Source organism: Capsicum annuum, chromosome 6 (assembly GCF_002878395.1).
Source record: "Capsicum annuum cultivar UCD-10X-F1 chromosome 6, UCD10Xv1.1, whole genome shotgun sequence".
Classification (NCBI taxonomy): domain Eukaryota; kingdom Viridiplantae; phylum Streptophyta; class Magnoliopsida; order Solanales; family Solanaceae; genus Capsicum; species Capsicum annuum.
Window position 1 is genome coordinate 223,478,288 of NC_061116.1, and position 72,089 is coordinate 223,550,376.

Sequence of the window (72,089 nt, forward strand, 5' to 3'; positions counted from 1 at the left end):
AGAATGAAGAGCTAATGTTTAGTGTATTATTTACATTATCATGCTTAATTGACATAATTGACCAACACTAACATATAACTTCTCACATCATATTTAATATGATAACTTAGAAAATAAAAGTATAAATCTATAAATAACTTGTTCGAACACCTACGACTGATGACTTATAGCTTTTCCTAAAATCAAATGATAACTCGATATGATAGATTCAATCACATTAATTGCGTGAAGATTTTCGAACTATCTCCTGCTCTTCTTAACTTAAATTCAAAATGAATAGTTAAAATGTTATATATAATTCCATTCGAAACATTATGATTATCAAAATATATTAAGAAGGAATAGTAAAATTAATATTGGAATTTTTGTTTCAAAATTAATAGTACTACTTATTGGAATAAACATTGTCGTTTAGGTGAGAGCAAGTAATTACAGGCTGCACGCGTGTCCACGTGAGCTGTGATGCACACGTTTACCCAAGTGTGTTTTCTAAAATCAGAAATCACATGCACCCACTGATTTTGACTTTTTTATTTTAGGAAAGAGAAAGAGAGGGAAATAAGGAATCTTTCCTTTAATGGAAACAAAAAATGTTAGTGGTTCTATTATTATGTGACAACTCATTTCCTGTAATGGACTATCATTTATATATTTGATTAATTCCACTCCTCATTTAAAAAAAAATAAAAATATTCCTCTTTGTTTTTGGGTTCTTGTTCTAAATTATGAACAGGCTGACTCATTTCAACAACTATGCTGCCATTTACCCTTTTCTAGCAATCATTTTTCAAATTAAAAACTTGAGTTCTCTATTCTTCTTCACATATTCAACAATAATATAATAGTAAAAAATAATCAATTCTGAAGTGTGGTTTGGGAACCATCCAACCTTCAACTCTCTTTTGAGTCATCAAAGAAATTAAAAAAAAAAAAAAAGAGTTGTTAGGAAGGTATAAAAAAATGGGAGGTGACAAATTTTAAATCTTGGAAATTGAAGGGAAGCCTTAATGTGAGTAGTAAAATTGTTGTCATGTGAGCAGGACGTTGTTGGTTTGAGATACGCAAACAGTCTCTTGCCGAAACACATGAGAGTAAGATTGCACAATAAATCTTTGTGATTTGACCCTCTTTTCTAGTCCTAGCGCATAGCAACAACTTAATGCACCGGACTGTCTTTTAATAGTGCTCAATTTGTTTCAATTTATGTGGCACAATTTTCTTTATAATCTGTCTGCAAATAAGTCACATTTATATATTTATGAATCATTTCAATTATCTTGTCTAATGAGATGGTCTTAAGTCACAGAAATTAGGGGTTTAATTCTTGTTTTGGATCATAAATTTTAAAACCCTTACATTCTTTCTTAAAGACCACAATTAGTCAAATAATGCACATAAATTAGAACGAATTAGGGAGGAATACTGTGCTACTCTAAACAAAGAAAATGAAGTTAACTGTCAGAAATCTTAATGCACTAATAAATAAAATTTGTCTATTAATTCCTTTGTATAGTTTACGTTAAGGGAAAAAATCATTTGAATTTTTATTATCACTTTTGGCATGTCGCATATAAATTATCTGTCGAAAAGAAAAAAAAAATAGGGGACAGAATCTTTATGTTGATTTGATTGGTCAGCATCCAGTCGAACCCTGTGGTTAAAAATCATTAAATTAATATTGCAATAAATAAATACATAAATTAATTGAACTTGGCGTGCATTGAAAAGCCAAATTCGTTTGTTTGTTTGAAAATTCGTAATAATTCAGTTTGCAAATTTCTTGATTTAATAACAACTTTTACATTTTTCTGTTTTATGCTTTTAATCTTTTTAAAAAAATGTTTTTGTCCATTAGGATTCAATAACTTTAATTTTTCCGAGCTTTGATTAAGTAAAACTACATTAGTTCTCCATGCATCCCATTTTAACTGTTATCTAGCATTTTTCACGATCATTTAAATTTTTTTTAATATAAGATATGACTTTTTAAATAATTCTTATTTAATAAATATAGATTAAATTTTCCTCACAAATATTATGCATATGTTAAAAAAATTCAACATTAATATTATGCATATGTCAGAAAAAGATATTCAACTTTAATGAGTAAATTTTAAAATGACAGAAATAACTTATTCTAGACTAAGACCTCATTTGGCCATGAAAATAATAATTTTTCGGAGCTGGAGTTGGTGAGTGTTTGGCTATTAATACAAATTGAAGTTATTTTTGAAATTTTGTGAGAGAAATAAGAGTGAGAAAAGAAAAAACAAATAAAAGTTATTTTTACTTGTTTAAAAATAATTATCACCAAAGTAAAATAATTTTTATGGTTAAATACTACTATTTTTTTCACTAAAATAAAATAATTTCTTAAAAAAAAAAAAAGAAAAATTCTATGACCAGACGCCAATTTTTTTTTTTAAAGCTAAAACAACAATTAAATACGAAAAAGGGTATAAGGACATTGCAAAAAGGGGAAAAGTGGTAATTAGTTTTGTACTTTTGTGGGTACCACTTGTTGAATTTTCATTAGCCATTGAGTACTTTAATAATCTATTTTGGGAGTTGAGATTAAATTTTCAGTTAAGCTAAAAGCTCCTGCACTAAACAGATTTGAAATTTTTTGTGGTTTATTGGCATAACGACACGTGTTAGGGACCAACAGTCAAAGTGAATGATTTGTACATTGCTTTATTATTATTCCAAATCGTTCGTTAAATACTACAAATCATAACCCAAGGTTTTGTGATTCCGCTTAATTAATCAGTTAAATGCTTCTATTGCACGATTCCCAGGAGCTAATTATGTCTCTGCTCAGGTTATTATTAGGAGTAGAATATCTTACTTCATCCATTGATCAATTCACGTGACATAATATAATTTCACATGAAATTTATTTAAGTAAAATAATTTTTTTTAAAAAAAAAATTTATGATCTTAAATATCATGTTTGTGGTCCAACTATTGAAACTCATGGTATCGCTATCTTAAAAATTGTACTTTCTACGGATAATATCGAAAGTTAATTTTTGTGTTCAAAATGGATATAAAAATATCTCACTATGACATTGACCATTCACTTTCTCAAGCAACAAAAGCTCTTTGCCTCTAAACCTTTTAAGTGGACTAACAAAAAAGAATTATTGAATTGTTTGCTCTGCTTATTTATTTACGTTCTTTTACATAATCATAAATAGACTCGACAAAATTCAATAACTAAATGCACAACTAAAAGTTCGATAATCTACTTATGTCTCACTTTTATATGCTTTTATCTTTTTGCTAGCATTTAATGGATCCTTTTTCTTTATTTGCTGGTCTCAAATTTTTAATTTGTAGTACTCATCCTTCGTTTCTCTTGATTATTCATGACCCTTGAATTAAATATAACATACTTTACTAAGCTGGGTCATGCCTAATGCCTATGGCACAATAAATTATTGTATCAGAACTAAATTAGTCAAATTCCTCTTAATTGTATTTGGGAATTTGGGATTAGTTTAACATCAGCTATTCTATATACTTGACATCACATTAGCTTGCATAATTATTATTATTTTTGAAGCAGGATTATCATTCAGAATTACTATTCTTCACTTTGGCAACATGGAAATGATCATAAGAGAGAAAAAGATTGGACCAGAAAGTTCATGAAATCCTAGTGCACCAATAGAAACAATGAAACCCAAAAGGGAAAAAGGTCTCAATTTTGTATAGCCTTGTTATTTTTTACTATCTTGTTGTTTCCCATCCAATAATTATTTTCGGTTCGATTAAATCTTGTTTCGGAAGAAAAAAATTCATATTAAACGGTAAAATTTAAGAATTTAATTTAATTTTACGAAATTCTTGTAGATATGATCTTATTATATTGGTTGTCAACAAATTCTTCTTGCTATGACTTTTTTTTTTCAATTTTTTTTTTTTTTACAATAATTTCATTTATAAACAAGTGCACATGTGACTTAAAAACTTTTAAAAGCAATATATGTATATTTTATTTAAGAGATGGTGTCTAATTTTGCTCGACAATGTCAATAATTACAATTTTTTACTATTAAAAAATCAAAAAGACAGGAAAAAAAAATACTAATAAGTATTGAGGAAGTATCCAATTGGTGAAGGAATAAATGACGGAGCAAGTGATGTAGAGTGGGCTCTAGTGACTCTGAATCGTGTCACAAAATGACACCTGCATTCTCTGTAGCAGTTGTTTTTTTGGAGTTAGTAATAATACAAAGGGGCACAAAAAAAATTAATATTAAATCTAAATCTATAAAATTTGAATTTTACTTTTTGTTATTAAAAAAAAAAATTCACATAATTAATGTTACTTGTGCAAATTATAAAATAAAAAATTTCCAAGTAGCACCAACGAAAATCAGAGCTCTTGGTCACTTATAATCCGCTTGCCTAAACTTTTTTTCTCCAAAAGTATTTATTTTTTCATAAAAAATAATTATTTTTAGAAAATGAGGTGTTTGACCAAAATTTTGAGAGAGAAAACAAGTATTTCTAGCAAAAAAACATTTTTCATAAGCTAAAAAGGGAATTTTTCCTAAAAGTATTTTTTTTTTTGAAAAATAATTTTGAGAAAAACACGTATAATTAATTTGATCAAACACTAATAGCTGCTCAAAAATATTTTTTAAATTTATTGGCAAAATACAAACAGTTTCTCACCAAAAATATTTTTTAAAATAAGTTAATTTTAAAAGTTTGATTAAACATCTATTAGAAAATAATTATCTTTTCAAAATTTTATAAGTGTGCAAAACTAAAAGAAATTTATGTATAAATTGAAGATTTCAACCTTGCAAAAGAATATAGAATTTAAAAAATTGACCAATAAAACCAATTCTTCCAAAAATAGGTATCATCCAAATTCCAAATTCGGAAGGAGGCCAAATTAAGCAAGGAAGAATAGGCATGCTTGCTAATTGACACGTTTCATATTAAATGTGGTACTACCACTACTTGAATATTAATTATATCATTTAGTCTTTCGAGGTGTGATGGGCTTTCTGACAAGCAACAGTGACACATGTTCCATGTGAAACTACTAATTACTAAAGCCATGAATCATTGGAAAGCTTTTGCAATCTAACTAGTCGACCTGCTGTTTTTCCATTGCTCCAATTTGCTCATACGTCTCCATATATTTGTTTTTAAGCTGGCCCCATAAACTGAGTCAATAGTTCTATATAGTATTTCACTTGAGCTACATTACATGGCATCTCGTGTCGTGTGTGCTTAGGGGCCAACTTAAACCAAGTTTGAAATTAAATGTGCATTTATAAAATTGAGATACATACTTATCTGTTGAGATCAAGTTCAGATATTTCCATAATGTATTGTATCAAACTTAGATGTTGTAACCAATGGCTTAATTGATGTCACCCGCATAATTGACAATCATGTTGTAAGGTCATTCAAGAAAGACGTGATAAAATAAAATGCAAAATAAGAAAGATGATGGCGAAACTCCAATCCATCAATGACCCTACGAACAAACAACACAAAAGAAGTTGGTGCAGTACGTAGGAACAGAGAAGTTATGCGTAATGTTTATTTGATTTCTCACAATTCAACTTAGCTGATTCTTTTTTGGTATGTGGTACTTATCAAAATGTACTCGATTGATTTTTTTTATATACTATTTTATAAGTTAATAGAAAATATATAAATTAGGAAAATATTGTACGACGATGGGTTGGGGCGGTAAGAAGTTTGCTGGGGGATTGCGATTTGCGGACGAGGACTTTGGGGCAGAGGGCAGTGGAGGAGAAATCATTTTCCTGATTTTTAAATAACCTGTTTCTTTAGAATGTGTATATTTTTCAAAATATGACAAGATTTAATCAACCAAGCATGAAAAACTAAGAAACCCCTACTGAATACACCTTTTGATAAAGTTAATCTAGTACAAGTTGGAAAAAGAATCTTCTAGCAACTACTAAACTGTCTTGCGAACAAGAAGTTAATACACAAACAATTGAAGGTAATTCAACATCTATGCAATATATAGAAAACTAATTTTATTATATATGACCAATGTAATTTTTCATGAAAAGTGTTTAGATGAACCTCTCGGCCGGCTCCTCCCTTGCTCAAGGGTGTGTTCGTATGAAGGAAAATGCTTTTTAGAGAAATGACGAGATATTTTACTTACTTTTAGTGATTCGTCACGTAAACAAAAAATATTATCGTAGCACGTGAATAAAGAATGATAATGCAGCCATGAAACAAATCGGGACAAAGAAAAGGATTGCTCTGTCAAAGCTAATTGAGTTGCTTCGCCGGTTTTAGTAATGGGCCGATATTTGGGCCCACTAAGGCCCAAGACCCATCAAAGGAATTACTCGTTTTAATGCTATCTATTATGATGAATTTTGATTTGGGATTTACTTGAGGCAGGGGCCAACTGGCCAAACAATTATTTTTTCGTTTGTTTCTAAAGTTTACTAGTCCAATTGATCTAAATTTGCGTAGATAAATCGATTAAAGAGTAAAGTCGCATCCTATTAGATATTCTTCGTCTTTATAAGTCGAGCTTCGGTTAAAAGTAGAGTCATCCTAACCACCTGACTACAATCTTCCCTGACGTAACTAAACTGGAATTGAGAAGATGTCCATGGAAATGATGCAAAGGTGATTTTTCTATTCTCCAATAATTTTGAAATGGAAGGGGATGGAGAGTAGGGGTAGGAGGGTTGAGGGGTAGGGTAGACAGGGACAAACCAAAGAAAACAGTGGAGCAGTTGGTCACTTGAGAAGGGGACCGCTTTGTTGTATTGATTGCAAGGCTAAAACATTAGTACTATTGTTTTATTTCCTTCTCTACTATAGTATTAATGAAGGAGAATCTTCAGGTAACAGATAAAGTTGCATTGTCATTTGAAAGTTATGAGTTCAAATCGTGGAAATATTATCTTTCAGAAATGTTGAAAAAGACTGTGTACCATAAATTCTTGTGATTCGATTTTTTCCAAACGCTTTATACAGCGCACGTTTTAGTGTAACGAGTTGCACTTTCTTTTCAATGGTACTAACAATAAAACTCCCTATTTAACTTAAATTTGCAACTCATTTTTACCCTATTTGGAGTAAAATATTTTATCTGCCTTTGGATCTGGAAAAAATGTGGGAACACAAGTTTAATATTCCTGTAACTCATCACTCATCCGAAGACTTTTTGTCTAGAGTTCTTTTGAAATCTATCAAGAATTTTATTTACTAGCATTAACCAATAACCACAAGACACTTTCATTGAATCATGATTGTTGTTTTCTCAAATTTGTAAATAATTACGTGTATTCCTTATGTCATTTTATCATTTTAACTGTGATTCTAGCTCTTTTCACACATATGCGAATTCAGAATTTAAGTTGAGTTCAATCCTTAAGGTTTTCAGTATTGAACTTATTGTATTTCAATTGTTGTCTTGTTCATACCTATTATTCATCACACTTTTTAATGTATTTTTGGACATAAATATATTCTCTGCGTCAAAAATATCATAATCAGATAGATCCAATGCTGCTAAGCTATCTCCGCCACTGTTTCTACGTTCATTAAGGAAAAAGAAAATAATTACAAAACATAATTTACTAAATTATGCATAAAATTAAGCAATATTAAAAAGAACTACTTGGTTGTTATTAATTATTAAAGGTATAGGCGGAAACAGTTGCCAACTTTTCTCAAGAATTTCTTAAGCAGTAATTACTCTGAGACATTTTTTAAAGCTAAAGTGAGTGTTAATTTGGAATCGAAAAAATACTATATGTTGTATCCTTTGTAGTAATGCGGGTGGATTTTAAACAATTTAATGCTTTCTTAATTTTCTAAAAGGATAAATAAGAACTGAAAAGAGTATAAATACACTTTGTAATAAGTTCAAATTCTGCATTATTTAAAAGGCAAAAGAATGTATTGATTATACCGTACTTATAAATTTAAATTCTTAGATTCATGGTTGACAATGACGTTCTTATTCTTTTATTTCACAAACCATCAATGCACAAAAAGTGTGCTTGGTTGCTAAGCTAGAAGCTCGTAGTTTTTGCTTAAACAACACTAGTATTTGTATTAAGATATAGATACAAATATTAAGTTTAGATTTCAGTTATTAATATTAATATTGTTGTTCAAAAATCTAAACCTTATAAAGTTAAAATTTTGGGCTTGTACTTCAGTTTACTTCCTCCATTTAGTTTTAATGAGTTGTTTGGTGTAAGATATAAGAGATAAGTAATTCCGTGATAAAATGAAGGATTATTTTATTTCATGTTTGATTGATGGTATTAGTTAATACCAGGATAACTTATCCCATCATTTACATCATAGTGATGGGATAAGTTATCCCATATGCATGGTGGGATAAGTTACCCAGATAATTTCGGGATAACTAATGCCGAGATTAATTATCCCGGTATAACTATTTTCCAACCAACCATATCATATTTTGCTTTTTGAGAGGTAAATTATACGGACTCATGTGATATATTTTCTCATCAAATTAATTTGAGAATAATTGTAACTTATAATAACATTTTTCGTATGATTTTTGGATATTTAATTTTAAATTTTGGTTGGTTGGAATTAGGGATGGACATGGTATGGTATATATCGAATACCATTCCGAAACCAAAAATTTTTATACCGTGGTATGGATGTTGTGGCATTTGGTATGGTGTTTGGCAAGAGTTTTAAATTAGTTTGGTATTTGATACAGTATTTGATATTTATACAATAAATACTGAAATACAGTATACCACACTAAATTTTTTTAATTATATATAAAATCCATATATATTATATTTAAGATTATTAAATATATTTATATATCATTCATTAGCCAATTGAACATAAAAATAATTTTTATTTAGAAATAAATTTTTTGAGAAGCTTATTATTTAGGAGTACTATGCTTAACTTTAGATAATATTGTTTAGAATTTGCATCTTGGACTAAATGTTCTTTTTGTGTAATTGATTGACAAAGGTAGTTGTTAGTCTTGTATGTTTGAGACGTTTTTAAAGTTTAAACTTATAGTTTTTTTATATGAATATATGTAAGTCGAATTCAAATAAAGTATGGTTACCAAATTACCGATGGTGGATGTACATGTATTCCAGGGGTTCATCCGAACCCCCTTCGTTGAAAAATTATACTATTTTTACATGGTAATTTTTTTTTTTTTTATGTATAAATAATAGAGGCTTAACCCCGTTCGACTAGTCTGTATATGTACTACTGAACCCCCTCACTAAAAATCCTGAATTCACCCCTGCGAATTATCATACCATAAAATATCGAAATCAAATTTAAAAATATCGAATCATACCGAACTAATTTGATATGATAATGATATTATTCTTTTAGATATTGAAAATCAAAATTATCATACCAAATTTTAAAATACGGTACCATGCCCACCTCTAATTGGGATGAGTAATCCAATAGGACAGCATATAGTTAAAAGTTCTACGTTTCGATAATCTAGTGATGCCCAACAACAATTATCAATTGGTCCCCACATTCTTGGAGTCAGAATTATAATCCAATGTGCCTCCATTTAACTCCCCCAATGGAGCCAACGCATGTGATTGCCATCTTACAAATTTAACAAATCCACAAATGATATGGGAATGCTACCCAATCAAAGATATTTTTATAATGGTCCTGGTGGTCCCACTATTTTGTACTTGTAAAAATGTAAGAGGCAATAAAACCCCCAATACAGAGGGGTAATTGTTGGAGTATTTTAAATGGATATTTCATTATCCGTTCACTTTGACTTGTCATATTACTTAATACATTCATTAAGAGGGTCGTTTGGTTTTCGAAATTAATTTAGAAAAGGAGTTTATCCTATAATCGGTTGAGACAAAATGCATTGAATAACTCATTCCAAAATTAGTTATCCCAAAATTATAATAGTATTTTTCTTATTTCTCTTTGAGGGTGGGATAACTAATCCCGAAATAGCTAATTTTGAGATTAATAATTGCGAAATAACTTGTTTAAAAAAAATAATTAATAACATGGCTAGTTTACCATTGTACCCCTATTAAATGATGTTTACATTTTAATTTGAAAAAAAAAAATTAATGCAAAGGGAAAAATATGGAAAAATAGAATTTGTCTCTTCTTGATTAATGAAAAAGACAAGTAAAATGAGAAATCAAATTAGAAAATTTGGGACAGATAATTTGGAACGAAAGGGAGTATTAAATTGTAAAAGGTAAAATAATTAAATTGAAAAGAATAAATACAGTTGCAGTGAAAGGGTCTTCTATTACGAAAGGAAAGGGACTGTGTTCCCAAAAAAGGTCACACACACCTATGTGTTTGCAACAGATTACTATATACACTACATAAAATACTAGCACATAAATTTTTACCTAATAAGGATTAATTAGTGCTAATAAGGATTAATTAGTGCATTTTCTCAACTCATTTATACCATTTAATATAGTCTGATGCAAATGGCATATGCTAATTATGCTTATTTAGATAACAATTGACTACTCACTCTATTAATTACTATAATAAATAACGGATCTTGAATCTACCTCAACTCAAAAAACTAGTAGTTCATAAGAGGAGTATTGCTCAAAACTATACCAGAAGACCAAAAATCCAAATGCCTACAAAGTTTTAGAGCTTACGAATATAAAGTTAGCTTATAATTCTAGTAAATGTGTAAAATTCAGATGATTTAGAACAAGTGGATGGACGACTGATTGTAACTAAATCCTAAGGAGCTGTGCTTCCGTGGATCTCACCCGGCCCTCATTAAATCCATTAAATGCACGTTTACTTAAATTAGGTAACAACTGACGGAGATCTCGAACTCTACCACAACAGTTAGACTTCTCAACTCATCTTGACCTTATATTGTTCAGTCACAACTTGGTGCATGATCCCGTATATCCAGATCTAGGCGGACATCATCAATATGACACAGGCCTTGCATATCTTGGCTCTAGATCTTTCGTGGTTAGGTTTACCCTTACAAGTCATGTTCTAATAATCGCATTTGGTGTCGCTTCAACTGAGTCACTTTTGACCTATTCTTCTTGCCATGTATCGCTTTCTAATTCGAGTATGTATCCAATCCAAATTTCACCTCATACAAAAGTATAGACTGTTATTTTAAAGTTAACTGATGAAAGTTAAATTGAATATAATTAAAAATAAATATTTTTTGGCGCCTGAAGTTTTTCTTTCTGTGTTCTAGGGGCATCAGCCAATATGACAAACTTTTTTGTTTCTGAATATAATTCGGAAAAACACTTAATTATTCACTATAATATTTAATTAGAGTTTATTATGAAAAATAATGAAGTTTGAAGTTTCAAATCAGCTAAGTAGCAGCCATTTGAGTTGAGACAAAGAACACATTAATACTCCCTTCGTTTCATAATAAATGAATTGTTGAATTTTGACTTAAAGCTTAAGGAAAAAGCATTAAAGACATAAATTTAACACAATTTTTTATTTTTACCCAAAAAAAAAGAAAAATTTAACCTTGTAATATATTTTCAAAAGTTAATTGGTTGTCAAATCATAAGAGTAAATTTGAAAAAAGATTCAATGATTCACTTATTTTGAAACACCAATAAATACCCCAACAATTCACTTATTCTGAAACTGAGGAAGTATTAAACTAGAGTTTGATAAATAAACAAAGTCCTGTTAATCAGTGTTTAGTGATTAAAATTTAATTTATTAAACTTAATGAACGGTTTTAAAAAAAACCTTTTGAAAAAAAAAGTCAAAAACTAATCCTAATTAGGAGGTCAATCACTGACCTTTAATCATGTATTATGAAAGGTGATTGGTTTGGACATTCCACCTGTTGACAGCAACATGAGTCATTCCCTTTTTCAAATCACATAAATGTCACTACCAAATCATAATAATAAATCTAAGTATAAGAAGTCGAAAATTATATTTTTTTTCCAGTTATATTTGTTAATTTTTTTTAATAAATTTCAATGCAATTTAAATAGAAAATTCTCTTTTTTAATTTCTTCCATTCTTGCGTATCTCATACCTTTCGGATACATAGTTGAAAGTCAGAGAATTCATATTATCCGTCGAACCTTTTTTTTTTTTTTTTGAATATATAATTTCAACTTACATTTCTTGCACAAAAGTGAAAGCATTATTCCAAATAAGTAATTGTGATAGCTTAGAAAATATAATTATTTTTTAAAGTCAAAAATGTATTGTTTAATAATAATAACATATTGAACGTAATCTCACAAACATTTTCTACTTAAATATGAATTTAAATTTGTTTTTTTCGAATTTGCTGCAAATATTTATATTTTCATTTGAGGTATATATTATCCAACGCCTAACTTAGTGGGTTGCCACTTGCCTATATGAATTTGGGGCCCATTCACCAATTACGAGTTTCTGCTTAGTTGAACTTCCATGAATACGAGCAGTCAAACTATATTTCATTTTATCTTAATAAATTATTCTTTCGCTCAATTTATAATTTATGTGATTATAATTTTTTATATTGTTTGTTACAAATAAAATAATATCTTTAAAAAATAGATTTAATTTCTTTTATATTATTTATTATCGTATAAATATTTATGACTTATTTAAATTATATTAATTTTTTTAATTTCTTTAGTTACATATATAATCGAAATGCACAATGAAAATTGACGTTGAGGGAGTACAAAATAAAGAGCTTTCCTATTTTGATACTCCTTTCTTTTACTTCCTCCGTCCCATTTTACCCTTCCCAAATTTCCTAATCTAATGTCCCATTTTACTTGTTCTTTTTTACTTATCAAGACAAGACATTTTTTTTTTCATATTTTACCCTTTATATTAATTATTTTTTCTTTAAATTAAAATGTAAACATCATTTAATAGGTGTATTATGGTAAACTAGCCATGTTATTTATTATTTTTCTTAATAGCTGTGTCATCCCAATTTGGGACGAGTAAAATGGAACGGAGGAAGTAACTTATATTTGTCTAAATTTGTCTTGGTACAAAATTTAAGAAAGTAAAGAAACTTTTGACTCTTGTCGTTTTAAAGTAAAAGTATTAGAAATGTATGAAAATATCTTATCTTTTGGTATTAAGTACTCCCTCCATTTAAAAAGGAATGACTTATTTTGACTTGACACAAAGTTTAAGAAAATAAAGAAAAATTTTGAATCTTGTGATATTAAATTAAAGTTGTGTCAAATGTATCAAAATGTCCTTTAATCTTATGGTCCTAAACATGCCATGTGGAAAATTGAATTGAAAATATTATCAAATAAGGAAAGGAACATTCTTTTTTAAACGAACTAAAAAGGAAAATAGATCATTCGTTTTTAAGTAGAAGGAGTATACTAATGTGAGAAGTTAAAATTAAACAATTATTAAAACTTTTTCTATTGATTATTCTTGTTTTTCTGTACTAGTTGCGAATGGAGCAAAAAAAAAAAAAAAAGAGGTAGAAGGAGTGTGTACTATAATAAGAAAACTTTTTCCATAAGTTGTAAGTTGCAGTATCCACAAGCACCATTTCCATCCAATCATAATCCACCACTTTCATCTATTCCAATAATTTATTTTTTATTGTTTTGGGAAAATAAATTTAAATTAATTCCTCAAAACCTTATATTATTATATTTCTTCGTTTCGATCACTTTTATTTTTATACAGTTTTTAAGAAATCACAAATAAAAAAAATAATCATAGTAATTTATCCATGAAGTACTTTCTTGAAACCTTACGTACTTTACATTTCTAAAGAGTATTGATGGTAAGGGCAAAATGAATTTTTTTAGTTGATTTTATGTCTATTTAGTAAGTGAAGAAGTAGTTTCGAATATATATGGTTTAGCAAGTGGATAAGTATTACGACACATATATTTTTAGAAAGATGATCAACTAATATGGTGCCGGACAGAGTAACTTGTTAATACTAATTTCTTGTTGGTCCAGTTCTCTTACCATCTTTTTCTTGCTTTGCTTTCTCTCTCTTTTTTCTTTGTTTTGTTTGTTCAGTCATAAAAGGGAAAAGGAAGAAAGCAGACACAAATTTCTCTCTTTTTCTTCTCTTATTATACCCCCAAGAATTCTCAATTTCAGAGTCTTTTTCACTATTTATTCACTTGGGTTTCCACAATATTTTCAGCTTTTCGTTTTCTCTCCACCTAGTGAACTCTTAATTCTAGAAACTTCCTCTCATTTTCCTTCTTTTTTTTTTTTCTTGCTTTCACTGTTTATGTAAAGTTCAGATCTTTATAAGAATATTTTCTTGGATTTAATTTTGGGTTTGAGATAATCTTTGTCTGTTTTAGTTTTAGCTTAATCCCTTTGTTTCTTTTTAATTACTATATTTTAAGATTATCACAACATCTAGTATTTTTCTTTTGACATTGAAAAGTTAGAGTCTTTTCAAGATTCCTCAGGTTAGGGAGGTGGCTATATGGTTAAAAGGGTATTCTGATTCCCCTTCATAGATGCTGACTTGTTGATTTAACACTGATATTTTATTTTATTTTTTTTCCATTGTAAAAACCCCACTTCTCTGCATTTCCTATCTTGGGTTTTCCCCCAAACTTGCTCTTGCTTCATAAAAATGCATTCTTGAATTATCTTTCTTGTAACTTCTCTTCCTTTCTGGTTTTGAGTTAAAGGGGTTATGGAGATTCTATCACCAGCTCCTTATCTTGCAAATCCAAGCTGGTTTCTTGATGAGGGAAAGAGTACTAAATGGACGCCAGCTGAGAACAAGGCTTTTGAAAATGCTCTTGCTTTGTTTGATAAAGATACACCAGATAGATGGCAAAGAGTTGCAGAAATGGTACCAGGGAAAAGTGTTGGTGATGTGATAAGGCAATATAAGGAATTAGAAGATGATGTGAGTAGAATTGAAGCTGGATTAATTACTATTCCTGGTTATAGTACTTCACCTTTTACATTAGAATGGGGGAATAGTCATAGTTTTGATGGGTATAAGCAAACTTATGTTGTTGGTGGCAAAAGGCCTTTGTCTAGTAGGCCTCCAGAACAAGAGAGGAAGAAGGGTATACCATGGACAGAAGAAGAACATAAGTGAGTTTAATTCTAATTTCTTCATGATTGTTTTCTCTGTGTGTATTGCTTTTTTAACTGTGGCCTTTTTTTTCTTTTTCTTCTCTCTTTTGGTTTTAATGCATGTTTGGCTACTTTATGTATGGACCACTCTATATTTTCTCTTGTTTTTTGTATCCCTTTATCACTTTAGTGCACCAAACAACTTGGCAAAACATGGTAGGCAGTGGAATAATGAATTGCCAGCTAATAAACAATATGTGACAAGTTGACATATTGTTAGGAGCGGATTCAATTGAACTCATAATTATCCGCGTACATGTGAAAATCCCTGAGAAGTAGTATAAATATTATGTTTTGGACAAGTATTTTTGAAGAGCTTATTAAGTTTACTGTTGCTTATGAGAATCTTGGGTGCTGAGAAATCTGATATGTACCTTTAGAGTTCGTTTTGGTGTGTGAATTTTTAAAGATTCTTCAAGTTTGTTGATGTTTGTGTGATCAAATTCGTGATTGACGAGGGAATTTGCTTGATTCTTGTACAGGTTGTTTCTAATGGGGCTTAAAAAGTATGGAAAGGGGGATTGGAGGAACATCTCGCGCAACTTTGTTGTTACTAGAACTCCAACTCAAGTGGCTAGCCATGCTCAGAAGTACTTTATTAGACAACTTTCTGGTGGCAAAGATAAAAGACGTGCGAGTATTCATGACATTACAACAATAAATCTCCACGATAATCAAACGTCTTCACCAGATTACCAGAAACCAACTTCACCTGATCAACCAGCTGTGATTTCGCAGCAGCCAAAATCGGCTGCCAATGCCGTGCACAAAATGCCATTTCAGTGGAATCAGGCCAATAATGGGACAGCCATGGGCTTCAATTCTGCACAAGGAAGTTTGTTTATGTCCCCTCTTTATGGAGGAAACTCCTATGGGAACAATAAAATGCAAAGCCAAAGCCTACAAAGAGGTGCTTTGCATGAACCTTACTTTGGATCTCAAAGTATGAATTTTCAGCTGCAATCAGCACATCAGTACCATCAAGCGTAACACAGGCATATCCAAATTATCAGAACTTCGATCAGCGCCGCCTTAAGAAAAAGCTTATTTTCAATTCAGTATGTTAGTTTTTGTTTCTGCTTTTATCGGTCTCTCTCGTCTTGTGAATATGTTGATTGGCACTTCAAGTAAGCCTCGAGTTAGTGTGTCCTTTTAGGAAGTCCTAAAAATCCTTACTCTCTGTAGTCTGTACTTAAAAACCATAGTACAAGTGGAGTTCATATAAGATGAGCATAGAGGAACGGACGGAAACCTGTAAAATCCTTTTGAGGGCATAATAGAATTACAAGAGATGCAAGGAAAATGATCTGAGTGACTGTTATTGACTTATTTCCTTGTATCTTGTATTTGCATTTCAGGAAGATCATGCTATATCACTTGATATTATGTTCTAAATGAACACCACAGACAAATAAAAGCCTGTTAGAAACTTATGGCTCGACTACGGACAGTAGACAGTAGTGACACTGGATATTCCTAGCAGTTTTGGCCTATTCTTTTGGATGCAAATGTTTCCCTCTTGATGGTACAATAAAAGTATTGCTTCAGACCGTCATGCCAAATGTTATATCTGTTAGCAAGGGCACAACTCTTTCTTAACCAAACCAAGCAAGCACCGTGTTCAATCATGACTCACCCCAACCCCACCATTTGGGTCTTATCATAGGCAGGATGTTGGCGTTGCCCAACAAGTCACGGTATTTTCAGTAGATGATTGGTGCATGGAGAAAGGGTACCTGCTTTTTTGAAGACAATAAGCCAATTAGACTGAACAAAGAAGCACTGCAATTGGATGGTGAGTGCAAATTGTCCGAGTCAGTAAGCACTCATTTAACAACTTAAAAAGAGTGTGGGTTCCATGGGGTCTGTTGCACCTGCATTCTTTGACGCAAAGCTTTACTGTATACGTGAAAAATCACTAAAAATCTGATCAATATTAAGTTATGAACTCATAAAGATTGATTACATCACGTTTAAATTTTGAATTTGCTTCTGATTGCGAGGACAGGTTTACTTGACCGCGCTTGACTAGCAAGCTTTCTAGTAGAAGCTGAGTCTACAATCCACTAACTCAAGCATCCTATTCTTCAAACCTTCCCATAATCCAAAATCTACCCCCCACCTTTCCTTTTTCTTGGAGATTATATGTCCTTTTTGGAGATCTCTTTCAAGAGATCCTTTTGAAAATTAAGATACAACTTGTAGGAACATTGATTAATGAGTAAACTAACATGATCTAAGGAGTAATAAAGTAAGATTCATGGCAGATTTTTCCTACTAAAAAATCAACTTGTTTTTCTTTCTTTTAGTGTTTTGGTAATCAATTACAGTGACTTTCTCTTTTAGACTCATTCACTTCAAAAGTTTCTTAAATTTATTAGTCAATTTTTGGTATGAATATTACACGAGTGTTGTACTATTTTTTATTCAATAGCCTATATGATTGCTTTGTAGTTTAATAATTACCTTACCATACCAACTTTTTTTCATTAAATTATTAAAAAAAAAAATACAAGGAAGTGAAAAAGAAAACAAAGATTTGACTGTTCTCTGTCTTGGTGCTGGTCATGGCCTCTTCATTAACCTTTCTTCCATTAGATCATTCAATCTCAATATTTTATTTTTATGTCTAACTAGTCGACGATATCGGTGTGCTTTAAAATACTCCAGCTATGCATGACTGTTACCATCCGAACTAGCAACTCGTACAGTTAAATTATTTGGTTCGATGTAAACACTAGGTATGGATAACTTTTATCAATTGGATCATGTGCGTACTTTATTGTGTAATTTGGTTGCTCCAACTGTAGAAGCAACTTTTTGGAAAGACCAGTAGCATCTAGCTTACTTAGTATATTCAAACTCAAACTCATCAAGAACATTATGCTTAATTTGGTTTACTAAAACAGTTGCATACCTACAGGGGATATGACAAAAAGTAACATTCTTTTGTGAAAAAAAGAAAAGAGCATATTAATCTGCAAGTTGCAGAAGGGAAGCCACTAAGTCAATTTATTCCAATTTTCACCTCTTCTTTCACCAACTACAGCCACACATGAAAGTCCAACACTTAGCACTTTCGGCATACAAAAGTTGTTTCCCTTGTTTTGTTTTTTTTTTAAAAAAAAAAATACATTCGGATTACATTATTCTGATTCTTGTTCTTGGAAGATATTCCAATGGATCAAGCAGAGGACCTCGTTTACATTTTACAATTGATGCTGCAATTACTGATATGGTCGAAAAAAAGCTAGCTGGGGTATCCCGGTGGACCAAAGAGATCTTTGAATGATCTCATGTGGGGGGTTTTCTTACTTACCAGAGAAAACGAATCATTTTTCTATCTCCGCAGGCAAGCTGAAGCAAACTCGAACCACTTAAATGCCAAGCTTTTGTCCGTGTAGGATTCTGACTTGTAACATGTGCACAACTCATGCATCACGTGCTGTGCTCTTACCACCAAACCAAAGCCTTGAGGGCTCAAGAGAAAAAGAATCTATAGGCCTGCAAGGCGGTAAGACTGTAACTGGGCAAGTCTACAAAACATAGTGTGTCTTTGTTAATAGGAATAAGGCAAAATCAGAACTCAGCTTGATATAACCATCATGATATCATAATCTTGATTGAACATCACACATAAGATACAGCTAGTAGCTTCTGTTTCTTTGCGTTATTTGAGATACAACAGTAATATTTCTATCTAGTTAACTACTCCCTTCATCAGGAGCAAGAAAACAGTTGAAGTTCCCCTCAAGGACCTCAACTAAAGAATTACTGGCTGGTATGGCGATGTTGAATCCATGGCTGTCTCGTTTGAACATTTAAGTGCCTCTCATAGTTGCCTGTTTAGGATGTCAGCCCAAATCCAAAGGGAAATAGAGGATTGGAATTCCCGTGAGCATGCATTGGCAATTGATCCACAGTTTTAAACCACGTAACAGGTAGTTTCCCTTGAAATGGATAATCTCCAAAAAGGACATCCGTGATCCCTGCTCCTTCAGTTCCAGGCAACCAAGCTGCAACAAATGCCTCTACTTTTTCCAAGAGAGGTGGTTCTATCACCATAGGTCTTCCAGAAATGAGAATTGTCACCGTGGGAACTCTGTCAGCAACAAAAGTTGCGATTTCTGTTCCATTAAATGGAATTTTTAGCTCTGGATCATCACCACCAGATTCACAATATGGACCCTCACCAATAGCCACTATAGCATAAGAGAAGTCGTGACTAGCAAAAGTTTCTGGCGTAGGATTTGGCTCAAAGACTATCTCTGTTTTGTTTCCCAACACCTCCCGTAATGCATCCATTATAGTTGTGCCTATGAAAAATGGATCATATTAACTAGTTGAGATCAGGATAGTTCATAAAGTAACTGCAAATGAGAGTTCATAAGAATCTTGATCGACAAACGTGAACTGGCCTTACTCATAACCACCTCAATCAAGGGAAGATCACAATTAAATTCCCTTCTTTTCTTTTGTGAAAAGTGGGAGAACCACAATTAACTATAAGCAGAACTTTGAAAACAAGGTGCAATGGAAGTGAAGCAGTGTGCAAATAATGAGAGAGGATGGTTGAGTCAATGTGTAGATGTTTCAATATGCCCGAACAAGAAGATACTCAATGAAATATTTACTTCCTGAAGTTTAGACTGAAAACTAAAGTTCTTCTCTCTTCAATTTGAGAGACCAAGTGATAAATGGGACTTTGGATTTTGATTAGTGTTATATGGTCACTGAACTCTCTTGATAATGTATTGTCTATAATCATGTTAGGGAGAGAATTGTAATCAGAAACTGCTTACCAACTGTGATTCTGCCACTGAGTCCTGTCCATGTAGCTGTCCATCCTCCACACTGGTATCCAAGATCATCAGCATGAGTTCCAGCAATGAGGATCTTTTTGGTGGTCTTATCTAGAGGAAGAAATGTTTTCTTTGGATCTTTCCCATTTTTCAACAAAACTAAGGATTTGCGAACTGCTTCACGTGCTAGATCTCTATGTGCCTTAAACAATGTGAAAAAAATAACCAGACTTAAAACAGATCCAAGATAGTGAAATGCAGAATCACAATTGTGTTAATGCAAGACAATATATAGCCAACTGCTGTTTAGATTCCATATGAGAAACAACTAAAGAAGAGTCTAGCGGAGAATTTCAGCAATTGAACAGAACAAATACTGGTCACAACTCACATGTAATCTCATTAAAACTTGAGCATTTAGGGAAGAGTATGATAGACAAGGTTCCAGAAAACATTTTCAACACCAGCAGTGACTAAGATGGGGTTGGGAGGCTATTAATCCATTTTAACAGGAGTTTCTTCTAAGAAGTGGTTCTTGCCTACTCATGTTATGCGATTGTTCTCCAATATGAGACGATGTTGTACTCTTATAAATGTAGAGAAAATAGCGTTTAGACTCAGAAACGTCTAAGTAGTCCCAATAGGCAACAGAAAGATGTAAGAATACCTTGCAACCAACCAAATCTATCAATGATCTATCTGTAAACGGATGTTCAAATAATCCAGCAACAAATTTGACTCTCAAGATTCTTTCAACAGCATCATCTATCCTGGTCATCGGTATCTCCCCTGATTCCACCAGTGATAGCAGCTCCGTCAAAAATAATTCATACCTAAATGGCACCATGACCTGCAAGTATTTCACAAAGTGCAAACAGATAGTGTGAATTAGGCTAAAAAACTGCTTTTTTTTTTAACTTCCAACACAAGGTTTTGACCATACCATATCAATTCCAGCATTAATGGTTGACTTGATTGATTGACAATAATCAGATCCGTGAGGGTCAGTAAGCCGATCAAGTGCTTCCCAGTCTGTAATCAAGAGACCCTGCACCAAAATATCGCTTTTTAATAACAAAGCTTCTCAACATCGCAGGCATATAGTTTTCGCCCCATTAGAACAAGGATAGAGGTGCACTTAAAAAAATTCACAGCAGAAAATATGAGGGAAATACCAAACACTTGAAACTCCCCCGACAGACCCCCACAAAAAAGAGTACAGTACAGTAATAAAGAGGACAAAGGAATAGGAAGAAAGAGGCTTGGCATGTTAAATATCTGACTTGATCCAAATAAAGAAGTCATATACTTGGGTTTTTTTTTTCCGTGGTGCAAGTGAAAGTTCAGAAGATATCTTTCAGCTCTTTTATATTCAGGGTGCAGTTAAGTTCAAATCTGTTTACCTTGAATCCAAGCTTTTCTTTCAAGATGTCTGTTAAAAGATATCGATGAGTGTGCATTTTGTCTCCATTCCAGCTGGAGTAGGAGGCCATAACAGTGCAAACTCCTTGAGCGATACAGTCTATATATGGTGCTAGGTGGACATTAAACATTTCATCGTGTGATGCTATTGTATTTCCTTCATTTGTACCATACGCAGTTGCCCCATCGCCAACAAAATGCTTTGCACTTGCCATGACATAATTTCTGGAATCAAGAAACTAGTATCAATATTTCTGTATTTGCAGTAACACAAATTATTGAGATTGACAGAAAGCTGCAAATCTCCAAAAGAGTAATCTTTTGAGGTAATTGTTATATCAGGATATCATAAGTACTTAGTTACCAAATAAGATGTGGACGATAAAAGCAACATCATTTCACGAAGAAAGCTCAATTATCCATTTACACCTAGCTTTCATTATTAGAGTTTGATGTAAATCATTCTACTAGTTTGTTAACAAAACTTGCGATAAAGGACTTCCAACTACGCAGGATGAACATATTTTGATAGGTGAATAACTTTGACTCTAACTTTGCAAGATGACACAAGTTCTACAGGATTGATAAATTCAATTCTAGTACTCATCATTCATCTTTACCTTCCGCCAACATAAGGGTAGCCATATGGATGTCCTTCTGGTGGCTGACCTTGCAAGCCTGAGACAAGGGAGGTCATCTTTCTGACAACTTCAGTATCTTCACTGTAACTCTCGTAAAATCTTCCCCATCTAGGGTCTTTGGCAACCTGGCATAATTCAGTTGAACCATACAACCACAAACTGGTTAAATTCTATTTAGAAGAAAATAAATGATCAAACTAGTATTTCCTCTTCTATATGGCCCCAAGAAGGGCTAACCAAAGACTACAAAACAGCTTAATCTGGCAATTGGAAAACAAGTTATCTCGGGATTACTAATCCCAGGATAGGGATAAGAAAAACACTACAATCCTGGGATAACTAATCCCGGGATGAGTTATCTCACACACTTTTTCTCAGGATAAGCTCCTCTTCTACTTATCCTCTTCTAAATTAATCCCGGAATTAGTTATCCTTATCCCTCCTACCAAACGACCCCTTGTAAAGCCTAATACTTCGGGTATATTATCAATATCCAGATAAACTCCTCTTATACACAAGATTGTTTCCCTTCTCTCTTGCTTTTCCAGCATAATAATAGCGGAACAAAGAAGTTCGTTTGAATTTTGTGTTTTCCAAATTTATTGTGGCAAAGTGAACTGATATGGATTATTTTTCTATGAAACATAAAAGAGAAAGAGAAGACTCTAATAAATATCTTAGTTTCTTAAATCGCCTTTCTAACAGTCCTGGAAAATCTTTACTTCAAGCAGAATCTTGATAGCCAAGAGATCCATAAAACTCTGCCCTGGATACTGCAGTAGCATAAACGAAAAATTCTTTTGACTTACAGCAACACAAGGAGCAAAAGCATACGGAGCTCCACATGCCCTCGTTTCAAGTGCTGTCACAACTCCGATCCTTCTTACTAGATCAGCATCTCTGCAAAAATATACCAAATCCATTTCAAGACTACTCTTTTCACTAGTACAGCTTCTCAAAATTTACGCGCAAAAATGGAGGCAAATTCAAGATTTTAAGTCGGTGCTAGCAACTTATCATACGAATTGACACATTATTGTCTACTAAACTATACATATACAGTTTGAGCTGAAGATATTTGCGACCTTATCATTGTTTTTTTTTTTTTTTGTAAAGGCTCTACCTTTACGACACAGGTATCAAAGTCACTCTGTCCATCAAGTTGAAACAAATCATCAGCCTTTCTAAAACACCAAATCCACTTCAAGACACTACTCTTTTCACAAGTACAACTTCACAAATTTACGGGCAAAAACAGAAGCAGATTAAAGATTTTAAGTCGGCACTAGTATTATACCATAACAATTGATTAGAACGGACACATAATTTTCAACAAAACTATACATATACAGTTTGAGCTGAAGATATTTGCTACCAAACCATTTTTGCCGTAAAGGCGCTACCTTTACAACACAATCATCAAGTCACTTTGTCCATCAAGTCAAAACAAATCATCTACTAATAACTAACCTGGTGGCACCAAGTCCAATGTTGTGAGGGAAAACAGTGGCACCCCAAACATTATTGTTGCCATGAATAGCATCAGTCCCATAGAAAATAGGAATTCCAAGCCTGGACTCAAGAGCACCTTTTTGAAACCCATCAATCATATTAGCCCAATCAGCTGATTCTGCATTCTCAAATGGTCTACTTCCACCTCCACTCAAAACACTCCCTACAAAATTTTCCCAAAAATAAAATAAAATCAATATCAAAAACCATAAATACTACTTCCTTCTGTTCAATTTGTTTTTTTTACTTTCCTTTTTAGTTCATTAAAAAATTCTTTTTTTTTTTTCGACAATTCTTTAATTCCAACTCTGAAAGTGACATGTTTAAAATCACAAAATTAAAGAAAATTTTAGTTCATTTTACATATCTTCAGTTTAATACTACAAGATTCAAAAATCTTCTTTAATTTCTTAACCTCTGTACCACCAAGTCAAAAGCACACAAACAAATTGAAATGGAGGGAGCAGAAGTTAAAAAGGAGAAAGAAAAAGGGTTATGGGGCTCAATAAAAAGGGCTATGGAGCTCAATATCAATACCAATGCAAAAGTTTCAATAGCAAAAACCCATAAATATTCTTCATCCTTTTCAATTTGTTTGTCTTTAACTTTCGTTTTAGTTCATTTAAAAAGATGGTTTCCTTCCTTTTTTGGCAACTTTATAATCACTGTTTTCCACATGGCATATTTAAGGCCATGTGATTCAAATATCATTAAATTATAACCACAAGATCCAAAGGAGAGATTTGGAGTAACTAGAATAGTTGGATTTTGAGATCAGGAGGTCATGGGTTCAAGCCTTGGAAACAGCTTCTGGCAGAAATGCAAGGCAAGACTGCATATGATACAACCTTGTGGTGGGACTCTTTCCGAACACCACGTATAGCGATAACTTTAGTACACCGAACTGTACTTTTTACAACCACAAGATCCAAAACTACTTTTTACTTTCATAAACTCCGTGTCAAATAAAAACATGAAAAATGAATTGAAAAAGAGGGAGTAGGTAGTTAAAAAAAGGGGCTTATGGAGCTAGCACAATATCAATACCAATGCAAAACAATTCAATATAAAAAAATCCATAAATAAAATTAGGAAGTTTTAAAAAAAAAAAGATTAAAGAAGGACTATGGAGCTAGCTCAATGTCAATACCAATGCAAGAAAAATTCAATGTAAAAAATCCATAAATAAAATTAGGAAGTTAATAAAAAAAGGGCTATGGAGCTAGCTCAAAGTATCAATACATTTAAAAATAAAAGGTTTTTAATGGAGGTGAAAAATGAATAATACCAATGCAACGATCTCTAATAGCAGAAGGATTGGCAACAGCTCTTTCGATCTGTGTCATTTGACCAATTTTTTCTTCAACTGTCATTCTTGATATAAGATCTTTTACTCTTTCTTCAATTCCTGCATTTGGATTTTTATAAATACAATCCATAATTCCAATTAATTTTTGTACAAGAATATGAAGAAAGGGATCTTAATCTTATTAATAACGCAGATAGATAAACAGATTTTAAAAGAAAATATTTTGGAGGAATAAGACAGGGTGCAAAGGTTTCTGTCCATTTATATAGTACAGTACTACTTACGTATGGGAAAATTTTATATTTTATTTTTAAAATAGTACAAATAAAGTGAAAATGAAGAGGCACAGGTAATATAGAGTAAGATATTAATCTGACGTGCCGGTTACACTTATATGTTGTCTGATTGGTTCAAAAATATTCCAGGTACAGCTAATTTCACTCATGTGAAATTTAATTTGTATCTACTTTTGGCAGCATATGATTTTATTTTTTTTAAAAAAAAAACTTTCCAAAAGCGTGAACACAGACATTATATTCTCACAAAATGAAGTCCGTGGGGGAAGTGCCGTAATACTATCTCAGAAATAAGGTAGAGTGCAGCAATGTAATTATTATTTTTCCGTTTATATAATAAACTTGCATTAGAAAATAATTATTGGCTATGCAATCTTTAATCTTATTCCATATTAAACAAATTTAGAGGGATGGAGTATAATTTACTTGGGTTAAAAGTTATTCTATTTTAATGTTTACATCTAGAAAGTAGAAATTAATACTTCCTCTAGTCCCAATTTGTATTACAACTTTTAGATTTAATCGATTCTTTAAGTTCAAAATATCAATTTAGTCATAAAAACATCTTTAATTTATTTTAGACGATAAATTTCAAAAGTTCTCTTATATTTTTTTTTAAACTCACCCACAAATTGAGACGAAGAGAATAGTAGTGCATGGTACTTTCATTTAATCACCATAATAAATAAGCATTTATGAAGACTGAATGTGTTTAGTTTGATGTGAACACTATGTCACTACACAGAGGCGAAGTCAGAATTTCAATTAAAAGGGTTTAATATTTGAAGAAAACGTAGCCGAAGGGGGTTCAACACCTATTATAAATACATAAAAATAATTTTAACTATGTATAAATGATGTATTTTTCCGTCGAAGAGGTTCGGCCGAACCCCCTAACAAGACCTGGCACCGCGCCTGCCACTACGACTACGGTGTGAGTACACACTTCTTCTCAATATACTTTTATGTCTTGGAATAACTTCTCAATAATATAGTTTAACTAAGGTAAACACTGCTACTTGAGTATTTTTATAATTATCTTTAATATTCTTATATTGACAACATATATAATTTAAGCTCATTGAAAAAGCTCTTTCCCCACCGAGTTTGTTGATTAACTAACAAGCAACTTTTAAATTTGAGGTGGTTATAAAAATTTATTAACGTTAAATCCTTGATTTTTCTTTTAGCTTGGTGAGCAGTGGTGAAGTCAGACTTTTCTTTGAGGGTGTTCAGAAGTAAATATAGTAACTAGTCGAAGGGGTTCAACATTTATAATATATACATAAAAATATTTTTGATCATATAAAAATAATATAATTTTTCGACGAAGGAATTCGGATGAACCCTGAATTGCATGTGGCTCCGCCACTGCTGGTGAGATCCACTTTCTTGGAAACAGGTGAAAAAAATGTGTAGTCTGCTCCACTTTATTCTCTTGCATAATATAATCTATAATTGATTCATTCACTTGCTATTCCAATTGGTGTTTCACATGCATCATTTCAAATCTGTTTTGGGAAAAATGTTAGTATAAGACGGATAGTCTTAATATATTATTACTCCCTATATTCTTCTCTTAGCTTTATGTCGTTATCGAAAAAGAGAGGAAGCCACGTCACAATTTATTTACTACATTCAATGTTTGCATAAGTGGTAGCCCGACGGTAAGAGATTGGTCTACCCTACCTAAAGATCGAGGATTCGACTTTGGGTATGGACAAACACTCTGTTGGGAGCTTTTTCCTCAAATGAAGCCCGACATGAGACGAATCTGGATATAGTTGGATTCAAAAACATAATACTCCATATTAATTTACCATGATTATACAACAATAATAATAATATATTTGATATAACTCTATAAGTGATGTTCAGGAAGGATTGTGTGTACACATGAGGCTAATTGGAGCCCATACTCAAAATCCCTTTTTTTTTTGCCAGTTTATTAGCTGGAAGATATTGTTGTAGTAGTAGTATATTTTTAAAACAAATAAAAATAAAAAAAGTGAAATTTCAACTTGTGACAATTATTTTCTGATCGTAAGATATTTCAGATGTTGTATTTGCTTTTATTTTTTTATTATATTTTTTTCGGTTGTGCCATTTTTGAAAATTTTCTCATCGTTTCAAAGATTCTTTTTCTGTAATTTAAACAATCACAGGCGGCATATTTTTGTTTTGTGTTAAAATATAATTGGTCAAGAGACTTTGTGCCAATATTGAGAATGTGGAACCCAATCGCACTAAAGTTAGAGGAAGACAGATACATATGTATAGCATGATAAAAAAATTAAGGTGAAAATTATCGACAGACACTTAAGTATTTCGAAAATTCACTTAAACCTTTCAATTATGATTTGTACCTATCAGATCTTTAAGCCTCCTAAATTTTGATTTAATTGAGTATTTTTTTCCCTATCAGCTAAAAGTTCAAAGTGTGTGTTGCACAACGAGCTAATTGAAAGTTGACACGTGACATTATGGGTCCAATAATTATTAAAAATTAATTATAATTAAAAAAAAGAATATAAAAATGGCATTGAAGAAATGATTAAAAATAATTCTAAATTATTTAAAAAATAAAAATAAAAAATTGATTATTAAAAAAAATTATAAAAAAATTTTAAAATAAAAATAAAAAATGTCATTGAGGATCTAAATTATTAAAAGTTATTTAAAAAATAAAAATAAAAAAGTGATTATTAAAAAAAATTATAAAAGAATTTTAAAAATGAAAATAAAAAATTGCATTGAGGATCCAAATTATTAAAAAATAGTTATAAAATTATTAAAAAAATAAAAAATAAAAAAACTGATTATTAAAAAAAAAAAAAAAAATTGCATTGAGGATCCAAATTATTAAAAAATAATTATAAACTTATTTAAAAAATAAAAATAAAAAATTGATTATTAAAAAAAAATTATAAAATTTTTTAAAAAATGAAAGTAAAAAACTCCCCCAGCCCCCCTTCCCCAGCGTTCATCTTCTTCCCCACCCCCGACGTTCCTCTTCTCCATTAAACTTTTCTGTGAACCTCAAAAACACACACAAAATTTTTGTTTATATCTACTTCAAGAATTCAAAAGGGGGTCTAGAATAAAACCATCTTTATTGAAATTTTTCATAAAATGGTGATATTAATGGAGAAAAATGTCATCTTTCTTGTAATTTTTCAACAAAAAATGATCTTTATTGTAAAAATTTTCAAGGAATGAAAAAAAAAGTGATGTTTGTTGTAAATTTTTTAAGAAATGATAATATTAGTGGAGGAAAAAAAGTGAATTTTGTTGAAAATTTTCAAGAAATGAAAATAATTATGGTGGATTAAAAAGAATTTGTTCATTTGAAGATGCGGGATTGGGGTGACGATGAAGACGCGGGGGTGGGGTAGGGTTGAAATGATAAAGACGCCGGGGTGGGGTAGGGTTGAAACGATAAAGACGCGGGGTGAGGTTGAAGATGCAGGGGGTGGGGTGAGGTGGGGTGCTGTGAAGAAGATGACATAGGGGGGTGGGGTGCTTTTTTAAAAAAGAATTAAGAATTTATAATAATTAAAAATTATATTAATAAATAATTTAAATATAAATTTTTTAATTAATATTTTTTGGGCCCCTCAGTGCCACTTGGCACATTTCAATTCGTAATTTAGTAAAAAAAAAATTCACGTGTCTACAGCAAGTGCATTGTACGCGCAGTGCCATGTAGGCAAAAAATATCCAATTGGATCAAAATTCGGGGGGTTTAGGAGTCTGATAGGTATAGGTCATAGTTGAGGGGTCTAAGTGAATTTTTGAAACAAGTTTGAGTGCCTATCGATGAGTTTGAAAAAAAATTAATCCAACAGATTTATATTTTTAAAAGATGTTGTTTGATCCTCTAACAATTGGATGACCATCATTGGCGTTCTGATCTGTGAGTTGGAAATAATATTGTTTCCAACAATTTTTAATTTATGAAAAATAAATTTCAATCATAAATAAAATTTGAAGAAATAAAAATTTTATTGATCAAGAATACGTAGGTACAATTCTATTCCTCTCTTGATTCTTCTCATTTTTTTTCGTAATTCGAAGTTTTTTAGTAGTGTGAGAACTCTTTATGAATATCTCATGATGCCTCTTTAATGGAATATTTACCCTTTTATATAGACGTAATTTAGGGTTTAGAATAAATTAGTCACCAAGGATAAATAATGTTGGGTTCAAGATTAAAGTGTGAATGAAAAATGAAGGAAATCAAATGGAGGAAAAAATTGAGATAACACTAAAAATAGAAAGTGTACTAAAAAATGAGAAAGTCTGCTAATTCTCCCACACTGGTGGGAGAATGAAACTTTCAAGTGTTTATATTAAGAAATACTTACTCTATATGGTAAGTGAGACAAGAACCAAGAGGTGCCTCGTGTTGTTGTCGCTCGATTTTGGCGATTAATTTTTCGGACAAAATTCATTTAAAACATAGGGAAAATCTAGTCCGAAATTTTAGTAGTTTTTGAACCTCCATTAACGTGCATGCTTCTGCATGCAGAAACGATGGTTGCAGCTGCTCGAAGAGACACAACTCTTCAAGTAAAAGACACACTGTTTCAGAAAAAGGCATGACTATTTCTATGATTGTGGTTGTTCGAAAAAGACACACACTTTCTGATGAACAGACATGACTATTCAGAAAGGATACACCTTTTCGGTGAACCATTGCCACCTTTCAGAAGGGGCACCTAATGGCTATATAAACTTGCATATTTCCACACATTTAGACATGATGAAAATTTTTTCTGCATTAAAATACTTCTTGTTTTCTGAAATACTCCGATTCGTGTGATCATCTAATTGTTGAGTGAGTTCGAAAAGAATCCGGTAGTTTGATGTACCACTACAATCGGATTGTTAGTCCATTTTATTTAGGGAGGAAAATTCTGCAATCTCGGGTATTTGAGGAGAATTATTTTTCTTAAGGACACTCCGTGAAGTCGGAGGACTTGGCCTTTTCTACTTCATCTAATTTTCTATATAAATTCTGAAAAACATACTTGTTTGAAAGGTCTTTTTGATCTTGTGTTGAAGGTGTTGCATAACTTCATAAGTGTTCTTGTTTTATACTTGAACTTGTGTTGAAATTGTTGTGCCAAAAACAACAAATAACCTTCAAAAACTCTAACAAAAATTGAAGTTTTCTTACGGAAGAGTTCACAAAATTTTGATCTCTACAAATATTATCTTAAATATAGTTAAATATAACGTAGTTGATGATATGACATTGAGAAGCGCGAAAGCCTCTTGAATCCATTATTAGAAGATACATATAGAATTAGTCCCATTTTGAAATATGAAATTTGTAATTTCGAAAATAATACTCCAGTGAACCCTCTTAGCACTAATATTCTGATGGCTCATCAAATGAATCAGACAAGGTTGGGCGACTCATGCGATGGAAATTTTTAGCGGCATATACATGATTTTGCAAGAATGGTGGTAAGTTTTTTTTTTTTTTTAAATCATAGTTATTAGTTTCTCTGTAGCAATGTTGAAACTTATAACTACCTTGTCTCTTAATTTTATTGATTTGGTGAATGAGCGGCATAATATGATAATTGACCTTTTGGTCTGTTCATTGATCATTTTAATGATGAGCATAGAATCTGATTCAGTATCCACGTCTTTGAAACCATTTGTCATGCACCATGTTATTCCATAGAGAATTGCTTTAGATTCTGCAACATCCGATACAGATTAAGTACTATATACTATTAGTAAACAAAAACTGTTTAAGAAATGATGCATAGTCTATTTTTAAATTCTAAATTCACCACTAACCGGACTAAATTCCTCAACTTATTACTCTTTTTCTTTTATAATAGTATTACCTGGACCAACTTATGTACACATCAACTAATTCTACGTGATACCTGTCACCTTCCACTACCAATAGGTACAGGTGACTCGGTCCATCGAAATTAAAATAAATGAGAAGAAATTATCATCAAATAATTTTATCTTTGCTGAAATTCAAATCTGAGACCTCATTGTTCCACTTGAATGACCAGGCCACTGGAATTCTTCTAGGTACGTACTAATTACCCTTAGTAGAGAATGGATGGGCTATTATTATTTGACTGGATATATATCTTTATCGGTGGTGTGTCTTGGGTCGTTATTTATGTGACTCATGGGGTATTATTAGTGGTTTTGGTGGTCCGCAAATGGTTTGGCTTTGAACTAATTTCAACAAATTAATCACACAACTTGTAGCCATTTACTATTATAGTTGCCGACAATTAATGTCAAATTTTAATGGTGGGGGATGGAAGTGGAGGGTCAAACTTCAAATTAAGTTCCTCTTGCCTTGGCTAGTACACTCTTGAGAGTGAAATTGGTGCACGGGCGGAGACAGGTAGGGCCGAGGGATTTCATCTAAACTTTTTTTTGGCAAAAATTATACTATTTATATATGATTAAAACTAATCTTTATGTACATGTAAATAATGGTGAACCCCCTTCGGCTTCTTTGCATAGTTACTTCTTCATTTATTTCTTGAACCACCACTTAGTGAAAATCTTAACTCCACCGTTTATCGGTCCACTCTGAAATGGCTTTATTTGTTTGTCTATGTACTTGTGACCACCGTGCACTCCTAGCATGCAATGTTCAGAAAGACTATATTTGCTGATTTGATATGCATATATGTAGTGGTCTAGGTTGAAATGTAATGCCAAAAGAGTCATCCATTATGGACCATCTTTTGTAGTACAAGCTAAGGATACCTGTTCAACATTTCTCATCATAAGCCCAATCAATGCTACCACCACATGCTATAGTATGTGAAACATTTCCCATCATAAGATATTAACCCTCACTCCCCCACTATGATCCAATCTATTTATTAGATCAGCCATTTTGATCTGTCCAAAATGTGGACGAAGTTAGCTATCCAATGTCTTATATATACTTTGGGTCTGACTAATCCAAATTAACTGTTTATGAATAAACCGCTTCCTACTCAACTAGTTAGTTAGCTAGTTTACATCAAATAATAAATTTCTAAAAATGTGGTCGAAGTTAGCTAGCTAGACTCAACTTGAATATATATTATTTTCATCAAAGTCTTGACAATTAATTCTCTTGAGTACTGTTTTAAGTCACTATCCCATTTATTAGAGTTGTCCATGAACATGCATTAAAAGAATTCGTACCAAGTAGCCTTCTTGTCCCTCAGCTTTCACCATTTATATTCCTGTCTCTTTTCCCACTTCTTTATTAAAGGGACACCTCCAAATTTTCACCTTCTTTATAATACTCATTCCAAATTCTCTCTCCCAATTGTCTATACCATCTTCCTTAGTTTTCTTTAATATGTTGACAAAAAAAGGATCAAATAAAAAAAGAGCCGATGAAGCAACAAATAGTAGCACGAAAAGTGGCTTCCCTAGTTTCAGGAGATCATCATCTGATTTATCAGCTATAAAAATGTTCAAACGTTTAGGAGGAAAGATGGTTGCTATTATGAGGATGATGTCTCCAAGAAGCACAGGGAAGGTTAATTCTTCAGTAAATTCTAAGCCATCACCTAATCCTTCAAAAATAATCAATTCTGATCATAGGGTTGAGGCCATCAAAGATTGTATCAACTTCATCAATTCTTCGTCTGCCCATTTGCCCAGATCTAATTCTGTTACTAGCTAGCTGATCAATTATGTTGTAAGATACTATGATTACATTATACATATTAGTATGATTGTATTCTTTCTTGCTCCTCCTTAAATTTGTGATCAAGAATTAGGAGAAAATGTTAGTCTTTTTACGGGATGTATACGATCACGTGCCTTATGGGGTCTTATGGATTGATTATATATATTATCAATATTGTTGCAAAGTTTTAATAAGGTATAATTCATTTAAGGACAATCCAACGTTGGTACGTAGACAATCAGGAGAAATCAGAATATTACTCATCGTAAGATCAAATTACATCTAAGACTATAAAGAAATAGAAATGAACCTTGGGTTTAACTCAACCTCTAAAGCTAGTTTCGGAAGATGACGCTTTGCTTGACTTTTATTTAAAGGTATAGATAAACATGTTGCTTATTCTTTTCTCTTATTCTTATTCTGTGTACATATTTCTCCTAGAGTGTATCCAGGAAGGGCCAAGGAAAATAAATGTGTTATTTTTTATTATAGTTTAGTGATCATCCCAAGAAACGATATTCATGACAGTAAGTACTCCCTCAGTCCCATTTGTTAGTTCATCTTACTAAAAATAATTATTTCATATTAATGGGTCATCTTACTAAATCAAAAAAAGTATTAATTAATTTTTTTTTTCACATTACCCTAGTAATTAAATATTTTAGAAAGTGTTCGCACTAGTTTGTAAAGTTCTGAAAAAAAGCTTTTTAAAGATTGAATTAGTAAAATTATCTTTGTATTTATGATTTCTTAATCACCTTATAAATGGTGCCCAACCAATATGGAATATGAGGGGTAATAAGTATTCGTTTGTTTTTTCTAGTATGTGCTTAATTATATTACATAACCAAGACACGCATGATTAAGCCTAAGCTATATTAGATGACTAGTATATTTTGTGTTTATACTTTCAATTCTAGTTCTAGTATGTTGGATTTTTTGTCTGGGTTGTTGGTTGCTCCATATGGAGGGACTCGATTCGGTTAGGAGATCTAGTGCTTAATTATATTACATAACCAGGACATGCGCATGCATGATTAAAGCCTTGCAATTTCCTTATTTTTCTCAGGAATTTCATCTTCGCACACCTCGGGTAGTTCTTTCCAATCAAATAACTTCTCTACGCTACTTAGCCAATCAAGAAAGTCCTCAGGATGCAAGGATGCAATCGGCCATGGAAAGTTCTACTTTATTCTTACATACACACTAATATGATGAGGAACTTACTTTAGCAAAAATATATAGACAATAATGTTCATTAAAAAGAAGGGTAAGACAGCTGAGAACGGCGCAAGGATGTTAAACTTGATGATGTGGTTTTCAATTTTGTCCAAATATATGCCAAACTGTACAAGTAAGGAAGGAATATGAACAATACATAGAGATACTTTCATATGGAAATTGTGGTGTATGCATTGGAGGTGCTTCTCCCTTTTTTCCATATTTCAATCAAAATGTGCCCAAATGCCTAAGCATTTTTAATCTTGCCTACCGCTGAGTGGTGCTAGAACCCGTCACCCATCCTGGTTCATAAATAGTTTTCGTTTTTAGAAAAAAAAAATAAAAATTATCTCTTAGCAAACTCGATAACATCCAAAGAACAGAATCATCAAGTTTGCTAAGAGATTTTGGAACAAGGACATGCAAATGAACTTGTCTAAAAAAAAAGTGGTCAAGCAGAGCAAAAACAAATCTATTCATTCAACTACTAAAGTCAACTTGGATAGACTAATTTGAGCAGCATCGCCGCAAAGCCACCCCTGATGAAGGAAACAAGGAGCCACGCCTCCACCAAGACACAACACAGACTAAACACACATGATGATCACCTTCAGTAGGACAGTCTACACGTGTCACAATAGTTGAGCTGTGATGCGGCATTCTGATTGCCAGCAAGTGCAGTTTCCAAGGCCTGAGCAGCAAATGCATGCCTAGACAATACCGACATGGTTAATCAGCTTGATAATGAAGCAAAGCTGATCAATGATCCCTAACAGCCAGTTTGCACGAGGTCACGAAGTACTGCTTTGAAAATCTCTACAGCCGCGCACTGTTATAACCACCAGCTATTCCAACCTTAGCAAACAAATTAAACATTGCTCACCCGCATTTCACGAGCTTTGCCGATCGGATACACCCGCACAGAAGGAACATTCAAACGGACTCACTGGACGTTTTGTTTTTGCAGTGTTTCCTTGGTCAGTGATAACACATATATATATATACTAGTGATCTAAAAGAAAAAATAAAAGCAAGAGTGTCTCAATAAAATTAATGATATAAAGAAAAATTCTAATAAGAGGTGTTATTCAGAGTTATCTTTTTATTTTTATAAACTTATTTTTCTAGTGTAATATTATTAAATAACATTAGATCTTATCTCCCTTTTTGAAATTTAAAAATTATTTAAGCGAAAATGATTTTCACTTGTAAACTGTTTCAAAACATAAAAAAAAATTCTATAACAATTTAACGATAACACTTTTTTAAAACGGTTCATATAATTTTAATTAATGTGAAAAGAAGCTAATTCATAAAAGAAATGATAATGAAAATTGATATCATTTGAGATTTTTTTTTAGTATAGAAACATATTTTGACATAAATAATTTACTACTTGATAAAATTAACTATAAAGCCTATTTACTTTATTTAGGTGAAGAAATATGAATAAACAAAAGGAAAACGAAAATAAAACTAAAATGACAATACCTAAGAAATTTATATAGATTAACTAGTCAATGTTAAAACAGATACAATTCCACAGCAAATAAAATAACAAACAAAATAGAGAAAAATTATGATTCAGCTCATGCTTTATCCTATTAAAAAAATTTCCAACTCGTGGACCTCAAATATATGTAAATTGGTCCATTTAAGATAAGTTCATTTTTAAGACTTGACGTGGATATTGATTCGAGAAAATAATACTTGATTTCGGGACGCGGGAATTGTTCTCTCTATTTGTTAAAATGCTTAAGAATAATATACATCAATCTATTATGAGTATATAAATAAATGTTTTATATTAGAAATTAGTAAAATGACGTGTGATTGGTAAATGGCTTCAATTTTGCAAAATAATTACTAAAAAAATTCGAAATTGAATATCTCAACAATTAATTAAGTAGATGAGGGTAAAAATTAGGTGTCAATAAATTTCACATATTAATTTTACAATTACTAAAAAATATTCGAAATTGAATATCTCAACAATTAATTAAGTATATGAGGATAAAAATTAGGTGTCAACAAATCTCACATATTAATTTTATAATTTATAAAACTTATGAGTAATTCTAGTTAATAAGATGTTAGACATATTTTTATAATTTATTACCTTAATGTTACTGCAAAAATTTTTATTTATTAATATGAAAATTAAGTTGTTTAATTGAAAGTCCTAAAATAATACTAAACATGTATTTGCATTATATTACCCCACATAAGATTTGTTGCAAACCCATAGAGGATGTTCTTTTTAATATAAATTTTATACTTTTTTTTTTTTTTGCAATTTCAATATAGTTTAAAGTGAATAAAATCATAAAATGCCCCACCTAAAAAGTTTGGCATCTCAATATTTTGGGCGGCCAAAGTAGACAGTTTTACTATCCTCGCTCTTAAGCCATTCCTAAATATATTTTAAGGTTCAAACTTTATATGACATATTCCTTCATTTAATTTTAGGTGTTATGTTTGCTTATCAAAAGTCTAACTGTATAAATTTTATCCAACATTTTAATATGTAATTTTTTATCTCATTAATATGAGAAGACTTGCAATTTATAGTATTTTTTTATAGTTCTCAAAAATTTGAACATAAATTTTAGATAATAGAATAATTTAATTTGATTGAGCCTAGAAAATAAGTCAATTTGAGCCTTATAAAGCAAAATTTTACAACTAAAATTACTTATTGTTCGATCCGTTATCTGCTTCCTGCATGGCTGCTTAAATTATTTATGTCAACAATTGACACATGGTATTTTCCCCTTCATCAATAATCTAAACGAAAAACATTGTGCTATTCAATTCCAATTAAATGGCCTTTAAGAGATGCTGATTTTAATTTTTTTTAATATAGACATGACATTCTGACTATACTGATACAACATTAAATTTCGAAAATCTTGCTTTTCAGCAGGTAATTGTTCTCTTGTTTTCAAGATTATTTTCCCCTTCAGTGTCAAGATATATCAAACCTAATTTCCCAGTTATTAATTCCAGCCATAACTTTTTCCCGACCAAATGATCCCTTAGAGTCCCACATACGTTGAGAGTAAATGGTATTGTCAGTCCTATGTTTTCACATGATTTTGGACAATTCTTACCTTTTAACTAGTGTTTAGAGTCGAATTAATTCTTTCTTCTTGAAGTCCATTTTTCTTATTAGATTCAACATTTTGGCTTTAATGGCATGATATATAAGGTAACTCACAGCAAGTGCAGCACAGTCAATTTATAGTTCAAATTGACATCATTTCTAAATTGACAAGTTAACATTATATAGTGTATATAAGTTAAATGTTAGCTATTTTGCTCATGTTTGCAAAATTCTCCGCCACACTTCATAATTTAGTAGACTAATGCAGCCAGCACCACCAAACAAGCAATGTGGCACAGCAAAAAAGTAGTTCATATCAATTTCAATAGTAATATATATAAATTACAAAGCGAAGAAAATCATAAACCCCATAATATTATTGTTTTCCCCAATTCTCAATAGGCTAAAGACTGTAGCAATAAGGGAAAAAAATGATAGTACCAATTAAGCAGACTCACATAGTATAATGTATAATTAAGCGAAGCGAGACCTTTAATGCATTGGACTACTACTTCCTTTTGTAATCATTCTTTCTTAGCAAAGAGTCCACCAAATCCTCCAAATCCACTACCATTAGAATCCTTCTTAGGAGCAACAGCAGCAACAGAATTCTTCCTTCCATTAGTAGTCGTAGTGCTAACACTTTTGTCCTCTACTTTTTTTAAAATTGGATCAGTCTCCAGTAGCTGGTCTTGCTTCTGTAAACCTCCAAGTATAAAATCCAAAAGTGATTTCTCCTCACTGCTTTCACCCGAACTCTTCGCCGCCGTAGCGAAGGTGTATACACTTCTTCTCTGTAGTTGTTGTTGTTGTTGTGTGGTTATGGTTGCTATTGGAGTGAAGAACAAGTTCAATGAAGCCATTTGTTGTTGCAAAATTAGGGGTGTTTTTACTTATGGTTGTGTGTAGAAGCAATGAAGGATATTAGAATGCAGATAATATAGTTGCAAGGATGAATTTTAGCCCTAGTATTATGGTTGTTGTAGCGCGACTTCTCCACAAGTTTATTATCCCTTCTTCCCCTGCCCTTTTCATTTAAATGAAATTTATTATTTTCCACTGTTTCTTTTTAAATCTCTCTATTTGCCTGACAATTTTGTTTTTTTAAAAAGAGTTGTGTAGTACATTAAAGCTTTCACTATGCATGAGGTCGTGAAAAGAGGCGAATCACAAGGAGCCTCGCCTTAAATTGTTTGATAGTAATTTTTTACTTGATATGTTTAGGAGTCATTTGGTGTGAGGTATGGGTTATAGCAGTCTCGAGATAAAATTTAAGATTATTTTATCTCATGTTTGGTTGGAGGTATTAGTTAATCAAGGGATTATTTATACCCATCATTTATGCTTTAGTGATGGAATAAATTATCCCACATACATGGTGGGATAACTAATCTCAAAATAACTAATTTCGGAATAACTTGTTCCCAAACAAACGACCCCTATTAAAACTATAAAATTTAAAAATATTTTAATACATTTTACATATATTTATAATTTAATTTAAAATCACTAAAGCAAAAAAATTTCCCAACTTTGTATTATAATCAAAATCTCAAACAAATTGGAACATTATTTTTCGTTTCTTCTCGGTAATTTTCTTGAGGCGAAAATAAGGAAAAGATCGAGAGCTCATGTGATAAAGGAATTGACACGTGGCGGCGTATTACACCACTTGTGAGTTGTGATCATGGAGGACTGTAAAGTCATTTTTGCTTCCAAAACTAGAAAGAGAAAAAAATGTTGTGGTTAGGATCTTTGTATTGAGAAAGATACAAATGCAATTTTCCTTCTTTTTGTTTAAATCAATTTTTAATGATAAAATTCCCCCATTAATATCCAATGGTAGAGAAATCATAAGTTTTGCTAGCTAGGATGTTAAATTAAATAGTGTGCCTTTGATATGAAGTAAGTATACTAAAAAAAAAGACTTTTGAACTTATTAATGGTAGTACCATTGCCCCTTTTTTTTAGATAATATAAATTACTCTTTTAGATCCTTACGTTCTTTGATTATGACTCTTTACGGATAGTACATTACTTTGAGTTAAATGAAAAATTCAAGATTGTGATTTTATTCTTTGGCAATTGATGTTAGCGATCTCATCGGTGAAAGTTTATTTCATTGCAACACCACAAGTTAAGAAAGCCATGAAGTTAGCTGACTGCGTGTTAGGATTTGTCATGAATTTTCTACTTTATCTGATTTTCTATAAAAATTAGAATTACTTTTTTTAATGAAACAAGATTTCCTTTTGGGAACTATCTTTTTTTTTTTATTAGGTTTCTTCTTTGTTAAAGGAAGTGTTTTATAGTTCTATAAATAGAAGATTTCTCTTCTCGAACCATAACTTATTACCATCCACAGCGTACTCTTAGGTTTCTTCTTTGTTAGAGAAAGTGTTCTGTAGTTCTATAAATAGAAGATCTCTCTTCTCAAGTCATAATACAGTAGCATACATAATATAGTCTTTTAAGAGTCTTGTTCAGGTGGAGGTTTCTCCTAGATGTCACGCCCCAGACCAAAGGGGGTAGACAAGGATCCCTATGAACATTTGTCATACAGTGACCTACATTAAGCAGATGAGCCACTATTCATAAGATAATTACAAGAATGCTACATAAGTAACATTGTCCAAATGGTCATACTGATACAGTAGACAACTAAAATTATGGATATATATAATAATTTTACATTATCTACGAAGCCTCTAATAGAGTTTGTTACCATACTACAATAGATGGTTGGGATAAGAACTGACATACCCCAGTTATAACTATAAATATGACTTAAGGAATTCTAGACATCTATTAGCTTCAGATGAGAGAAAAGCTCACCAAGTTCTCCGCTGAATCAAAGCAAGTACCTAATATAGAAGTCTGCTCCCTGGTGTACTTGATCCTGTATATACAAAGATGTGGCACCCCCGAATGTAGGGACGTCAGTACATATACAACATGTACCGGTACATAAAGCAGACCGAATAACAAGTAGACATATAAGGTTGCGCAATGAATTGAACGACAACATGAGCAACTATAAACAGCTGATTACCAGAAACACTAGCCTTGACTATAACTTAGGAGCATACGAGTGACTAATCAATATCATAGAATAGCAGCCTATACATTTGCCTTGTTAGCTTATCATATAACGACTTGTGAATAATTCATCATTATTAAATGCCTAGTGATTTGCCTAGATAATGTCCTATGCCTATATCAAATACAAATGATCATAAGATGGCCTACCAAAGGCGGTCTATATCAAATGTATGACAATGGTGCCTCAAATCTATATATGCTTTTGTTATTAAATCGCAGTCTGCAATAAGGTACGCCTTTTCTTCAGGCTCACTATGAGGGTCTATCCGCAGGCCATATGTGCCATATATTGGCTCAAGTCAGGGGAACTAGTTCAACTGACTCCAAATGCAAATGATGCCACAAGGGCAGGTACGCCATACATTCGAGCTCGCTATAGTGGTGTGGTCTCAATTCTGTGCACAGAATTACGTCGCGCGTGTGCCAAGCCAAACCTACGATACCCTCCCGTCGTTAACTATTATCAAATAGTGCTTTGTACGCCTATGCAAGTATATATATTATGGTAAAAAATTTTAGTTATTCGAGTAGTGCTTTCTATATACAATTGACTTCTTTGATAGTATCGAATTATTACAATGCTTGTACTTCATATCATCATGTGATTATATCGCTATGTGATCTACTATATTAGTGCGACTATAGTATGGCCATTTATTCTAATATATATATATATATATATATATATCATATGAATTCTAAGGATTTCTAAGGAACACAAATACAATCTTGTATAACTCTATAGATATTTAGCTCAACAAGAGTAATATGAATACTATGACTTCAATAAATAGACGCATGAAAGGTAGAGACAAATAAACTCAAATGGAAAGGGCATGTGTATACTATGGCAACATTAGGCATATAGAAAGGGGAGGCTATGTTCACATATATCAGATAAACTATATCGACTCCTTTAGAAGAAACAAGTGACTTATGATTGTGCCTTAATGTCGGAGAAGGTTTTAGCTTTGCGTACCTTGGACACCTCAATATCTAGCAGTAGCATCGCAAGTTTCAAACAATTCAACACTCGTAAGTGTAGTCTTTGCGCAATCAATCAATAACTCCAACCACCCAAACTATGAAAAGTTACTCCAACATAAGCAACTACATAAACAATACATAGATATATTCATCAATATTATGAAAGTTCATTTCCCAACTTATTTGAAAACATATTCTTTCTTTACGCCAAAAATTAATCAAATTTCTAAACAAATATTCGAAGAGAATTCGACATTTTTAACTCACAAAGTTCGATATTGAACCTACTCCCGTCAATAGAAATACTCAAAGGCCCCTCTCTTATCACAATTCATCTTTTCCCCCTTTTCATGAACCGTAATAAACAAGATCCATTTCGAGATTCAATATAAAATTCAAATTAAATAGTGATTACCCCCCTTGTAATACCTCCTATAGATGTAATCTATCATTATATTCAACTATCGGGGAGAGGAATTACCTATTTGAAACTAAAACCAACTAGAGTTCTTGGAAAAAAAAATCTTGAATAAAACTAGTACCTGTCTAACGATTTGGGACCACGTCGTACGGCTCTCCGCTGTAAAAACTCTTGAACTCTATAACCTCCAATATCACGTTAATTCACTATAGAAGAAGAAAGAGGAGAGAGTAAAGGACATTACAACCATTCCCTCACGTTCTCTGGAAATGAAAAAAAAAAACTAGAAGTCTTTAAATTCTCTTCCCAATTTATTTACCTATAAAATGTCAATAGCATGTCTACTAAAAAAAAACATCCTACTAATATGCAGTAACAATATGACATATAATCAACCTTTTTTTCATACCAAACTATATATGCCACTAAAAGATAAACTCAAAGATTATAAATTTGATATAAAATGCACCACATAACTCTTTATAGACCAAGATTTACACTTGTTTATAGCGTTAACTCATTTTTTTTTCCGAGTTGCTACACTAGATTTTTTATTTTTTGATATTAGATTTTAATATGTAGGTCGTTTGATCAAACTATATCAATAATATGTTTTTAGTATGTTTTCTTTGTCGTATAAATTATCGCATCTATCGTTTGTAAATTATTAGCTTCCGCATGGCTCCCTCTCGATCTCGAATCCAACAAGTGGTATCAGAACCTGCGATTCAAAGGTCCAGTGATTTTGTGAAATGAGATTAAGGACATGTTCAAAGCGATTTCAAATCAAGCTGCAACCAGTTTGTTATAATGATGATTTTGTCCAGCTACATGTGAGATTTCAAATCAAGTTTCAACTAATTTGACGATAATGACTATTTTGTCTAGCTAAATGTGTAGAAGAAGTTTTAAACATTTTTCAACATTCCTGCATCTTTGAAAATAAAAATAAAATATTTATTTTTAAATCACTTATAACCATAATATTTTAAATCTTATTTTTAACCACGGCAAGCAGCAGTGATGCAGATTATCTGAAGAACGAAGATCATGCACGTGAAGAAGAAGATCAAGATTGATTTGCCAGAAAATACCAGAAGATCAAGATTGATTTGCTAGAAAATTCACGCCAAGGGGAGATTTGTTAGGATTTATCCTGAATTTTCTACTTTATTTGATTTTCTACAAGAATTAGAATTTTCTACTTGTTGGAAAGTATCACTTTTCTATTAGGTCTCTTCTTTCGTAGAAGAAGGGTTTTGTAGTTCAATAAATAGAAGATCTTTCTTCTCAAGTCATAACACAGTAGCATCTACAATGTAGGTCGTTTGACCAAACAATATCAATAATATATTTTTTGTTATAAATGTATTTACATTATAGTGAATGTTTATCAAGATCTATCAAGATCTACTTTGATATCTATTAGAATTTGAAGCATCTGTCTTTTACTCAGATTAGGAGTAAATTTTCCCTATAAATAGAGGGGTTTTATTCATTGTATTTACAATCTTATGAACTCACATCCCTCAAGAGAAATAAGAATTACTCTCTATTCTCTCTCTACTCTTCTTCTTTGTTCTTTATTATTTTATAACACGTTATCAGCACGAGACTCTATCAAACAAGGTGAGATTATAAATCTGAAGGATTTCAAGGTTAGTAATTCTTTATGTTATCTTTCTTTTGCTGCTACTAATATAATTATTATTGGATTTGAGGAAAAATAATTGGTTTGGACTATTTATATTTTAAATTTATTCCTCAAGAATAATATTATCAAAAATAATGATAATATGTTGGGTTCAAGTCCCATCGATTCATGCCTAAGACTTTTTATATGGATTAAATATTGAGTTTGAATCTCAATACACCATATTGATGATATTGTGATGGCTAATGCAAAATAATGAGTGTTTGATAAAAAGTCATGAAATTTGACCCATTGAATATGCTCCATTCCATGAAGTGAATGTGGTAGCAATATATGATAAGTCTGAAATATGACAACTTACTTCATTCTTGAGGTGTATGTGGTAGCAGTGCATAACATGTCTGAAAGAAGACAAGTGATTGAATGCACAAATATACGCGTGGAGGGACAATATGATAATGATCATCAAAAGTGATGATATTTTCACACGCTTATATGATTATAAGATATGCTAGAGAAAAAATTTCTCTACATCATATGTATGCCTCGATTTGCTTCTGAAGTAGCAAAATCTTGAAAGAGGTTATAAGCTAGCATAATTTGATAGGCTTAAGGCGCGATTATATTCCATTCCTGGGGAATGAGAAACTTATTAATGCAAGCGTGCACTTGATTGTGGTTGTATCACAACTCACCTTAGAAAAAGGTTGAATAATTTTGAAATCTACTTCTAAAGTAGTAAATCTGAAATTTATTCATGCAATAGTAAATCTGAAATTTACTTAAGTGAAAAAAAACATGTCATGGTAAACTTGGAGTTTACTAGAATAAAAGTTTATAAATTTATATGAACGATTGTGACATCTCGAAGATGTGCATGTATTGAAGAACTAGAAGATTCTTCAAGAATTGTTTATGTCGTTTGTTCTCATGATAAGTTGGTTGGACCAACTAATATTGGGATTGGATCCCGTCAAATCTGAAAATTATAAAAGGTGAATAAGGGCCCGTTCACCTATCATGTGATATGTTGAAAAGATGCATCAATAAGATGATCACATGTGCGTTTATTGTCAACCTGTAGTTTGACATTCATAAAGTTGTTTGCTCAATGAAATTGAGTTAAGAGCATAACTTTCAGATTGTGCAATCAAGACAATTTATCTTGATGAAAATGGTTTGGCATTGAATGCTTTCAATAAATAGTTAAACCATTGAGAACAAAAAGCGTCATGTGTTGGTTTTGAATATTATATACAAAAGTACTTGTATGCATCAAACCAATAAATTATGATTAATTTTCCCTCAAAATTGATTCTAAGTCAGGAATCACACGTTGTCCATCTAATAGTTAATGTGCAGTATACGATTAATGAATATACCATGATGCACAAAGATGGATTCCTCAAAGAAGATAGAGGATGTATGTTAGTTTTCCTAACATAAGGGGGAGATTATAAGCAGCTATGAAATATGTTAGGGATTATCATCAGATCCTCATTCAAAAGATAATTCTAGTCAAATGCCGAACGCATCTCATATTTAAGCTGCATCAGCTCCTATTTTGTGTCCTTAAAGGATAAAGTCTACGCATTCATGAAGCATGATAGAACAATCAATTCCAAATGAAATAATTCTTGAAAAATAAGGAGCAAATAATCATAATAAGAAGGTAATGAGCTCTTAAAGAGTCTACGACATAACACTTCATGAAACCTTATGAGATGTTCATGTACCTGAAAATAATAAAGTGATAAGATCTCAAAATGTTATGTCGCATTGTGAACCAACACTAAATGATATATCATCAATATATTTGACACAATATTGACGCAATATTGTGAAAGATTGCGAGGATCTTAATTCTACGCTAATTTAAGCATGCTGACGTAGAAACATTTATCAAGTGACTTGAAAGGATGCATCTTGGTAAGTATTAAACTTATTTGATTTGCAGTCTAGATATTTGAAGATGTCACTCATGAAATGTTGAATATTGTCACTTTACAAAACTTATGTGAAAAACTTTTAAGGATTTAAAATGCTTGAAGCATATAAAAGTTTCTGAGAAACTTATTTATAATCCTTATATTGTATAAGCTTATTGCTTAAACATCATTGGAACTCTTGGAGAGTTTTCAAAGCAATAGATTATTTGCTGAAATTTAAAATATATCGAATTGGATGAAGTACCATATCTTAGTGCAACTGATGCATCATGTACCTTGTAAATACTACAAGGCCTATAGCCTTTTCAGTCAATTTGTTAGCAAGGTATATTTTTGCTCCTACTATGAGACATCAAAATGGGATAAAACATATGAACTTGTTTTATTCTAAAGATTGCAGTCCCGATCTTATTCGTCATGCTGATGTTGGGTACTTATCTGAGACGCATAAAACTCAATCTCAAATAGGTTATGTCTTCATATGTGGTGGTACTGCCATATCTTGGAGATATACAAAGCAGTCTATCGTAGCCACTTCATCGAATCATGCTGAGATAATAACTATTCATGAAGCAAGCCGAGAATGTGTATGGTTGAGGTCCATGATACATCTCATTCGAGAAAAATGTGGTGTGAAATATGACAATCTACCCACAATTTTATACAGAGATGATTCAGCATACATAGCACATCTTAAGGGAGGATTCATAAATGAAAATAGAACGAAACACATTTTGCCAAAGCTTTTCTACATACATGAACTACAAAAGAATGATGATATTAACGTGCAACAGATTCATTCAACTGACAATGTGACTGATTTATTCACCAAATCTTCTCCAATTGCAACTTTCAAGAAGATACTGCACAAGATCGAGATGCAAAGGTCAAGGATGTTCCCATTAGGGGGATTTAATACGCGCTGTATTCTTTTTCCCTTACGAGGTTTTGTCCCAATGAGTTTTTCTTGTAAGGTTTTTAATGAGGCAGACAAAATGCGTATTATTAGAGATGTGTACTCTTTTTCCTTCACCAGATTTTTTTTCTACTGGGTTTTTTTTAGGAAAGTTTTAACGAGGCACATTATCTACCAATTAGACATTCTAGGGGGAGTGTTATAAATGTATTTACATTATAGTGAATGTCTATCAAGATCTATCAAGATTTACTTTGATATCTATTAGGATTTGAAGCATCTGTCTTTTACTCAGACTAGGAGTAAATTTCCCCTATAAATAGAGGAATTTTATTCATTGTATTTACAATCTTATGATCTCTCATCCCTCAAGAGAAATAAGAATTACTCTCTATTCTCTCTCTACTCTTCTTCTTTGTTCTTTATTATTTTATAACATTTTTAGTAATTTATTTTTGTCGTCTGAATTATTGCATCTATGATTTGAAAATTATTAGCTTCCACATGACACCTTTTCAATTTCGAACCCAACACGACGCTCAAGTAGAGCTTAGACCCAAAGATAATTGACAGGCGTTACTTAAGGTGCAACTAGTAAAACGTTCGCTTTATACCTCTAAAATTTGAGTTAAAAAGAGTCGTAATTTTTATATTTAAAAAAAAAAAAAAAGAAGGCTATTTACTCTTTACTAAAATATTTTAGAACTTTGAATTAAACAACTCAAATCTTCACATTAGTAAATATTTTTTTTACAACACATCCAATGTAGTGTATTGCAAACAAATTACAACATATTATTAACTAGTTGGAAGTGATCTTAATTTATAAATAATAATATTACTAAGCAAATTTCAAGGTTTTATGTCTTTTAAAAATATTACACTTAACAAGTAGTATGTAATAATAGAATATAAGTCTAAATTATTGTTATTTTTGTATGTATGTGTATATATTTAAGACCTCTTATTAAAAAGTGGCTTTAGACCACTAATTTTATTGAGACGCTGAAAAAATATGCATGCACGCTAAAGTTATCCAGCGGAAAAAAGAGTGAATGCTAATTCTTTGGATGATCTACTCAAGTCTCATATGGAAACGATTGATGATAACGTTACTGATGAGACGAATCTATTAGACTGATATAGTAAATATTAAATCTGTTACTCACAATATCAAAACATTATCTAGTGCAAGTGGCAAAGCGTCATTTTTTGTGGGTCGTAGGTCGTGGATTCGATCTCGATTAGTACCATATTATTTTTTAAATATATTTTTGTTAAGTATTGTTGATTAAAACAGGACAACATACATCGTAAATGCATCAGTTGACAATTTTACTTATATAAATTATACCAATTGACTAAAATATATAATTAATAATATTTTTTGATTTTAGTTAACTATCCTATAGATCGAAAAAAATGAATAATCTAATTAATTTAATTAATAAGTATACTTGGCACCCTGAGAGTCCGGATCCTGGATTCGCCTCTGGCTTACCTATATATATTGTTGAAGCTACCGTAATGGTCATTAATGCTATAGTTATTAAGTTTTCTATTTTGTGTCTTAGTATTTGAGTAGTGGAATGGAGCCGCGCTTCGCGCAGTGATAAACTATTTTATTGAATAAAAATATAATTTTTATGATTATTCAAGTGCAATGAATGCGTTAAGATTTCTTTTAGATTCAAATTCAAAAAATTAAAGTTAATACTTTAAATACATAATATTATTTATAATTAGTTGTGTAGTTTATTCAAAGTTTTTACTCTTTAAAAATTTATGATTCTTTAGGGATACTTGATTTCATCTATCTCTATGTAGAATTTATATTTTTTACTAAAAATTTTATTTAACATATATAAATAATATATCAAAACACAATAAATATAAAAATTATAATTAAAAATTTATAAATTAAAAATATTATTTTAATTTTGTATCTGCGTATATATAATGCTTAAATGCTAAAGTAATAAAGTTTTAAAACTAATTTTAAAAGACACTACAAAATAAATTATCAGGATCTTTAGTTATTATTATGACTCACATTCTCTGAATTTCAAAAAATATATTAAATTTATATTTGAAAACTCAAACTTCTAATTCTCACCATCAATACACATATGAAGCTAGGCATTAGAAAAGTGATGCGACACCTCTATTTGGTCAAAAAAATTATTTTATTATTATTATTATTATTTTGGATAATTCCTTCAAATTTAATTTACTTATTATTATTATTATACAAAAATAATTATGTCAATTACTATTTCCTCTAGTCATTTACATTTCTCAGCAATTATATTAAAATCACGAGAATTGCATTATTTTGCATAGATAAGAAATTGTCATAATTGACATGTGAGAAGCTGGTAGTATTAATTGCTAATTAATTTAAAAACTGAAAAATAATTAAAACTTTAAAACTTCATCAATTAACTAATAATGAAATTTACGGGGTACAAAAATATATGATTGCACTAATACTTTATCATAAATAATTTGAAGGGTACACCACATGATCACAATATACATAAACTTAATTGTAACTACATCTTTTAATGTTGAGTTGTAACTACCAATAATTATAGTGAGAAATATGAGAAGGATAGTAAATTCCTAATCACAATAATTAAGGAATCAATTTTTACATTGATTACTTAGAAAAAAGAAAAAGCCAAAAAACAGAGGGAAAAATAAGTTAGGTATTGTAATAAAATATAAAAATAAATAATAATTATCTGAATTAAAAGAGATGTTTTTTATATAACTTTAAAGAGGCTATATAATTACATAAATATAAATCTATGGCCTTATATGCTATTTGTCTTCTTCTTTTCTTTCCAAAACAAAAAATTATGAATGATATTTTAATTTTTTTATTTTTTTATTTTTTTACACTCAAATACTCTATTTTATTGTCAATTTTTTTAATTTAATTTTTGAACAAAGAGGGTGTTGGATTTTTATTTTTAATTTTAGAAAAATAGCCAATAAGCTAAGTGCTTAAGTTATAAGTTGGACATATTCAATTTTTTTTTACTTTTAGCTTATTTTTATACTTTTTTGACCTAAAAGTAAATGTTTAAAAATATTTTTTTTCTTCAAACACCAAAAAAATAAAAACAAAAGGAGCTTAAAAGCTAAAACACGTAAAATAAATTAATTCAAAAAATCTCGAAGTTTTTGAAGTTATTAAATTTTCGTTCTTCAAAATGCTTCTAACTATTTTTAGAATGTTGCAAAAAATATCGCAATAAAAATTTACAAAATCTAATCACAACTTGACGTAATGAAATATGTATGTACACCTATAGTCATATGAAAGAAAGCAAAAAAATAAAAGAAGGTCATTTATCTTTTTCAACAATCTATTTTGTCTTATCTATTATCATATTCTTGTTGTCATTACGTTTCTAAAATTCAATTTTAAGAAATAAGAGAAAAAAAGTATCACAACAGAAATTGACAAAATCTAATTATAACTTAACATAATGAAATATGTATGTACAACTATAGTCATATGAAAGAGAAAAATAAAAGGAGGTCATTTCTCTTTTTTGTTACTACTCTAGTTATTCATTACAATTATTGATTCTTTATTGGCTTCACTTTTTTTTCATTTTTCTCATTGACATTAATTTTACAGCTACAACTACATAATACATAAAAAGAAATTAATTATCATTAAAATTATGTTATATTAATTTCTTTTATGTGGGTTGTCTCAAACAAATAGAGTTTTGATATTATTTCTACGGTAATTAAATATGTAAATATACTTGTTATAAGAATAGTAAATACATGAATCTAAGATCAACATCCCTCACCAACATACTTTTCAGTCAAGTTAGTTGAATAGGAGATTGTTCGCCACATACAACGTTCATGGTCTGAAATCTGCCAGACTTTCTAACAATCTACAAGAAATATGTTTAAGATTCATTTGATTAATAGAAAAAATAATCTCCCAATTACAATGACGTTTCTAAAATGGAGAACACTTGAAATTTGTTTGAATCTTAAGATAGTTGAGAAAATAGCTTTAAGCAAGTTACACAAAGATGAAATATCAATAGGTTCAAAACTTGTAACCATTTTTGCAACATGAAAAGAAATTAATTATCATTAAGATTATGTTATATTAATTTCTTTTATGTAAATGAAATATCCTTAATTTTGATGATGGAGGAAAGAAGACTTATAATACTTCTATTTATAAGACAACAATATGAAATATTAAAAATATCATGAACATGACTATAAATATAATTTAGGAGTTATGATCATCAAAGGTCATGAGAGTAATGGTAAAGAAATATTAAATTTCTATATTAAAGAATAAAATAAATGAAGGAGTAATAATTGATTCATTCATTTTGATTATTTAAAAAATTGTTTGATTAATGAAAAAAAGAAAAAAAAAAAGTTCAAAAAAAACACAAAAAAGATAAATACTATTGGAGGCTTCTAAGATATGCCACATAGGATTACCTAAAGTTCTCCTTTATATATATATATATATATATATATAGTTATTATGTTTTTGCTTTTATGTGTTATTTGATTATTCCAAGAAATGATCTACGTTTGGAAGAAGATTTTTGACAAAAAAAAAAACTTTTTATATAAAGAAACAAATTACTTGAAAAAGATTGATATACTTTGAGTATGTCTCAAGAAGATTAAATACAATGATTATATTATTTATTAAAAAAAATTATTAGAAGAAATTAGATATAAATTTTTTTATTAACAATTTTACATCTTAAAAAATTTAAGAAATAGATTTTATTAAAAAATATTAATCTTTCTTCAAAATTTAAAACCTCCATTCAACTTTTACCTTAGACCACTAATGTGCTTGAACCGTCCATGATATTTGTTTAAAGGAGAGCAGAGTAAGGATAAAAATGAATACTTCTCATCAAAAGCTTAGTTAAAAGTCCAAAAATCATACTATCTTCCCACTATTAGGTTTGGGGATTTGTAGTAAAACAACTCTTTTCCATTTGCGAACGTTTATGAAGTCATCTCCAAATGCCTTCATAGAATTTTAAAAGTCTCTATATATAGTTACGTTTAACTCTTTCCTGAGTAAGAGTTACGTTAATGCAGGAAAAAAAATGAGGTAAAGAGGCTCTATATATAGTTTCTATACGAATATATCGTGCGATTTACTATGTTATATTTAACCTTTACACAATGATCATCAATTGCGCATTCAGAATTTTTATTAATGTTAAGAGCATTGGTAAATTAGCGGGTTGAGTTAGATATATAAATGGGTTGGACATTATATGAACGAGCTTAAATTAAATAATTTTTATCTAAATTAAATATTTTTATTAAAAGTTTATTAAATATATAATAATATTTACTTTGAAATCAATTTATTAATAATTATTATTATAGAATAATTTAGTATTTTAAATAAAGTCATAAATTTTAAAATTTGAATAAGATTATACTCTAAAAATATTTGAAAAAGTTGACAAAAAGAGTAATTTAAAAAGTTTAATCACTGCAATACACACTGCGATTGTACTAAAGAGGGTACAATATAATATATATATATATATATATATATATATATATATATATGCGTAACCTGCAAATTTAAACCTATATATACAATGTCATTTTTTAAGTGAGGAAATTCGGGTGAACCCCTGAGCTCCATGTGGATCCGCCCTTGATGCCCCTGATGATCATGAAGACATATACTGTCAATATATTACATAGCTATACTATGCAGGTCCTATCACCTCCATGCACTTAGCCTCCGTTTGAATTGACTTATTTTAAGTATTTTTAAGCTAAAATTGACTTTTAAGTACTTTTAAATTGTTTAGGTATATTTAAATAGTGCTTAGAAACACTTAATTTAAGCTAAAATATTAAAAATAAGTCAAAAGTCATAAGTTAGAAATCTTTACTTATGACTTTTGACATAAATAAACCAAAAATTATAAGTTAGAATTTCTAGCTATGGCCAAAAGTAAGTTATTTTTTTTCTTACTATCAAGGATAATGCCTAAATGGGTAGTTTTTCCAAAAACTTATTCAGTTATCACTACACAAGAAAAATAGAATTAGCCAGACAAATTTTGTCGCTAATAGAAAAAAAATCATTGTTAATTTCATTTAGCAATGAATTATCAAACATCTTAATTAGCAACCTGATATTTAGTGATAAATTATCTAGTTAATTCTCTTACTTTTTTCTTGTGGATAATGTATTCTCAGAAAATAAAAGCAAACTTTAATTTAGAGAATTTAATTTATACCCACGGACATTGTAATAAATGAAAGAAAAAAATTAGTAAGCAAATTTTACAAAAGATCATGTTACTTTATAAAAGAGTTACTAGTAAGTATTTGAATCAGGGCATATGGAGAAATTTACTCAGGAATTTTTGAAAATAGTACCCTTATATTTGACTATTTATCTTATTTATTTATACTTCTATATTTGTGTTGTTTGCCCTATAAATGTCATTGGATAACTACTTAATTGGGCCTTTTTATTGGGCTGTTAATAAACTGCGGTGTTGAAGTGGACCTGAATTCCTAGACCAGGCGGCTCTGTTGAAATCTTTAGCCTTACATATCTCGTGGGCAAATCATGTGTAATTCACTTGTAAGTCATATTCCCAATCTTTTTTTTTTTTTGAAAAATTTTCAGGAAAATTCGCAGCCACTACATCCTCTGCCACAGTCTCTACCCTTTGGGTGAGCACTCTGTGGGGAGCACTGTGTGTACACTGGGTAAACCCCCCGATGCAATAGCCTGCAAACCACACGGGGATGTAAACCACACATTTATCTATAATCTATAATCTATATCTATATCTATATCTATATAATCTATTAAAAGTATGAAAGACTTTAAGAATATTGTTTGAACTTTTTATCGTTTCACTATTTTTTTCCTAATATATAATAGTTGAAAATTAATTAAATATATTTATGATAAAATCTTTCCTTATTAGAAAGTCACCAGAATTAATGACAACTAATATTTTTTCCATTAGTTTAAGAATTCTAAATGAACAAAATTTGATTTTAAGAAGATTTGAAAAATCAAGAAATAAATATAAAAGCATTAGAATAAGAAAAATTTAAGAAGTACCAATTTTTTAAAAGTTTTAAGTACGTAATAAGAATATAATCAATGATTTAAGATTTGACTTTAAAAACTAGAAAATATTTTAAATATAGAAAAAAAAAAAATTGTACCACAAAGATGGTTCAAATTGATGAGTCTTTCTTAACCTCTGATAGCACCGAAAAGAGGTAATGCATGACAAACGTAACAGTGATGATCCATCAACCACTTGAAACTTCTGGTGGTAAAATATGTATGTGCTTACTCTAAATATATGTTTGAGTTTACATTATCATATTAAAGCGTGAAATATTTTTTAAAAATGATTTGAACTTTTTACACCTCATTAAAAATCTTCGCAATAGACAAAATCATTTAATTTTAAATAATCAAAAGTTACACGTCGCGTAGTTAAACTAGTATATAAATTAGAGTTTTAACTTATGTACTTATTTATTGTCAAAGGAACGTTTAATTCCATAAATTGTACGAAATATTTAAACAATCTGGCATGAACTTTTTCCTTTGCAATATTAATATTAGAAGTTTCTAATATCTCCAAATTTGACGTAACTACAATTTACAGCATTAGTTAAGGAAATAGGAAACGCTTTTCATATGTGGAGGGACGTAACACCTTTAAATTAATTAGAGGTTTCGAATTACATATAGAAATACATCGAAAGCAAGCACTACTAATTTGCACAGAGGATTATTAACCCAATAGAAAATACTTCCAATATGCCAAAAAAGTCAAAACTTCATAACTGTTACTGTGGAGGGACGTAAAACCTTTAAATTAATTAGAGATTTGGTTATATATAGAAACACATCGAAAGCTAGGGCTATTAATTTGAACAAATGAATTGCAATTGTACAGAGGATTATAGTCAATCGATCATTCAATCAGAAGGGCAAGTTGCACCAAAGACTTTTTACTATTAAAAATTAATAAAACAATCGACCTTTAAAGGTCATTTTTTAAGTGTCAAAATTTGGAAATGCAAGCCGACCTCCGAAGGTTGGTTTGTTAAAAAATAACCTCTCGAGGTATGGCTTTTTTGTTGAATTATTTGTCTTAAAGGGTATAATAATAAAAAATATCATAGTGCTAAGTGTTACAAATACTATTAGAGCTGTGAAAATGGGTTGGCTCAACCCAACCCAATTCAATTCTAGCGGGTTAGAGAAATAAATGGATTAGGACGGACTAACCCTTTTAACTAAAGAGCCTTTAAAATAGTGGTCCAACCTAACCCTAAGCGGGCCGTGAATTGGGACGGACCAATCCTTCAGAAAAAATAAAAACAACCCGAAACATGATAAACAAAAATATTGTAAGTACTAGACTATCACAAACTTTTATGATTTTACTTTAATATGTCTCCTACTAGCTTTTAGCATATAATATGCATCTTACTAATACCTTTAAGGATCGTTAGGTTGGGAAGGAGTTGATCCTGGGATAATTAATCTTGAAATTAGTTATTCCATTATTTATACGGATAATCTATCTCATAACTATGGTGTAAATAGTGCGATAAATTATGTCAGTACAAACTAACACCTCACACCAATCATAAGATAAAATAGTTCTTTATTTTATCTCACACTATTTATCCCTTATATCTCACACCAAACGATCCCGTAGTTGTAATTAGCTCATGACATTTACTGTAATAAGCAAACAAATGATGATTAGCTACAAATTTCATAGAAAAATTTTAATATGGTTAAGATAATAAATATAGATATACACAAAATATCTGCATAAAGGAAGCAAGATTATAACAGAAGAGAGCCTAAATTTAAAGAACAAAATATTGCATTAAGTAAAGACAACAACTACTAAACCATCACGAGTAAAAGCAACTTTTTGAAGTTCACAACTAAAAGCAGCTTACTAGCTATTTTAAATACACACTAAGAACTTTCAAAAAATTAGTATCAACCGAAGAATAGATAAAAAAAATAAGTAGCTAGTAAGAAAATATTGACAAAATTCTGATTTCTAATAAATAAATGATCAACTTAAAAATATTTAATAATTAGTTTTAATGTCCCAGCCCATGGGCTGACCTCCGAGACTGACGGGTCAGGCCTCTGAGGCCAACGAGCCAAGTGAGGCTGGGTTTATAAGCCTCATTTTTAAATGGGCCAAAAAAATTTAGCCCAATCTCACTTAATTAATTAAAGAATTGAATTGGACCGACCTCACAGGCCAAGCCTATAATGACGTCTCTAAATACTATCCTACTAATGATCAAGAGGACTAGAGGAGGGTCCGATCTCCAATTGTATAATTTTGAAAAACATAAATGGTGAGGTCGGTTTTACCAAAAATACTCCTTTAGTACTCTCTTTTTATCTGTTTTTGCTTATGATAGTTTGGTTTTGAAGAATCAAATTATATAAATTTTAATTAATATTTTAAAAAATATTTTAATTATTTTAATATGAAAAAAATGATAATCTATAATATTTTTTGTATAGTTTTCGATCATCTTAATTTTTATTTTAAAATATTAAATTAATCTAATTTGATTTCTCTAAAGATAGTAAAATTGAATTTTGAGAAGCGTGAAGTAAAATATAACAAGTAAAATTGGACGAACGAACAACGAATAGAACAGAGGAGTAAGTAATATGAAACCTCGTAGAATAGTTGTCGAGATTTTGGAGAAAATATGTATTTCTCAACACAGCTAAACCGATTCCCAACCACTCCCAATTCTTGCTCATGTTTCATTGTTTCTACTTTTTTCTTTTTCCTTTTTTCTTTTCGTTATTTTATAAGAGTTGGTCGAGGAAAATTAAAGTTGTATCCCATACAAGATTACTAGTGATATTTCATACACCATTCTTTAACTAATGTGTTCTGCTTGGCTCTTCTTACATTAGTACAATTTAGAGTGGGTTAGAGTACCATTAGTTGTCAATGAATTAGTAATCCGCTTATATGAACTTGGAGAATTCTCTTTTTTAGTAGCCATGGAAGTTACGACCTCACCCACTACCCTACCATAGCTTCGACTGCGATCTATATTTTAATATACTGTACATATTTAATTGTTTGTATGTGTCAAGGAGTTTAATTACTATCCTCATAAAAAAATTTGAATATTCATATTTTTGTTTGTTATTTTGAAATTGAGGGCATTAAGATTTCTGACAAGAATTTTTAAAAATCATTTCGATCGGAGAAAACAGCCCATAGATTTGAACAAATAATTAACTCAAAAGTTAATTATACTCTATTTCTTTTTAATTGCTCCATTTTCATTTTAGAGTTAAACGATACATACTTTAACCAACATTTTAAGATTTATTTCTTAATCAAATTAAAAAAAGAAAAATAATTGTAATTTATAGTACTTTTCATGTAGTTTTTGAATATCTAAATTTTAATTTTAAAAAATAAATTAATCTAATCTAATTAAACTTTGAAACTTAGTGAAATTGACTTACGAAAAACGAGGGAGCAATTAAAAATGAGTGGAGAAAATTTTAAAATTTGTATAAAGTACATGGCCAAGTTTATAAAAAATATTTAATGCTCATGAGAGTTAAGACGTGTGTACTTATATGAAGCTAATTAGGGGAAAGCAACGTAAATGAATAAGTTTTCGTATGAAAATAAAATTCATTACATTCCTATCAACCGAATAAGCTAAGGACCTTACTCTTTTCTTCATGGTTATGAAAATTCTCAACAACTCTCTCCTAAACCTTTCCCTTAATACATTCTCCAAATATATATATATAAAACCCTACTCCCCCCTCTCCCATATAACACATTCTATTTTCTTCTCTACTTCACAGAAACCAAAAAACAAGAGAAACAATTTCTCACAATGGATCCTATGCTACTTTATTTTGGAATGGTATCTGCAACTACAGCTTATTTTATGTGGTTTTGGCTATTAGCACAGAGGCTAAATGGTCCTAAAGTGTGGCCATTAGTTGGTAGTTTACCTTATACTTTCTTGAACAGAAGGAGATTTCATGACTGGATTTCTCAAAACCTAAGGTCCACTGGTGGAGCTGCAACATATCAAACATGCACTATATGCATACCATTTCTTGCTTGGAAACAAGGATTTTATACCGTTACATGTCACCCGAAAAACATTGAACATATCCTTCGAACCAGGTTTGATATTACTTGAACTTGTGATTTTAAATATGTCATCACATATGTGTGATTATAAAATCGTGTAATCAAGGGTAAAATAGAAGGTTTCGGGCTATAGAATTATGTAACTATGGGTATAATACTATAAATATCAATTATTTTTGGAACATATAGTATGAGAGGATGAATGAGGATGGAAACATATGCAATATTAAATATTAGTAGTAGAGTATTATGCATCACAATATTTAAAGGGGAAAATTCTAGGATAGTTTTGTCCCTTGAAGGTCTCTTACAAAACATTGTAAAGCAAAAGAGGGTAGTCAGTCATATAGCAAAATATATCCATATACATCTAGCTAATGTTATGCTCTTTTTTATTGGTAGGGGTATTTTTATTTTTTTAATAATCGTGATGTTCGGAGTAATTTGTAGTATTTATATTTTCGCTATTTAATTTTTTATCCTACACATACGTGTTAAATCAGGTTTGATAACTACCCCAAAGGACCAAATTGGCAAAATGCATTCGATGACCTTTTAGGTCAAGGTATATTCAACAGTGATGGTGACACGTGGCTCATGCAAAGAAAAACTGCAGCTCTTGAGTTCACAACCCGGACACTTAGACAAGCCATGAACCGGTGGGTGAACCGGACTATCCGAACTCGTTTGTGGGTAATTTTGGATAAAGCCGCTAAGGAAAAAAAACCGATCGAGTTACAAGATTTATTACTTCGTTTAACATTTGATAATATTTGTGGACTTACTTTTGGTAAAGACCCTGAAACTCTTTCACCCAAAATGCCTGAAAATCCATTTGCTATAGCTTTCGATTCAGCTACTGAAGCCACTTTGCAAAGACTTTTGTACCCTAATTTTCTTTGGAGGTTGAAAAAAATTCTAGGCATTGGAGCTGAAAAAAGGTTACAAAAAAGTCTCAAAGTTGTTGAAAATTACATATCAGAGGCCTTGGATTCACGTAAAGAAAGTCCATCAGATGATTTATTGTCACGTTTTATGAAGAAAAAGGACATAAATGGTAATTCATTCCCAAGTGATGTACTAAAACGCATCGCTTTGAACTTTGTCCTAGCTGGACGTGACACGTCATCCGTCGCCTTAAGTTGGTTTTTCTGGAATGTCATGAACAACTGCCACGTGGAAAATAAGATAATTGAAGAAATATCTAGCGTTCTAAAGGAAAGCCGAGGGGAAGATCATGAAAAATGGATTGAAGAGCCACTGAATTTCGACGAAGCTGATAAATTAATTTATCTCAAAGCGGCTTTGGCTGAAACTTTACGCTTGTACCCTTCGGTCCCTGAAGATTTCAAATATGTCATTTCTGACGATGTTTTGCCAGATGGCACATGGGTCCCAGCTGGCTCTACGGTAACATATTCGATATACTCCGTGGGGAGAATGAAAACGGTTTGGGGTGAAGATTGCATGGAGTTTAAACCGGAAAGATGGCTGTCGACCGGTGGAGACCGGTTCGAACCGCCAAAAGATGGATATAAATTTGTGGCATTTAATGGTGGACCTAGAACTTGCTTAGGCAAAGACTTGGCTTACCTTCAAATGAAATCTGTGGCTGCTGCAATATTGCTCCGTTACCGGCTTTTACCGGTTCCCGGTCATAAAGTTGAACAGAAAATGTCATTAACTTTGTTCATGAAAAATGGACTAAAAGTTTACATGCATCCGCGTGAACTTGGACCTGCAGCAACGAAAATTGCTATGTCTGCTTGAAGAAAGGGCAAAATGGGAATTTGAATATTTATATATGTGCATGGTCTGATGACAATATTGGTCATTTAATTATAATTGTATTTGCTTTGTTGTAATTTTTCTTGTGTTTGTTAATTTGTATGGTTACTTGAGTTTAAGAACAATTTGTTTATGTATTACTTGAATCGGAGAGATACTATTATACATTGCTGAACTTCGTATACTGTATATGTTTGTTCATGTTCTGATAAATTTTAAAAGTTTTTTTGCTTCTTTAGTGATAATTTCCCTTCTGGCTTTTGTTTACTACTTAATTAAACCAAGAAATTAGTTAACAGTAAATATGGGTTATTACTAGTATATAGTTAGAAATTTAGAGCTTACAAGAAGAATATAAGAGAAAGTATTACTACATTTTAATAGGCCCAAGCGGATAACTGAAGCAAGTCTGCTTGATTATTGGAATAGTATATGCCAACTTTCAAGATTTAACATGTATCAAGGGATAATCTAATAAGACTTTTACAATGTTAGAGCGCAGCGAAGTCTATCAGAAATTGCATTTCTACCTTCACAAAGTTGGGACAAGACAACATAAACACTATGTTTATCAGACTTCGCTTGTAACTACTGAGATTACATTGGGTAATGATGTTGTTGTTGGTATAGAAGGTTATTTAACTTATTAAAATACGCACTTTAATTACTTTTTTTAACCCTCCCTACGAGCTCTCATCCTTTTTGCTCCCTTGGCGACTCACAACCTCAGAGTTAGAAGTGATAGCCGGAGGGTGCTTACCATCCGAGCAACTCCCTCTTTAATTAGCTAGCTTGTCGTATTTCTTAAATATCTTGATATATAATACAAAAAAAGTCACACCATTAGTGTATACAAGTTATAATCAAAATAGCAACTTAACACATGTATAGAAAATGTCATTGTGTATCCTCAAGATCCTTTGGTTGGTGAATCAAGGACAAAACAGTTTGCATCCTTTGTGGAAATCTTCCAATTCCTGGTTAATCAACTCACTGTCAATAACTTTCTTTTCTGCTTTTTCTAATACATATTGTCTAATATTCTCACCTATCTGTAACTAACTAATTTAGCCTGCGTTACACTTCTGTAAGACCAAATCTTTTACCAATCATGTTTTTTTTTGCTAGCAAGTTTCTCCAATATAACAAGTCGCTGGATACGTTTTGCAACTATTGACTCAGGTGTAATGTTTGTTTATGTGTTGCTCAGCCTTCTCGATAAAATAGTAGGTTGTCGTCTAACATTTGTAGTAACTTATAAAATTTTAAACTGATAAATAACGTTTTTTTCATAAAATTAAAAAATTCCCAACCCACATTGGTCTAAAAGGTCTATAAATAACCCCCCCCCCCCCCAAAAAAAGTCACATATTAAACAGTTACACTAAAAAAAGACAAACCGATGAATATTGGAAAAAAAAAACATAAATATACACCTTGACTTACCATATTTATACAAATCCCCAACCTTACAAAGTAATTACAAAAATCTCAACAATTATGTATCTTCCTTGGATGTATGAGGGAGCTAATTATGTATCTTGACATACGCAAAATCGAAAAAAAAAATATCGAGAGTTAATTATGTATCTTTACAAGGAAAAACATATTTTTGTTGGGTGTATTATGTATCTTAACAGACCCAAACTCGGAAAAAATGTATCGGGGGCTAATTATGTATCTTTACAATGGAAAAAATGCATATTCGTTGAATGTATCAAGAGCTAATTACGTATCTCGATAGACTTGAAATTAAAATTTTCAATAATTATGTAAAATATCGGAATTTTTTATAATTAAGCTCCAAACTGTCGGGATTTATGTTGTTCACTCATGAAAACTTCCAGAGAGAGCATCAGCCGAATGAGGCAGAGCCCAACCAAGAAAGGGCCTGCTTGTGGCATGGGCCTGGCCCAAGCTAGCATTTCAAGAAGTTTAGCCAGTTGAAAAGAGGTCCAGCACCCCCCCACCCACCCACCCACCCAATTTAAGGGTGGAAGGATATCAAAATTAAAAAAATAACAATAAAAATTGTAAAGATAGTAAAAGGGGAAACACTTCATAATGATATAGTGGCACTTTAATAATTAAGAAGAGTTAACTAAATTAACAATAGGGTTTGTGCTTTTGACTTATCTTTCCACTAATCAGATAGTCATTAAATGGGTCAGGTGGACCTAATCTTCGTTAAGTGATTGTAGTATATTTATCACCTAGCTAATTAAATTTGATAATCCCACGAGCAACTTTAATTTGTGGGTGGAACCCTACCTATCTGTATAATGGGCATTCATTAATTAGAGTTTAAGGACCCAATAATGCCTTTAAATTGATTCTAACTTATGAGCTGTTACGATTCTTTTTCTTAGTCTCTTACTGATCTCACTTTTCATTAGTGATACTTTTAATAGTATGTATTTTTTCCTCTTTAGATAAATTGTGCAAACTTGACTCAGAACAGAAGTGTTGGTACGTTTTAGCACAATAACTAGTATTTATATCAGTCCTGCGAGAATAGTCTTTGCTTGTTTATGGATCGGTTAACTATTACTGTATTTTATTTAATAGTATGAAGTATTTCGAGAAGGCTATAGAGATTTGATGAAAAGCGGACAGCATCGACACCATGTTAAGAGCGTTCTTTTTTGCTATTTTAGCTCAATAAACTTTGCCCAGTTGATTTGCTCGACGCAAATTTAAATTATTCAAATCAATAAAATATAAAATATCGAATATGTATCTTTTTTTGCGTGCGTTAAAAAACATAGAGGTGTGAACTACTGAATGGCTAAGTGGAAATCAAAAGATGGGCTCGACTTCATTTGTCAGCAGTATAAATTATGAGTAGTCTTTGGTTTGTACAAATAAGTAGTAGACAAAATGATTCATACAGTAGCACACGTGGGGTCAATACTAACTCACTCCTTCCATCATCACTCATCAACAATACTTCTTACGGTTCATCATTTTTCTCTTATTTTTTGTTTTCCACAAAAGTCTTTGATTCATCTGAATTTATATATTGCAATACCTATTTTTTAGGGTGATGTTTTCGATAAAATTCTTTTTCATACTCAAAATTCAAGCTCAAATTCTTTTGTCAGGGGTTGAGAATTCTTAATCATTCCATCACAACTTGCACGAGAACTATATGATAGTATTAAGTCTTACAATATAATATAGTATTTTTTTTGATACTATCCACTATGCATATAAGTATTAAAGTAGGCCCTTATATGTGAAATTCATTGTCCCTACTTCAAAAAGCTATGTAGATTGTAATCCACCAACTTAAAAATAATACAAATAGAAAGGGAGCACTTCCTATGTGTAACATTTATTCATCGAAGATTTTGTCGATTGTCGGTAGCTTTATGCCAATTATATGGCGCCAAATTATTAACTAAAATATGTACCCAAAAATATCGTAAAGAAAAAAGTTAACAGATATTAAACAGAAAAAAATATAAATGAAAATGCTGCTGTTCCAGTAGAAAGTCACTATCGATAGCTACTCTTTAGTAGTACCTAACTACTACATCTGTTATATTTTATGTGAATTTATTTTTAAAAAAAAAAAAAAAATTAAAGAAAAGAGAGAGAAAGACTTTTAAATATTTTAATTCATATAATTATTCTTAATATGAAAACAATTATGGTCAAAGTTTGACATCGCATGAGTACTAACTCACTCTTTTATCTTTTCATTGACTTGATTAGTCAAAATTTGGATTTTTGATGTGTTAAAATTTGAAGTTTATAAGTTTCTATTATAATTTAGATTGTAATATTAAATGGGTTAACGACTAAATATTTATAAATGTTTTGAAACATATACAAAATATTAATAAAAGTTTTTGAATTCTCACAAACAAGTAATTAAAGACTTGTATCCGCCCCTTCATTCTTTGGAAAATTATTGTCAACTTTATCTGTAACTCGATCAAGTGAAATTGAAGAGTGACAATGATCAACATATTGTTCTAATTCACCTTATCCATACATTGATATTATAAAAGAAAGTTATCAGGCTTGCTCAGAAAAGTATATATTATACTCCCTTCGTCAATATTTAAGTGTCTTGTATGTTTTAATTTTCTTTTGATTTGTTTTAAAATGAGTGTCTTTTCTATATTTAGTAAGTTACAGTTCAGACATCCTCCTGGCAAATTTAAAACCAAAAATAAAAATAAAAAATAAGAATCTTACATTATTTTTAAAATCTCGTCTCTAATCAAACTAAGACAGTTATCAATTTGGATGGGGGGAGTACTTTGAGTATGGAAATTGACCACTTGATTTTCACATAATTTAAGTGTAGTGATGACTGATGACTTATTGAGTCTTTGATTAAGTTCACATAATGTGTGAAATTATACCTTATAGCCAGTAAATTTCAAATATTTAAAGAGTGGGGGCTATAGTACTCATGGAATATGTGCAAAGACTAAAGAGGACTATTCAATAAGGTTAATGGAAATGAATTACTTGAACTGGTGAAATTAATACCAATATCATAAATTCATTATAGAGATAAAAGGTAACAGTACTAATAGCAATTTTGTTCATGACATGATGTTCGAATTAACTTAGCGGTATAATGTTTGCGTATAATTTATCCTTCGCATATTAATTTCACTTATAGATTTTATTGAGTATGTTGTTGTTGAAATGTATAATGTACGTATTATTTTCAATTATTCAGATACAATATAATGTAACTGTGTCCGCCATCATTTTGACTAAATAAAAAGTGATCACCTTGTATTTTTATCTTGACGTAAACCATGATTTCTAAAAGTCTATTTATCAAGTAGGAAAACTCAAGAAGGCACTTTTTACTGCTCTCTTTTTTAAAATAGTTTATCCTCTTATTCAATATATTTGTTTTAGTTTAGTTGTCTCATTTATGAAATTAAGAAAATTTTATTATATTTTTTCAATGTTGATCCTATTATTAAATGATTAAATAAAATGCATAAACTCAAATTTATATTTTTAAAACATAATAAATAGACTAATTTGATAAAACATTAACAAAAAACGTCAAGTCAACGAAGATCAATTTTATGAAAAGAGTAATTTGTAAGACTGGAGATCGAATGCCCTCACTTTGATGTGGCAAATTTCACTAACTTTTATATTGGCTTTTTAAAATATTAATTAATTAAGTTTCTATTTTTTACGTATTTTTAAGTGCAACCAACTAGCATGGCTCTTGGGAAGGGGAAGAAGATGCATCAAATGGTGAAGGGAATAAAGAGAGGGTAAAAATATAAGTGTCGCTTTAATAAAAATTAAGTCTATTCAGAATCAATAAATATATATGTAATGTAGTGTAGTTTATTTTCTTCGTTCAACAAAACGTGTTCACTATAAAATAGATGTATAATAATAGTTGTCAGTTCGAAGAGTCAATGGATAATGTACCATTTTCTTTTTATTTTATCCTCGCTATAAATACTATTCAATACTTAATAAATTTTCAAGGTATTTAATTTGTTATGTTCAAAAGATAATAGAGCAAAATTATCCTTATTATTTATTATTTCTTAACTTCAAAATAACCAAAATTAATATGACAGAAATATACATTCAAGGTTAAACTCAAACTGTTTGACTTTCAGAAAGCGAAAAATATCACATCAATTGAGATAAAAGAAGTAGTTATAAGTTATCAAATTTTGAGAAAAAATAAAATGTTTTGTTATTTTATTACCAAAAAATCTATAATGTAACCTCATTCTTGATTCCATGTATTGTCACCTTTTTATTATTATTTTTAGTTATTTCCATAGTTATTATATGCTACCAAAATTTGAGAAAAAAAGTAAATTACAATTGGATTCTGCCCATATGAATTTATCAATATTACTTCTAATTTGAACTGGTAATAAAAATATTACGAAGGTATAATATGACATAAATTACTTTAAAATTTAATAATATCTATCTTATCGTCTATAGTAGATAATTTAATTCGCTGACCAAATATTTACTAATCACCTCTCCAAAAACAAGTATAAATAGAGGTGTATATTTGCTTTCACTTTTATTAGAAGGTGAAAAAAAAAAGAAAAAGCAAAATGAAGACTGTTTTTTCTATCTTGTTAGTTTTATCATGTTTATTTTTACAACAAAGGAATGCCATTTCTAAAACTCATGTTCACGTAGTTGATGGTCTTGCAAGCAACAATCCACCATTAAAACTTCATTGCGCATCTGGCGATAACGAGCTTGGGTGGCATTATCCAAAACCAGGAGATGATTTTAATTTTTCGTTCACGCCAAGTGAGGTTGTCACGACAATTTTCTTTTGTCATTTTTGGTGGGGCGCAAAAGACTCGGCCTTTGAAGTGTATAATACTGATGGAAATTGTGGAAAAGATAATTCCCAAATATGCTATTGGTTAGTGAAGGAAGATGGTTTCTATTTTGCCCATGATCATGAATCTCCTCCTGCATCTGCTTATGTTAAAAAATCTGGGTGGTAAAATGTATTTTATTTATTTGTTCTATAATTATAAAATGGAATGGAACAAAAATTATTATTATGAATAAATGAAATATAAATTATGGCGTCCCTCTCTCTCCTCACTATGTTGTATGTATATCAACATATACATCTATTATCTCTAGAATAATTTTAAATTTTCTGTTACACATTTAAACTTCACATGTTTGGTTCTTTAAATTGCATATATTATTACATTGATTTGTTACGTCGTAAAAAAAATATGTATATCTTTATTCCCCTTAGACTAAAAAATATGTCCAAAGTCCACGATTCATTTCGATTTTTTAAAACGTAAAATTGTTACCAAATTAATAATCTCGATTGTGTCAAAAAATGTTGGAACAGTTTAAGAAAATCTACATACACCCTCGATTAAATTGAAAGCCATATATATATAAAAAAAATGAAAACAAGGAAAAGAAAAAATAATAATTAAAAATATATTTTCTTATCGATTAAACTGAAATCAACAACAGTTATTTTATCAATATTTAACATATATATCCATCAACAACTGATTAATTTAATTAATAATTTAACATATACACTAATCAATAACCGATTTATTTGATTAAAAGTGAAAGGAGGGAGATGATAGTATGAGAGATAAAGACTACTAGTACGAGGATGAAAAATAAAACATTATACATAATTTAAATGCTCTTTTCATTTAATTTTACTTGTCTCTTATAACTATCACACCCCTTTTTCGCCCGAAGGATTCGAGTCGAAGGGTTTTTTCAATTAAAGTGACGGTATTGAATAGAGATTATTTTATTTACAGAGTCGCCACTTGGAATTGAGTTATGGTGTTCCAAGTCACCTTATTGAATCTCTAATCAAAAGGAAATGACTCTTTATTATGGTCTGCGAAAACAGAAGACCAGGTAAGGAATTCTGTTGACTGAGGGGAAGGTGTAAGACACCCCTCGAGTCCCGTGGTTCTATCACGGTCGCTTTTATTAACTTATCTAGACTTAAACTATTTTGATAATTATGTTAGTAGGCCCTAAAATCGCTCATTTTACTATACTAAAACTCGTCTATTATTTCATATTAAATAAATCGGTGAAAGTTTAAAATATTTATCAAGTTAATTTTAGAAAAATATTTGCCAAGATGTATTTTTTTACATCCTTTAATTATTTTTAAAAATATCTTAAAAAGATGCGTACGCCGGTTTCTTAATTGAGATGGATATTTAAAACTTATTTAAAATCTACCTAGCTTAAAATATTTGATTTATCTTTTGTGGATTTGTAACAATTTATCTATTTGAAATACTATTTAATTTAATGGTATTCGAAAATAAAATTCAATTAAAATAATTAATTAATTTAATAAGTAATTATCAAACTTCGTGAAGGAAAATATAAAATAACTCTTAAAGTTAAAAACATACTTTATAATTTCAAAACCAAAAATAAAGTTTTTTCTCTTTTTGTTCTTGTCTTTTTATTAATATATATCTACTATTTAACTAATAAAACATATGATATTTAACAATCTCACCTTTTTTTCCATATTAAAACCATAAGACAAATATGACAAAAAAATGAACCGCAACAAAATAGCATTAACAATTTCAAAATGAGTTCATAAGGAAACGGAGAAATTTTGGCCAGATCTGTCAGTTGTTGGTCGGAATCAACTGATGAAGGGACGTAAAATGGAGCCGCGACAGTTTTTAATGGTGATATCAATCGGAGGAAGTAGTGGTTCCGGCGACGGCTCCATCGTTTTGCCCGCGAGCAGCGGTAAGAAAAAAGAAGAAGGAGACGGCGATGGTCGGTGGGGAAAGGGGAGAAGGGGCGCAACGTAGACCGACCATATTTGGTAGTTTGGTCGCCAGATCTGGGAGATGGGCGTGGGAGACGCCGGCTGTGGGGTTTCTCCAGTGTCACGTGTAGGGGCGGCGGCGGCGGTGGACGATGAAGGTAGCGTCGCCGGCAGATATGGTGTTGAGGGAGGAATTTTTCGGTGGTAGTGGATAGAATTTTTAATGAGGAAATAGCCGAAAAGGATCAAAGTAAATGTTTTCCAGCGGTTGATAACTTCTTTCCGACAAAATTTTGCCGAAAAATTAATATAATAATCTATTGTTTCTCATCTTCTTCCTTCAATTTTCTCACTTTTTTTTTCGATCTCTTACTGTGTGTGCAGATGTGTATGTATATACGAAACAGTATGCATACATTTGTTTATACCAGTGAATACATACATTATAGTGTATATTGCTACATTTTTATTCAGTATAATAAACAAATAATATCACATATCAAATAATGAAATTATTAAGACAATATTGAACATGTTTTGCTTTACTACGAAAAATCATATAAAACATAAAATCGAATAAGAACCTGTTTTGAAACTAAAGCAAAATACTTGAATATAGTCACCAAAATCGAAACTCGAACAAAAATACGAAATTTCAATTCGATGCTTTTTCTTTTTCTCCTTTTGTTCCTGAAGATTTTTACTCTCTCAGATGTTTCTGATTTTTTTTTTAATTCTTCTATGATTTTTTCTATATCTGATAGTGATGATCCCAATCCGTATCTCTGGATGGGAATCCTTTAAGTACAGGGATTTTTTAGGGGAAAAGTAGGGGAGGGAACAATTATTATCAGATAGGGTAGGTAATTTAAATTTTAAAAATAAAATTTTCCACTTCTTTTCTTTTTTTTTTTTATTTGAAAATGAATAAATAAATAAATATATTAATAATAAATATAAATGATAAATAAATGAATAAGATAATAGAATAAAAATAGCAATAATAAATATAAATACTAATTTATTTATTAAAATTTAGAAAAGAAAAGTATTTTTAATTTTTGTATTTTTTTTAAATAGAAGACAATAATAATAAAATAATAATAATAACAATTATAATAACAACTAATTAGTTTTATGTTTAATACAAATACAAATAGTCAAAATAAATAAAATAATATTACAATTTAGAAAATAAAAACATATATTTTATTTTATTATTATTTTTAATATCTCAAAATTAAATTTATTTAATTATTTACTTCTTAACTAAAATTTATTAAAATAAAAATAAAAATTTAAATAATATTATATTAGATATAAATATAAATACCGAAAAATAAGTTAGAATCCAAGGAGGATCAAAAATCACGTGCCTACATTTTTGCTCCTCTTTGTGTGGAATCTCGAGGAGTTTTCATACAAAGAAGTAGACAAGATATGATTTTTGACCCTCCAATTATTTGAAAAGTAAATATAAAATAAAATAAAAATTAAATGAAAATTGTGACCAAGTCCTGATTTTGGACCTCCTATCTATCCTTGGTTATAAGGGAATCAGGTCACGAGTAAATCAAAGGTGATATGAAGAGAGAAAGAGTTAAAAGTCGAATGAGATTCCGTCGAGTTTTCAGTTAGCGACTTTTGTTTTTAACTTACATTCAAATGACTAACAAAAACAAAAATAAAAATGAAATGAAAATTGCAATCTCTAGAATCTTGATTCAAATATTCATGACTTGAACTTGAAAATTTACCCTATTCTTCAAGCGGGCTCCTGACTTGTTATTTCTTTCACCCTGTTCTTCAGGTGGGCTCCTGGACTTCCAATTTCTTCACCCTGTTCTTCAGGCGGGCTCCTGAATTTATAATTTCTTCACCCTGTTCTTCAGGCGGGCTCCTGGACTTACAATTTATTCACCCTGTTCTTCATGAGGGCTCCTAGACTTACAACTTCTTCACCCTGTTCTTTAGGCGGGATCCTAGACTTATAATTTCTTTACCCTGTTCTTTAGGCGGGCTCCTGGACTTCCTTTTTTCTTCACCCTGTTCTTCACGCGGGTTCCTGGACTTACAATTTCTTTACCCTGTTCTTCAGGCGGGCTCCTGACTTGTTATTTTTCACCCTGTTCTTCAGGCAGGCTCCTGGACTCAAAGCAAATAGTGAACAGAAAATAACATCTCATTCTTCAGGAGGGCCCTGAGCATTAAAATAAATTTTCATTCTTCAGGAGGGTCCTGAGCAAAAACGTAAATTTTCATTCTTCAGGAGGGTCCTGAGCAAAATTAAATTCTCATTATTCAGGAGGGTCCTGTGAATAAAATAAATTTCCATTCTTCAAGAGGGTCCTGTGCATAAAAAATAAATTTCCACTCTTCAGGAGGGTCTTGTGCATAAAAAATAAATTTCCATTCTTCAGGAGGGTCCTGTGCATAAAAATAAATTCCTATTATTCAAGAGGGTCTTGAGCATAAAATAGATTTCCATTCTTCAGGAGGGTCCTGTCTCATTCTTCATGAGGGTCCTGAGCATAAAATAGATTTCCATTCTTCAGGAGGGTCCTGTCTCATTCTTTAGGAGGGTCCTGAGTATAAAATGAATTCCCATTCTTCGGGGGGTCCTGTTCATAAATAAATTCTCATTCTTCAGGAGAGTCCTATTCAAAAGTAAATTTTCATTCTTCAGGAGGGTCTTGTTCAAAAGTAAATTCCTATACAACACACATAAAATTTTGTCCCAGTTTGTACTGAGAAGATTTTTATGTCATCAAATCATAACTGAGATCCAGCGTCGTATGTTGTAATCATGATTTTTGCATTGACAGAAGTGTGAAATTGTATCCTTTATTTGAAAACTTTTTATCCCTATTTCAAACAAAACAATGAAAAATTGTGAGTTTTGAAAAGACGCGGTGGTTGGTTTGTGGTATTTGGCCCTTGAATTGACCGTTCTTGCACTTTTCATGCTAAAATACTTTTTCAATCCTTGATAGATATCCATTGACTTGTCACACTTCTGACCCAAAATTCTGACTACTGAGACTCTCAACTCAAAACACATTTCTCTTGTATAATATCTCAGAATTTAACATTCCATACACCCTTTATCTTTCAATGAGTCAAAAATTGTCAAATCACAATTATTCTGAATACTTTATTATACTTTGAAATGTTATCCTTGTACGTCGATCCTTTGTCTTGCTTTTTACCATTGAAGAAGTTGATAGTAAGTTTGGAGTCCTTTCTCACTAAACCTGATGTGAATTTGACTCAAAAATACATACAAGACAACAAAATTTTTGTTTGTTGACAAGGACACAAAAATAAAAAATTTAAATAAAACAAAAAGAAAAAGACAATAATCATCTCTTTTTCAAAACAAGAAGAAAAACTTATCTGAATGTGAAAACCGATTCTGGTGATTATGACATGCATTTCGAATTACACAACCAGATCAAATCACCAATCGTTATTAACTTTCGTCCACTCATTGAGCTTGAAATTTAGTCAATCTTGAACTTGTTCCTTCTGGATAACAACTCTTCTTCAGCTAGTGGAACCTCAATGGGTTTTTACCAACGAGCCAATCTCATTTTCACTTCTTTCTTGGCTTACAGTTGCCTTATGGTGCCCAACAGGGTTTTCACCAATAAGACTTTTTTTTTCATAGAAAGTATCACCTAACATATGAAATATCATGCACCCATAGCATGTTTAGCCTTGACATTCTCAAAGATTAATCTGAAGGTGTTTCTTTGGTTGTAACTTGACTTTTGGAACTGGGTTAGAAAGAAAGGTCGGCATGAGATTCAAAATTTACGCAACATTGGGTAAAGCATACAACTTTTGAAATTGACTCTTTTAGGAAATAAATTTTTGCCCCAGTTTTATTTCATCCTGGGTATTTTGAATTTCTTTTGGTTGGACCGAACCCCGAAGTAGGGCTGCCTACGTATCTTGTCATAGCAAGAATTAGGTCAAACGTAGTTCAGGAAAATCACTCTTTTGCCTTTTTTTTAATCGACCTTTGGCTCTCTTGTTTTTCTTTTCTTTGATTCTTTCTTTTTTTTTTCAACTCCTTTTTTTAACTCTCCTTTTTTTTCAACTAATATTATTATTATTATTATTATTATTATTATTTTTAACTTTTTCGAATTTCTAATTTTCATTTGATTCCAAAAGAGGGGTACGAAGAAAGATAAAAGCCCAAAAGTGGCAAGCAAAGGTTGATATATTATTCGGATAGTAGGACAAAATGCCTTCATCATTTCAATCTTTTAAAATGTAAATACAAAACATACATAACATAATTGTATATAAATATCATACATAATATCTTTTAACTACATCAGCATTGACCGGCATTCCTTCCATTTTGCCTTCTACATCAGTCAGACATAACGCGCCATTAGGTAACACTTTCTCCACCATGAATGGTCTATGCCAATTAGGAAAAAATTTGCCTTTGACTTCAATTTGATGGGGTAGGATGAGTCTTAGTATTAACTGACCAACTTCAAAATGTATGTGATGCACCTTTTTATTATATGCTCGTGCCATTCTCTTCTGGTATAGTTGTCTATGACATACTGACGTCAA

General features: G+C 30.9%; 4 protein-coding genes and 2 long non-coding RNA genes across 8 annotated transcripts; 3 read left to right on the forward strand and 3 right to left on the reverse strand.

The window, feature by feature from the left end:
* The first annotated feature begins 13,568 nt into the window (after positions 1-13,568).
* LOC107875490 (transcription factor DIVARICATA) lies at positions 13,569-16,444 on the forward strand. Its single transcript, XM_016722226.2, has 2 exons — positions 13,569-15,099; positions 15,624-16,444. The coding sequence occupies exons 1-2, from the start codon at positions 14,687-14,689 to the stop codon at positions 16,129-16,131; spliced, it is 921 nt and encodes a 306-aa protein (XP_016577712.2). The 5' UTR covers positions 13,569-14,686; the 3' UTR covers positions 16,132-16,444.
* Positions 16,445-18,732: 2,288 nt separating this feature from the next.
* On the reverse strand, positions 18,733-25,164 carry LOC107875489 (beta-glucosidase BoGH3B). 3 transcript variants are annotated; one of them, XM_016722224.2, is made up of 9 exons: positions 24,807-25,164; positions 23,477-23,681; positions 22,816-22,906; positions 21,986-22,131; positions 21,347-21,590; positions 20,887-20,991; positions 20,611-20,793; positions 19,944-20,145; positions 18,733-19,457 (listed from the first exon to the last, which is right to left on the reverse strand). In XM_016722224.2, exons 1-9 carry the CDS (start codon positions 24,955-24,957, stop codon positions 18,988-18,990), a joined length of 1,797 nt encoding a protein of 598 aa, XP_016577710.2. In that variant the 5' UTR covers positions 24,958-25,164; the 3' UTR covers positions 18,733-18,987. The 3 variants fall into 3 exon arrangements, with proteins under 3 accessions (XP_016577710.2, XP_047270102.1, XP_016577711.2); XM_047414146.1 differs by lacking the exon at positions 24,807-25,164 and adding an exon at positions 24,056-24,073; XM_016722225.2 differs by lacking the exon at positions 24,807-25,164 and adding an exon at positions 23,934-24,029.
* Positions 25,165-30,390: 5,226 nt separating this feature from the next.
* Positions 30,391-34,357, forward strand: LOC124899386. The gene is made up of 2 exons (XR_007056836.1): positions 30,391-30,598; positions 33,883-34,357. It is a non-coding gene; the product is annotated as an uncharacterized LOC124899386 (long non-coding RNA).
* A 3,307-nt stretch (positions 34,358-37,664) lies between these two features.
* On the reverse strand, positions 37,665-38,003 carry LOC107873810. The gene has a single exon (XM_016720747.1). It carries the CDS (start codon positions 38,001-38,003, stop codon positions 37,665-37,667), a length of 339 nt encoding a protein of 112 aa, XP_016576233.1.
* Positions 38,004-39,422: 1,419 nt separating this feature from the next.
* Positions 39,423-42,000, reverse strand: LOC124899387. The gene is made up of 3 exons (XR_007056837.1): positions 41,772-42,000; positions 41,222-41,352; positions 39,423-40,039 (listed from the first exon to the last, which is right to left on the reverse strand). It is a non-coding gene; the product is annotated as an uncharacterized LOC124899387 (long non-coding RNA).
* A 15,079-nt stretch (positions 42,001-57,079) lies between these two features.
* Positions 57,080-59,430, forward strand: LOC107874613 (cytochrome P450 86A1). The gene is made up of 2 exons (XM_016721376.2): positions 57,080-57,439; positions 57,910-59,430. The coding sequence occupies exons 1-2, from the start codon at positions 57,141-57,143 to the stop codon at positions 59,174-59,176; spliced, it is 1,566 nt and encodes a 521-aa protein (XP_016576862.1). The 5' UTR covers positions 57,080-57,140; the 3' UTR covers positions 59,177-59,430.
* Positions 59,431-72,089: the final 12,659 nt, after the last annotated feature.

Excerpts from the sequence above, each read along its gene's own strand:
- LOC107875489 (XM_016722224.2), bottom strand. The coding sequence starts at position 24,957 with ATGGATTGTATTTATAAAAATCCAAATGCAGGAATTGAAGAAAGAGTA. Across the intron at positions 22,907-23,476 it reads ATTGGACTTGGTGCCACCAG|AGATGCTGATCTAGTAAGAA; the intron begins GTTAGTTATTAG and ends ATATTTTTGCAG. Across the intron at positions 20,992-21,346 it reads AAGAAAAGCTTGGATTCAAG|GGTCTCTTGATTACAGACTG; the intron begins GTAAACAGATTT and ends ATTTTGGTGCAG.
- LOC107875490 (XM_016722226.2), top strand. The coding sequence starts at position 14,687 with ATGGAGATTCTATCACCAGCTCCTTATCTTGCAAATCCAAGCTGGTTT. Across the intron at positions 15,100-15,623 it reads TGGACAGAAGAAGAACATAA|GTTGTTTCTAATGGGGCTTA; the intron begins GTGAGTTTAATT and ends ATTCTTGTACAG.
- LOC107873810 (XM_016720747.1), bottom strand. The coding sequence starts at position 38,003 with ATGGCTTCATTGAACTTGTTCTTCACTCCAATAGCAACCATAACCACA.
- LOC107874613 (XM_016721376.2), top strand. The coding sequence starts at position 57,141 with ATGGATCCTATGCTACTTTATTTTGGAATGGTATCTGCAACTACAGCT. Across the intron at positions 57,440-57,909 it reads GAACATATCCTTCGAACCAG|GTTTGATAACTACCCCAAAG; the intron begins GTTTGATATTAC and ends GTGTTAAATCAG.